A 72,089-nucleotide genomic window follows, 5' to 3' on the forward strand; every position below is an offset into this window, starting at 1 on the left:
TATTTTGAGGTGGTCCAGAGGACTGAGCAGAGACCCCAGTGACATCGCATCCGCTATATGTTTCGAGGTGGTCCACAGGACTGAGCGGAGACCCCAGCGACATCGCATCCGTGGTACGTTTCGAGGTGGTCCACAGGACTGATTGGAGACCCCAGCGACATCGCGTCTGCTGTATGTTTCGAGGTGGTCCAGAGGACTGAGATATCGCATCCGCTTTATGTTTCGAGGTGGTCCAGAGGACTGAGCGGAGACCCCAGCGATAACGCATCCACTGTATGTTTCGAGGTGGTCCAGAGGACTGAGTGGAGACCCCAGCGACATCGCGTCCACTGTATGTTTCGAGGTGGTCCAGAGGACTGAGCGGAGACCCCAGCGACAACCCATCCACTGTATGTTTTGAGGTGGACCAGAGGACTGAGCGGAGACCCCAGCGACATCGCGTCCACTCTATGTTTCGAAGTGGTCCATAGGACTGAGTGGAGACCCCAACGAAAACGCTTCCGCTGTATGTTTCGAGGTGGTCCAGAGGACTGAGCGGAGACCCCAGTGACAACGCATCCACTGTATGTTTCGAGGTGGTCCAGAGGACTGAGTGGAGACCCCAGCGACAACCCATCCACTGAATGTTTTGAGGTGGACCAGAGGACTGAGCGGAGACCCCAGCGACAACGCGTCCGCTGTATGTTTTGAGGTGGTCCAGAGGACTGAGCGGAGACCCCAGCAACATCGCCTCCACTGTGTTTCGTGGTGGTCCAGAGGACTGAGCGGAGACACCAGCGACAACGCGTCCGCTGTATGTTTCGAGGTGGTCCAGAGGACTGAGATATCGCGTCCGCTGTATGTTTTGAGGTGGTCCAGAGGACTGAGCGGAGACCCCAGCGACATCGCGTCTACTGTATGTTTTGAGGTGGTCCAGAGGACTGAGCAGAGACCCCAGTGACAACCCATCCACTGTATGTTTTGAGGTGGTCCAGAGGACTGAGCGGAGACCCCAGCGACATCGCATCCACTGTACGTTTTGAGGTGGTCCAGAGGACTGAGCGGAGACCCCAGCGACAACGCATCCACTGTATGTTTCGAGGTGGTCCAGACGACTGAGATATCGCGTCCGCTGTATGTTTCGAGGTGGTCCAGAGAACTGAGCGGAGAACCCAGCGACGTGTCCGTTGTATGTTTTGAGGTGGTCCAGAGGACTGAGCGGATCGAGTACATAGCATTCTGCAAGGGGAAGGAGAACAGCCAGAAGTCGTGGTCCATGTGGGGACCAATGACTTAGTTAGAAGTGGGGATGAGGTCCTGAAACAGGATTATGTAGAATTAGGTAGGAAGTTAAAAAACAGGACCTCCAAGGTAGTAATCTCTGGATTGCTGCCCGTGCCATGAGCTAGTGAGGGTAGAAATAGGAGGATGTGGAGGATGAATGCGCGGCTAAAGAGATGGTGCGGGGGCAAGGGATAAGATTTCTGGATCATTGGGATCTCTTCTGGGGAAGGTCGGACCTGTACAAGAGGGACGGACTCCACTTGAACAGAAGGGGGACCAATGTGCTGGCAAGCAGATTTGCTAGAGCTGTGGGGGAAGGTTTAAACTATTTTGGCAGGGGGGTGGGGAACAGAGTGTAAGAGCAGTGTCCAGGGAGTATGGCCACCTAGCTAGGAATAAAAAAGATAACAAAGGTAGGATGGAGATTAGGGTAGAAGGTAAAAAAGAGAATATATGTGAGGGTCATTCTCTGAGATGCATATATTTTAATGCAAGAAGCATAGTGAACAAGGTAGATGAGCTGAGAGCATGGATAGATACTTGGGGTCACGATATTGTGGCAATTAGTGAGACCTGGCTACAGGAGGGGCAGGACTGGCAACTTAATATTCCAGGATACATTTGTTTTAGATGTGATAGATCAGGGGGAAAAAAAGGAGTTGCTCTGCTTGTTAAGGAGGACATTACTGCCGTGAGGTGGCAGGATGGTATGGAGGGATCGTCCAGTGAGGCTGTTCGGTGGAATTGAGGGGTGGAGGAGGCAAGAGGGTGCTAATAGGGGTGTATTACAGACCACCAAATGGGCCAAGGGAATTAGAGGAACAAATTTGTAGGGAGATAACGTATATGTGTGAAAATCATAAGGTAGTGATCATGGGAGATTTTAACTTCCCACACATTGATTGGGATACCCATAATGTTAGAGGGATGGATGGGCTGGAGTTCGTTAAATGTGTTCAGGATTGTTTTCTAAATCAGTTAGTAGAAGAACCGACTCGGGACGGTGTAATACTGGATCTCCTGTTAGGGAACGAGCTAGGTCAGGTAGTGGACATTAATGTTGGAGAACCAATTGGGTCTAGTGATCATAATTCTGTTAGTTTTAGAGTAGTTTTAGGGAAGAGCAAGGAGAGGCCTAAAGTTGAGGTTCTGGATTGGAAAAGAGCAAATTTCGTAGGAATAAGAAGGGATTTGGGGAGTATTGAGTGGGACAGGATATTTTCAGGTAAGGATGTTAATAAAAAATGGAGGATATTCAAAAAAGAAATTTTGAGGGTACAGAGTAGTTATGTCCCAGTGTGGATCAAAGGAAAGGCTGGAAGTCATAGGGAGGCTTGGTTTTCGAGGAATATTGGAAATTTGGTTAGGAGAAAAAGGGAGGTGTACAAGAGGTATAAAGAGCAGGGAGCTGAGAAGTTGAAGGAGGACTACAAGGAGTGTAGAAGGAATCTTAAGAAAGAAATTAGAAAGGCCAAAAAAAGGCATGAAGAGGCTTTGTCTGACAGAGTAAAAATAAATCCAAAGGGTTTCTATATTTACATTAAAAGTAAAAGATTAGTGAGGGATAAAATTGGACTCCTTGTAGATAGCGAGGGTAGGCTGAGTGAGAAGTCTGAGGAAATGGGGGAAATTTTGAATGATTTCTTTGCCTCGGTATTTCACTAGGGAAAAAAATGTTGAACCAGTTGAAGTAAAGAAAAATAGTGGGGAGGTCATGAAGCATATAAGGATAACCGAGGAGGTAGTGATGGCTGTGTTAAAAAAGATAAAGGTGGATAAATCTCCCGGACCGGACAAAATATTTCCTAGGACACTCAGGGAGGCTAGTGGACAGTTAGTGGGGCCATTAACAGAGATATTTAGGATGTCACTGGCCATGGGGGTGATGCCAAAGGATTGGAGGGTGGCACATGTGGTTCCTCTGTTTAAGAAAGGGTCCAAATGCAAACCTTGGAATTATAGGCTTGTAAGTCTGACGTCTGTGGTGGGTAAGTTGATGGAAATTGTTCTGAGGGATGCTATTTACAAATTTTTGGAGGTACAGGGATTGATAGGGAGTAATCAGCATGGTTTTGTCAGGGGTAGTTCATGCTTGACAAACCTGATTGAGTTCTTCGAGGGGGTTACAAAAAAGGTTGATGAAGGGAAAGCTGTGGATGTTGTCTATTTGGACTTTAGTAAAGCTTTTGACAAAGTTTCCCACAGGAGGTTAGGAAAAAAGGTGGAGGCATTAGGTATAAATAAAGAGGTAGTGAAATGGATTCAGCAGTGGTTGGATGGGAGGTGTCAGAGAGTAGTGGTAGAAAATTGTTTGTCCAATTGGAGGCTGATGACTAGAGGAGTTTCTCAGGGTTCGGTCCTGGGTCCACTATTATTTGTTATATATATTAACGATCTGGATGTAGGGGTGGAGAATTGGATAAGCAAGTTTGCGGATGATACAAAGATTGGTGGTGTTGTGGTCAGTAAGGAAGATTACCATGGATTAAAAGGTGATTTAGGAAGGCTGGAGGTGTGGGCTGAGAAATGGCTGATGGAATTTAATACAGATAAATGTGAGGTGCTACATTTTGGAAAGGCAAATTTAAATAGGTCAAATACATTGAATGGTAGACAATTGAGGAGTGCAGAGCAACAAAGGGATTTAGGAGTTATGGTAAATAGTACCCTCAAGGCTGATACTCAGGTAGATGGTGTGGTGAAGAAGGCATTTGGAATGTTGGCCTTCATCAATCGGAGTATTGAATTCAAGAGTAGGGAGGTTATGATGAAATTGTACAAGGCATTGGTGAGGCCAAATTTGGAGTACTGTGTACAGTTTTGGTCACCAAGTTATAGGAAAGATATAAACAAAATAGAGAGAGTGCAGAAAAGGTTCACGAGAATGTTGATAGGATTTCAGGGTCTGAGTTACAGGGAAAGGTTGTGCAGACTGAGGCTTTTTTCTCTGGAGCGTAGAAGATTGAGAGGGGACTTGATAGAGGTTTTTAAGATTTTAAAAGGGACAGACAGATAAATGTGGATAGGCTTTTTCAATTAAGAAAGGGGGAGATTCAAACTAGAGGACATGGTTTAAGATTGAAGGAGGAAAATTATAAGGGGAACATGAGGGGAAGTTTCTTTACGCAGAGGGTGGTGGGGATGTGGAATGAGCTTCCGGCAGACGTGGTCGAGGCGGGATCATTGGTTACATTTAAGGAAAGATTTGATCGTTACATCGATAGGAGGGGACTAGAGGGGTATGGACCGGGTGCTGGTCAGTGGGACTAGGAGGGTAGGGATTTGCTACAGCATGGACTAGTAGGGCCGAACTGGCCTGTTCTGTGCCGTAAGTGGTTATATGGTTATATGGAGACCCCAGGTACATCGCATCCACTGTGTTTTGAGGTGGTCCAGAGGACTGAGCGGAGACCCCTGCGACAACGTGTCCGCTGTATGTATTGAGGTGGTCCAGAGGACTGAGCAGAGACCCCAGCGACATCGCGTCCACTGTGTTTCGAGGTGGTCCAGAGGACTGAGTGGAGACCCCAGCGACATCGCCTCCACTGTGTTTTGAGGTGGTCCAGAGGACTGAGCAGAGACCCCAGTGACAACGCGTCCGCTGTATGTTTCGAGGTGGTCCAGAGGACTGAGCGGAGACTCAAGCGACATCACGTCCACTGTGTTTCGAGGTGGTCCAGAGGACTGAGTGGAGACCCCAGCGACATCGCCTCCACTGTGTTTTAAGGTGGTCCAGAGGACTGAACAGAGACCCCAGTGACAACGCGTCCGCTGTATGTTTCGAGGTGGTCCAGAGGACTGAGTAGAGACCGCAGCGACATCGCATCCACTGTGTTTCGAGGTGGTCCAGAGGACTGAGTGGAGACACCAGCGACAACGCGTCCGCTGTATGTTTTGAGGTGGTCCAGAGGACTGAGCAGAGACCGCAGCGACATCGCCTCCACTGTGTTTTGAGGTGGTCCAGAGGACTGAGCAGAGACCCCAGCGACAACGCGTCCGCTGTATGTTTCGAGGTGGTCCAGAGGACTGAGCGGAGACCCCAACGACATCACGTCCACTGTTTTTCGAGGTGGTCCAGAGGACTGAGCAGAGACCCCAGCGATATTGCATCCACTGTGTTTCGAGGTGGTCCAGAGGACTGAGCGGAGACCCCAGCGACAATTCATCCGCTGTACGTTTCGAGGTGGTCCAGAGGACTGAGCGGAGACTCCAGCGATAACGCGTCCGCTGTATGTTTCGAAGTGGGCCAGAGGACTGAGCAGAGACCCCAGCGACATCGCGTCCACTGTGTTTCGAGGTGGTCCAGAGGTGTGAGCAGAGACCCCAGCGACATCGCGTCCACTGTGTTTCGAGGTGGTCCAGAGGACTGAGTGTAGACCCCAGCGACATTGCGTCCACTGTGTTTCGATGTGGTCCAGAGGACTGAGTGGAGACCCCAGTGACAACGCGTCCGCTGTACGTTTCAAGTTGGTCCAGAGGACTTAGCGGAGACCCCAGTGACATCGCGTCCATTGTGTTTCGAGGTGGTCCAGAGGTGTGAGCAGAGACCCCAGCGACATCGCGTCCACTGTGTTTCGAGGTGGTCCAGAGGACTGAGTGGAGACCCCAGTGACAACGCGTCCGCTGTACGTTTCGAGGTGGTCCAGAGGACTTAGCGGAGACCCCAGCGACATTGCGTCCACTGTGTTTCGAGGTGGTCCAGAGGACTGAGTGGAGACCCCAGTGACAACGCGTCCGCTGTACGTTTCGAGGTGGTCCAGAGGACTTAGCGGAGACCCCAGCGACATCGCGTCCACTGTGTTTCGAGGTGGTCCAGAGGTGTGAGCAGAGACCCCAGCGACATCGCGTCCACTGTGTTTCGAGGTGGTCCAGAGGACTGAGTGGAGACCCCAGCGACATTGCGTCCACTGTGTTTCGAGGTGGTCCAGAGGACTTAGCGGAGACCCCAGCGACATCGCGTCCACTGTGTTTCGAGGTGGTCCAGAGGTGTGAGCAGAGACCCCAGCGACATCGCGTCCACTGTGTTTCGAGGTGGTCCAGAGGACTGAGTGGAGACCCCAGTGACAACGCGTCCGCTGTACGTTTCGAGGTGGTCCAGAGGAGTGAGCGGAGACCCCAGCGACATCGCGTCCACTGTGTTTCTAGGTGGTCCAGAGGACTGAGTGGAGACCCCAGTGACAACGCGTCCGCTGTACGTTTCGAGGTGGTCCAGAGGACTGAGTGGAGACCCCAGTGACAACGCGTCCGCTGTACGTTTCGAGGTGGTCCAGAGGAGTGAGTGGAGACCCCAGTGACAATGCGTCCGCTGTACGTTTCGAGGTGGTCCAGAGGAGTGAGTGGAGACCCCAGCGACATCGCGTCCACTGTGTTTCGAGGTGGTCCAGAGGAGTGAGTGGAGACCCCAGCGACATCGCCTCCACTGTGTTTCGAGGTGGTCCAGAGGTCTGAGCGGAGATCCCAGCGACATTGCGTCCACTGTGTTTCGAGGTGGTCCAGAGGACTGAGTGGAGACCCCAGTGACAACGCGTCCGCTGTACGTTTCGAGGTGGTCCAGAGGACTGAGTGGAGACCCCAGTGACAACGCGTCCGCTGTACGTTTCGAGGTGGTCCAGAGGAGTGAGTGGAGACCCCAGTGACAACGCGTCCGCTGTACGTTTCGAGGTGGTCCAGAGGAGTGAGTGGAGACCCCAGCGACATCGCGTCCACTGTGTTTCGAGGTGGTCCAGAGGAGTGAGTGGAGACCCCAGCGACATCGCGTCCACTGTGTTTCGAGGTGGTCCAGAGGAGTGAGTGGAGACCCCAGCGACATCGCCTCCACTGTGTTTCGAGGTGGTCCAGAGGTCTGAGCGGAGATCCCAGCGACATTGCGTCCACTGTGTTTCGAGGTGGTCCAGAGGACTGAGTGGAGACCCCAGTGACAACGCGTCCGCTGTACGTTTCGAGGTGGTCCAGAGGACTGAGTGGAGACCCCAGTGACAACGCGTCCGCTGTACGTTTCGAGGTGGTCCAGAGGACTGAGCGGAGACTCCAGCGATAACGCGTCCGCTGTATGTTTCGAAGTGGGCCAGAGGACTGAGCAGAGACCCCAGCGACATCGCGTCCACTGTGTTTCGAGGTGGTCCAGAGGTGTGAGCAGAGACCCCAGCGACATCGCGACCACTGTGTTTCGAGGTGGTCCAGAGGACTGAGTGTAGACCCCAGCGACATTGCGTCCACTGTGTTTCGATGTGGTCCAGAGGACTGAGTGGAGACCCCAGTGACAACGCGTCCGCTGTACGTTTCAAGTTGGTCCAGAGGACTTAGCGGAGACCCCAGCGACATCGCGTCCACTGTGTTTCGAGGTGGTCCAGAGGTGTGAGCAGAGACCCCAGCGACATCGCGTCCACTGTGTTTCGAGGTGGTCCAGAGGACTGAGTGGAGACCCCAGTGACAACGCGTCCGCTGTACGTTTCGAGGTGGTCCAGAGGACTTAGCGGAGACCCCAGCGACATTGCGTCCACTGTGTTTCGAGGTGGTCCAGAGGACTGAGTGGAGACCCCAGTGACAACGCGTCCGCTGTACGTTTCGAGGTGGTCCAGAGGACTGAGTGGAGACCCCAGTGACAACGCGTCTGCTGTACGTTTCGAGGTGGTCCAGAGGAGTGAGTGGAGACCCCAGCGACATCGCGTCCACTGTGTTTCGAGGTGGTCCAGAGGTGTGAGCAGAGACCCCAGCGACATCGCGTCCACTGTGTTTCGAGGTGGTCCAGAGGAGTGAGTGGAGACCCCAGCGACATCGCCTCCACTGTGTTTCGAGGTGGTCCAGAGGACTGAGCGGAGATCCCAGCGACATTGCGTCCACTGTGTTTCGAGGTGGTCCAGAGGAGTGAGTGGAGACCCCAGCGACATCGCCTCCACTGTGTTTCGAGGTGGTCCAGAGGACTGAGTGGAGACCCCAGCGACATCGCCTCCACTGTGTTTCGAGGTGGTCCAGAGGACTGAGCAGAGACCCCAGCGACATCGTGTCTGCTCAGTCCAGATCTTTGCTTCTGTCCATGTTGATTGTGGCGGTGACCAGCCCTTCGATGCATTTCCTCACCGTGGAAGATGGTGCTACTGGGCCTAGTCATTGAGGCAGCTCACACTGCCGGGATGATTGATGCCCCTCTGAAATCTCTTCACGGGTTGTCGTCTTTGAAGGGCTCAGGCCTGCATCCTTGATTCCCTAACAGCACTCCCTCTCACTCTCCCTCCCCAGGCCATTCGACCCTCTCGGGGAGACGGCTGTGGACTCGAGGTGCCGTCTCCGACCCCGGAATCGGGCTCCGCGTTCCGCAGTACGTTGGCTAGTTCAGGGTGTGCGGGCCGAGCGGCCGGCTCCTCCTCACGCGGCCACCTGCTCCATGACGTCACGCCCAGGGCCACGCCTGCCTCGTTCGCATGGCTCGCAATGCGCAGTGACGTCATGGTGGGGGAAGCACGGCGAATCGTCAGTGACGCGAGCGCTGCGCCATGACATCACCTTTCCACGTCCTGCGCGGCAATGGCGGCGGCGGGAGCTGGTGGCCCTGTGTGCCTGGTCGTGCTGGGCATGGCGGGCTCGGGGAAAACCGCGCTGGTGCAGGTGGGTGGGGACTGGGTGACGCGGCTCGCGGCCCGCAGGGGCGGCCCGGCCCGGCCCGCTCACGGTATCGGGGGTTGGGGCCCCGCTCACGGGTGACCGACCTGGGGAGGGGCATCGGCAGATCATTCCCAGCCCCCCCTCCCCGGGGCCCTGGCTCCCCCGTCCCGACGGGGACTCGTCGTCGCAGGGACCCCCTGGGGTTCCCCCTCTTCCCCAGGGCCCCGCCATCTCCCCGCAGACATGCCCCCGCGGACCCCGCCCACTCCCCCCCCCACCCCCGCCCACTCCCCCCCCTCTCCCCCCCACCCCCGCCCACTCCCCCCCACCTCCCCCCTCTCTCTCCCCCCCACCCCCACCCACTCCCCCCCCTCTCTCCCCCCCCCACCCCCACCCACTCCCCCCCCTCTCTCCCCCCCACCCCCGCCCACTCCCCCCCCTCTCCCCCCCCCCACCCCCGCCCACTCCCCCCCACCCCCGCCCACTCCCCCCCACCCCCGCCCACTCCCCCCCACCCCCGCCCACTCCCCCCCCTCTCCCCCCCCACCCCCGCCCACTCCCCCCCACCTCCCCCCTCTCTCCCCCCCACCCCCACCCACTCCCCCCCCTCTCTCCCCCCCACCCCCGCCCACTCCCCCCCCTCTCCCCCCCCCACCCCCGCCCACTCCCCCCCACCCCCGCCCACTCCCCCCCACCCCCGCCCACTCCCCCCCCTCTCCCCCCCCCACCCCACCCCCCCACCCCCATTGCTCTGACCAGCTCCATGAGCAGCTCGGTTCGCCTGGTGATCAGCGCAGCGCCATTGATCGGTGCCTGGGTTCGAATCCGCTCCAACTCCAAGGAGTTTGGACGTGGATTTTCCCCGGGGCTCCGGTTTCCTCCCACCTTGACTGACCCTAACCCTAATGGGGTGGCCCAGACTCATGGGCCCAAATGCGCCTGGGTTCTCCAGCTTGTCAAAGCTGAAGGGTGGTGGTGGACGAGCTTCTACTGCTACCTCATGGCGTAGGTGTCAAACAGTCCCTGACATCCAAGACCAGTCCTGGCACAGTCACGGTTCTCACTGACAGGAGAAGGGGCAAAGGCGCCTGGTGCCTTCAAACCAGTCGCTCTGAGCAGATGGGGCTGGTTAACCACAGATGGTAACTCATCTGGGAAAGGGAAAACTCTTCAATTCAAACCTCCACTGCCATGTGGCTCAACCCACTCATGGGATAGGCTTTGGGAGTAAACCCCGAGGAATAATCGAGAGTCCCAAAGGTGGCTGACTGCTCGATCCAGCACCGGCTCGGCAACTCCTGTGACGCTGCTGGCACCAAACTGTATCGTCTTGCGTCGTTCTTTTGGACCTGTCATTAGTATAGTGTGGGGGAGTCCCACTGTATGGGCCTCAGATGGATCTCCATATCATCTGTGTCCTGGCTTGTGCCCTGGAGAGGCCACTCCACAGTGATGACCAGAGACAACAGTACCCATGTGGACCATGATTGACAGATGCCAAGTATCCAGCTGCAACAAAAATAAATTTGAGTGCAACTGTCCATTGTACAGTGTGTCTCATGTTGACAGGCCTGGACAGAGTAGATATGGCAAAGTTTATTTCCTGTGGTAGGTGACTCTAGGACAAGGAGGCACAACTTCAGGATGTGGAGGAATTTTGCCAGAGGGTGGTGAACCTCTGGAATTTGCTGCCACAGGAGGCTGTGGAGGCCAGGTCATTGGGTGTATTTAAGGCAGAGGTTGATAGATATTTGAAGAGTCAGGGTGTTAAAGGTTATGGCGAGAAGAGTGGGAGAATGGATCAGCTCGTGATGGAATGGCGGGATTGACTTGTTGGACCAAATTGTCTACTTTTGCACTGGGAGCTTGTGGTTTAATATTCAGAATTATCTTTGTACAAATAAAGTGACTTTGCATGATTGCCAACAATCCTTTTCTGATATTTGAACACAATGACATTGAGCCTGCTTTGCCATTCTGTGTGATCATGGCAGATCTGATGATAGGTTCATCCACTTGCCTGCCTTGAAGATTACAAGACTTCATGTTGTCAGGTTCTCTTTCTCCCACTGATACTGTTTGACTCAGAGTTCTCAGGCAGGTTCTTTTTTTTTAAGAGGACAGTGGTGTGGTTTGAAAGTTTGTGGATGAAACTAAATTGATGGTGTAGCAGGCAGTGATTGTCGTTTTCTGAGATTGTACGAGAACCATGATGGCCCACCCATGGAAGTGAATTCTGTTAAGTGTGAGGTGTCACAAGTTGGTTGGTTAAATCAGAGGAGGACTTTTATAGTGAATGGTGGTGCCCTGGAGAGTATCATGGAGCAGAGACCCAAGAGTACAGTAGCATAGTTACATGGCAACAGCAATCTAGTTCTGGATGTATCACGTGTGGATGTGTTTAATACTGTGGATATATCACACGTGGACGAGTTTATTCCTGGAGATGTATCACATGTGGACTGTTTAATACTGGGGATGTACACATGTGGACTGTTTAATACTGGGAATGTATCACGTGTGGATGTGTTTATTCCTGGGGAATATATCGCACGTGGACGTGTTTGATCCGTGTTTGTTCCAGCCAATATTGGTAAGTGGGGATTGGGTGTTGGTAGAGGTCGGACAATGAGAATAATAGTGCTTGTGGAAAAAGATGTTAGGCCTGCAGACAAGAGACAAAAATAGAAAAAGGTTGACTACAGTAGGAATAATCTTCTGAGTTGTCTATTTCAATGCAGATGAACTTTCAGCAAGGATCAACATATGTAGGTTTATGACATGGCAGTCGTGAGACTAGTTGCATGTGTGGCAGGGCTTTGACTATTGGTGTTCCCTCAGGGGTCGGTGCTGGGACCATTGTATCGCACGTGGATGTGTTTATTCCTGGGAATGTATCGCACGTGGACGTGTTTGATCCCGGGGATGTGTCGCGTGAGGACGTGTTTGATCCCGGTGCTAATGCTAATTTTTTTTGAGTTTCACATTCAATCAAGATTTATAGTTGTCATGAGGATTTATATGAAATTGGCAATAAAATTATTCTTGCCATTTTCTTTTATCACATTGTTAATTCTCCAGATTGGAACATGGTCATGAAGCTGTGGAAGGTGAAGTGCTGAGGATGTGGGAAGGAACATGGTGGTTGCTGGGCCAAGAGGTGAAGGAAGGTGCGATTAGCTGGGGATCAATGAGATATGGAGGTCACAGAAGGGAGCGATCCAGTGTTGAAGGAAGCTCTTAATAGTTTGGTTGTGATTAGAAAAGATGTGTGGGTAGGAAGAGGGCAAGAAGTAAGGAATGAAGTGGAGGGGATGTTGAGGCCTAGGGTGGTGGATGGGCAATGTAGACTGAGATGAGAACAATTTTGAATTTTCTTCTCTCTTTTGTTCTTCAGAGACTGAATGGTCACCTGCACACCAAAGGATTGCCTCCTTACCTGATCAACCTGGATCCTGCAGTGCATGAGATTCCTGTTCCAGCCAATATTGGTAAGTGGGGATTGGGTGTTGGTAGAGGTCGGACAATGAGAATAATAGTGCTTGTGGAAAAAGATGTTAGGCCTGCAGACAAGAGACAAAAATAGAAAAAGGTTGACTACAGTAGGAATAATCTTCTGAGTTGTCTATTTCAATGCAGATGAACTTTCAGCAAGGATCAACATATGTAGGTTTATGACATGGCAGTCGTGAGACTTGTTGCATGTGTGGCAGGGCTTTGACTATTGGTGTTCCCTCAGGGGTCGGCGCTGGGACCATTGTTGTTTGTCATCTATATCAATGATCTGGATGATAATGTGGTAAATTGGATCAGCAAGTTTGCAGATGACACTAAGATCGGAGACGTTGTGGACAGTGAGGAAGGTTTTCAAAACTTGCAGAGGGATCTGGACCAGCTGGAATAATGGGCTGAGAAATGGCCGATGGAATTTAATACAGACAAATGTGAGGTGTTGCATTTTGGAAGGACAAACCAAGAAAGGATGTACATGGTAAATGGTCGGGCACTGAGGAGTGGGGTAGAACAGAGGGATCTGGGAATACAGATACAGAATTTCCTGAATGTGATGTCACAGGTGGATAGGGTTGTAAAGAGAGCTTTTGGCACATTGACCTTCATAAATCCAAGTATTGAGTACAGGAGCTGGGATATTATGTAAATTTGTATAAGACATTGGTGAAGACAAATTTGGAGAATTGTGTGCAGCTATGGTCACTGAACTACAGGAAAGATATCAATAAGATTGAAAGAATGCAGAGAAGATTTACTAGGATGTTGGCTGGGACTTGAAGAGCTGAGTTACAGGGAAAGGTGTAGAAGAATGGAGGCATATTTAATAGAGTTATGAGGGGTATAGATATGGTAAATGCAAGTATTCTTTTTGTACTGAGGTTAGGTGAGTCAGGAACTGGAGGACATGGGTTAAGGGTGAAAGGTGAAATGTTTTCTTCACAGGGTGGTGAGAGTGGATAAAGCTTCCAGCGGAGTTGTCTGATGTGGGTTTGATTTGACATTAAGGAGAGATTGGATAGGTACATGGATGGGAGGACTATCGTTTGGGTGCAGGTCAATGGGACTAGGTGGAGTGAATGATTTGGCACAGACTAGATGGGCCAATGGACTTGTCTCTGAATTCTATGGTTCTAATGTCTGGCCAGCAGTGTGTGGATAGGTGGATGTGAGCTGCAGTGTGACAGAACTTGTTTTTCAGATATTCGGGACACAGTGAACTACAGAGAAGTGATGAAGCAATATCCTTTTTTCCACAGAGATGGATGGGTGTGTGCACACTATCAACAAGTGTGAGCAAGCTAGTGTGTTGGTGCAAATCTAACTCCTCCCCTGGCAGTGGGTTCCAGTATCTCTTACTCTGCTTTTGACAAAAAAAGATATTTGCCTTAAATCTCCTTTTAAACTTTCTTCCTCTCATTTACCCTTCTTGTCAGTGCCTGTCACCTCTCCCCTTGGAGCTCAGGAGCTGCAGTGAAGACAAACTCAAGTTTGTCCATCCTCTTACAGCTCATCACCTCAAATCCAGGCAACATCCCTCCTGTCCCCTTTCCAATGCTTCTCCCCAACCTCCTTTCTGTACAGCACACAGTATTCCAGGTGCTGTTTGTAGCTGCCACATGACTTCCTGTCATACTCAGTGCATTGCCCAGTGAAGGCAGCTATAGCATAAGGCTTCTTTACCAGCTTATTAACTTGAGTGGCCACTTTCAAGGATCAGGTGGACCTGAAACTTCTGATCCCTCAGCACATCAATGCTCTTTACCGTGCTGCCGCGGTAAAGTGAACTGTATTCATTTCCCTGATAACTGACCTTGTCAGTGGCCGGAAGACTGCTGGAGAGGGTTGTAAAGGACGCGGTCTACTGGTATTTGACTGATCGGAGACATTCAGCATGACGGTGTATGTGGCAGGTTCATAAACTGATGGCCTTGGAGTGGAATTCAGCCCGTCGAGTCTGCCCCACCATTCCATCATAGCTGATTTACTATCCTTTACAGCCCCATTCTCTGGCCTTCTCCCTGTAACCTCTGATTCCCTTCCTGAACAAGAACATACCTACCTCCACCTTAAATATCCCCAGTGGCTTGGCCTCCACAGATGTGCACGGTGAGGAATTCCGCTCACCTTTGTGGGGGATGTTACCAAAAAGTGTGAGCAGTGATCTTAATGCCATCTGCTTGGAGAGTGCCCAGAAGGGATATAAGGTGTTCGTTGACTCTGCAGCTAGCCTCAGTTGGGCAGTAATGGTGCAGTGGAGAGAGGGGCTTACAACAGCATGTTGGCAAGGTGGGCTAAGGAGAGGCAAATGGAACGTAACACTGAAAAGTGTTACACTGAAAAGGTTTTGTACTTCAAACTTTGTGAAGGCTCCATCAACTCTCGCCTATCAGCCAGTCTTGACTTGCTTCAATTTGCCTGACAGACCTATGGCAGAAGCCATCTCCCTAACTCGCCACTTGTCTCTGGAGGTTACGCTTGGCTGTTCTGCCTTCAATATCATAGACCCTTGCACATTTATTTCGAAACTTCAGGATTGAGGCCTTCGTGTCCTTCTCTTCAACGGGATGTTTGGGGTCCTGTCTAGCAGACAGCGGTCAGTGTAGATGGGTAACAACACCTCCATGATCACACTGAACATTTCTCAATGTTCCTCTCCACCCATAGCTGTTTCAACTTCACAGACAACACCACTGTAGCATGCTGGGTATCACGACAAGACAGAATCCAGGAAAGGGGCTGAAAGTCTACTGGCAAGGGACCAAGATAACCTCTCTCAGCATCTACTTCCTTCACTTCCCTGCTGCTCTGGTTGCCCCCCACCCCGTCGTTTTTAAATATTCCTGAGTATCACCAGTGAAACTCTCCATTGGGATATTGTTGCCCCTCCGGTTCAGGTGTAATCTGCCTCGGTTCAGGTCCCACCTGAAAGTGAGCCCAATGATCCATCTATCTGAATCCCACCTTCCTGCACCAGATCCCTAGCCATTCATTGAACTGGGCTGTCTTCTTATATCTTTCTCACAAGCCCAAGACACTGGTGATAATCCTGAGATGACAACCCTGGAAGACCTGCATTTTACCATGCTACCTCTGAACTCCTTCTTCAGGACCACATTTCTCTTCCTACCCATATCATTAATACCAATGTGGACGCAACCTTCAACAGTTCTCCCTCCCTTCTCAGAATGTCCTCTGGTCTTTTATGATCTGAATTCATTTAAAAAAAATTTGAGACATACTGCCTGATAACAGGGCTTTCCGACCCACAAGCCCATGCCACCCAATTAACGCACAACCCCGGAATGGTTTTGAATGGTGGGAGGAATGTACAAACCTACAGACCGCACGGGATTCGAACCCTAATTGCTGCCGCTGTAGTGGCATTGAACTAACCACTACGCCAACTGCTTGTTACCTTGGTCTCTTTACCAATGCCTCCCGAGTTGCTCAGAGTTCCTGGAGCTTTCTCTTTTTATATCAGGGCAAGATTTCCACGTGGCAGCTGAAGGATTTCGAGGAAGTTTGCTGATGGGTTGCTCCTCGTGGCAAAGGTTCTGGATAGACATTTGCAGGAGGGATTGGTTGTCAGGAGCAGAGGGTCTGCATGAGGTGGTAGAGTCTATCCACTTGGACTAGTATGTGCAGACAACCCGACGGAACGAGGTCAGGGTTGGCAATTGATGTTTCTCTTGGTTGGAAGTTGATGATGATGTCATTGTACCAGTAAATCAGCCAATGAAATACAACCAGCATCGACTGAAGTAAATAAAACGTGTGGAATGAAAACCAACAGCAACACTGTTCTACCACAAACTGTTACAAGGTACTGATTTTACAGTGCGAGTCCAGACCCACTCAGTACTATGATTCCGTGTTCATTAAAAAACGAGCTCTTCCTGAGCCGACTGGTGCGTGATTGAATGCTCCCATAGTGTCTGACCGATGGGAGAAGAGTGAATAGTCTGTGATTCAGGTGTGTTGCGTCTTTACTGTTTCTCACCCTGCCCAGACATCATTCCATATAGATGTTTTTGATGGTAGGCAGTTGGATTCCAGCAATCTGTTTTCACTGCCCGCTGGAGTGCCTTGCAATTGTGTGCAATACAATTCCCGACCCACATGGAAATATCATATGTCAGCACGCTCTCAATTGTGCATCTGTCGTATCCTGATCCAACAGTATCCTGCGACAGAGGTGAATCTTCCTCATGCTCTTCAAAAAAATAAAGACGTTGTTGTGCCTATTTAATCAGAATTAAAGAATTCAAGGACCAAGAGAGATCTCCAGAGATATGGATTCCAAGGAATTTAAAGCTCGGTCAACGCTCCATTATCACTCCGATGATATAAATCAGAAAGTAAATGTGGCTTCCAGCACACATGAAGTCCACAATGATCTTCTGAGTGTTGAGTGTCAAGTTGTTATTGGCACACAACAAGGCCGGGTGCTGAACCTCATCCCTATAGGCGGTTGCATTGTCCCCTTTAATCAGACCAACCACCGTGGTGTCATCTACGAACGATTATTAAATTTGTACTATACGTAGGGATGAACACACAACCCTGGGGCATGCCAGTATTCAAGGTAAGAATGGAAGAGAAAATATTGTCCAGTTTAACAGATTGAGATCTGTTAGGATGTCCAAAATCCAATTACAATCTGCCATGCAGATGAAATTTGGTTATAAGCTTAGAGGTGACCACAGTGTTGAAAGCCGAGCTGTAGTTAATGAGTAGCATTCTAGCACAACTGTGTCTGTTTCAGAGGGTACGCGGTGACAGCCATGATTTGGGAGCCATGTTGTTGTATAAAAAGGGGTGATGAGGCAGCATACAACATTCGCCTAACAGCGAATAAAGTAGACAAATCCCCTGGGCCAGATATGATATTCCGTCGGACCTTGAGGGAGACGTCTTGAAATTGCAGAGGCCCTGACGCATATATTCAAAATGTCCTTGGTTACGGGAGAGGTGCCGGAGAATTGGAGAGCAACTCATGTTGTCCCGCTGTTTAAAAAAGGCTCCAAAAGTAAACTAGGTAACTATAGGCCAGTGAGCCTGACGTCAGTAGTAGGTAAATTATTGGAAGGAGTTCTGAGAGATAGGATACGTAGGTATTTGGACAGCCATGGGCTGATTAAGGACAGTCAGCGTGGCTTTGTGTACGGTAGGTTGTGTTTAACAAATCTTGTAGAGTTTTTGGAGGAAGTTACCAAGAATGTAGATGAAATAAAGGCTGCAAATGTTGACTATGTGGACTTTAGTAAGGCCTTCGACAAGGTCCCACATGGGACGTTAGTTCAGAAGGTTCAGACACTAGGAATCCATAAAGGGGTTGTAAACTGGATTTGAAATTGGTGGAGTGGGAGAAAGCAGTGGTGGTGGGTGGATACTTCTCAGACTGGAGGCCTGTGACTAGTGGTGTGCCTCGGGGATCTGTGTTGGGACCATTGTTTGTTGTCTATTTCAATGATCTGGATGATAACGTGGTGAATTAGATCAGCAAGTTTGCTGATAAGACTAAGATTGGAGGTGTTGTGGACAGTGAGGAAGATTTTCAAAGCTTGTAGAGGGATCTGGACCAACTGGTAGAATGGGCCAGTAAATGGATAATGGAGTTTAATGCAGACAAGTGTGAGGTGTTGCATTTTGGAAGAGCAAATCAAGGAAGGACGTTCATTGTAAATGGTCGGGTACTGAGGAGTGCGGAGGAATAGAGAGACCTGGGGATACAGGTACATTGTTCCCTGAAAGTGGCGTCACAGGTGGACAGGGTTGTAAAGAAAGCTTTTGGCATCTTGGCCTTTATAAATCAAAGTATTGAGTATAGGTGTTAAGATGTTATGTTGAACTTGATTAAGACATTAGAGAGGCCAAATTTGGAGTATGTGTGCAGTTCTGGTCACCTAATGACAGGAAGGATATTAGTAAGAAAGAAAGAGTACAGGGAAGATTTTACTCGGATGTTGCTGGGTCTTCAGGAGTTGAGTTACAGGGAAAGATTAAACAGGTTAGGATTTTATTTCTGGAACGAATAAGAATAAGGGGATATTTGATAGTGGTTTACAAAATTTTGAGGGGTATAGACAGTGAAGATAGTGATACAGCCTGGGACATCACAGGTAAAAACCCTCCCCATCGTCGAGGACATCTCCAGGGAGCACTGCCATTGGAGAGCTGCATTAAAGACCCTCACCACCCAGCACGTGGTCTGTTCTCGCTGCTGCCATCAGGAAAGAGGTATCGGTGCCACAATCCTCGCACCACCAGGTTCAGGAAAAGCTGCACCCCCTTCACCATCAGACTCCTCAACAACAAACTCAACTAGGGACTCATTTAAGGGCTCGTACACTGTATTGTTTGTTTTTTTTCTCCTCTCTATTGCACAGTCAGTTTGTTCTCATTTCTTTATCTGTTTACATGTGTATGTTGTATACAGTTTTTTTCGCACTTCCAATAAGTGGTAATTCTACCTGGGCCACAGGAAAAAAGAATCTCTGGGTTGAATGTGATGTCATGTATGTACCCTGCCAGTAAATCTGAAATATATGTGTTCTGCATCGAGTTCAGTCAGAAGGTATGTGGTGTTGGACGAGATTTGGGAGCCGTGCATTTTGTGTCGTGTTATTTATGCAGCTGGTGTAAAGGTGCTCTGGTCTGGGATGAAGCCATTGTGGGGTTGAGTGAGAGTATGGAGCACGCTTCCACTGTGTTTAAATTTTGGTTTAAATCTCATTCTTCGGACATCAACCTTCAGAGAGAGCCTGCACACTGTGCCCTGACTGAGTTATTTCCTTGACCCAGTGCTTCAGATATGGTCTCGGGCCCAATGGTGGCATTGTTACATCTTTGAACTTGTTTGCTACGCGGTTTGATCAGGTGAGTTTTTGAGTTGAGAGGTAGGGACAGGGAGGGTGAGGAGTGGTGGTATTGGAGATTCTGCTACAAAACCTGTTTGATTTGTTGTGTTTGATCAGTCTTGCATCCTACTCAGGGTTACGCCATTCTCCCCAGAGCTCGGGGTTCTCGCCACCTCCCTCCCCTGCTTCCTCTCCCCCACCCACCCAGTATGGATGGCTTTCTTTGAGGGTGGTGTGGTGTGGGAGGGACCATGGGAGTGTGGATGAATGGTATGGGCTAGACTGTGCTGAGGGTTGGGGTTGAATAGGCCATGGGAATCAGGAGGATTTGGGGAAGGCAGTGGAGGGTGTGGGTTCAGGATTGTGGGAGCATCTGGGCGAGGAGGGTGGAGGTGGACCTGTCAGAGTGGCTGATATGCTGACTTGTGGGGAGGGGGTGTGGTGGGGGATTCAGGACTGGGACCATCTGGGCGGAGGAGGTAAAGGAGGTGGTATCTGTCAGAGGAGCTGGTGTGCGTGACTTACAGCTGAGTGGGTGGTTCAGGATTATGCTGGTGTCTGGCCAGAAAAGGGTGGAGATGGTATCTGTCAGAGCGGCTGGTGTGTGTGACTTACAGCAGTGATGTGTTTACTCCTCTGACATAGGTGATGAAGTTCATTGAGAAAAGGCAGCAGGACTGTCGGTGAGTATCTCATTCCTGTCTTCACTGACTGTGGCTGGGTGGATTCCCCAAATCCTTTTGGACCATGATAAGAATGTAAGAAATAGAACGACCTTCTGCTCTGTCAAATCTGCTCCAGCATTCAATAAGATCGTGGTTGGTCTGACTGTAGATTCAGTTAGACTGACTGCCCGTTACCCATAACTCTTAATTTCCCAACTATGCAAAAATATCTTTGCATTTCTACATTTAATGAGACACCCTCTTCTCTTCCTCAGGCAGAGAATTCCGCAGGTTCACTACTTCTCGGGAGAAGCAGTTTCTCCTCTTTAGTGTTAAATGTACCTCCGAGCCTTCAAGCTTCTTGTTATCTGACTAATGTTTCAACCCACACCCTCCACATCCCTTTCCATCACACCTGTACCTGTGGTACTAGAACGTTGAACTTCGGCTCCTGGATCTCTTTCCACTACATCTCTGCAATGGCTACCACATCCCAGTGTTCTGTCCCTGTCCATGCTCTAAGGTTGTCCATGTTCCCTATCAGACATCTTGTGTAAAATAAACGCACCAAAGTTTACAAGTCTAACCTTGATGCTGTCCTCCCCCCATCCTGTTCTGCTTCAATGCACTTCCTCTGACTTGCTCGCTGTCTTTCATCTGTTTTGTGCCTCTTTCTGCATCTTGCTTCCCTACCCTGTGGCAGACAAGTTTAACCCCTTCTGGGTTACAACCCTGCCACTCCATTCTGTAGCAAGGAAGGAAGGATAAGCCAGACCTTACCAGTACTTACATGAAAGAGGAGTTAGTGTTGAACATTAACAGTCAGCCTGGAATGAAAAGACTGAGACGTCAGGCTGTGAGCTTGTTTAGCACAACTGATTTACTTAGAAGTTTGCGCCGCAGCCTTCAAGACTGTCTTCAGCCTGCCCCTCGCGTTCCGGAACTTGCATCACGCCGACGTAAGCACGCCTATGCTCTTCCAGTCTGGACTAGAAGAGAAGGTCCTGCGATGCCATCTTTGCTGTGGCTGCTGCACTGCCCGTGCATGACAAGCTGGGTCGGTTCACCGCTACATCCATGTACATCGCCACAAGCCCCACCATAGAAGTTCAAGTTTATTATTATCACAATTGTAAAGTTCAACTGGACGAAATGGCGTTTTCTGTCCTCGGTGTAAAAACATGCAAACACGTATATTCACACAGCACACGCATTTACAAGCAATTTGTATGTGGAACACATAAAAATAAATATTGTTTCGTGAATGTGGGAGTCTCAGATGGTCAGTGTGAGCAGTTCCTTTGGTCGCTCAGCAGTGTCACTGCCAGTGAGAAGAAGCTGATCCTCAGCCTGGTGGCGCTGGCTCTGATCCTCCTGCATCTCTTCCCCGATGGGAGTAGCTGAAAGATGCTGTGTTTGAAGTGGAAGGGTCCTCAAGGATTTTGTGTGCCCTCTTCAGACAGCGATCCCAGTAGATCACATCGATGGGGGGGATGGAGGAAGACTCCAGTGATGCCCTCTTCTTGTCCCACAAAAAAAACACAGCACAATTCTGGGTGAAAATGGTGTTGGGACCAGGTTTGTTGAGAGTTCACAGAAACCTCTTACCCTGGCAGGTCAATATCATCTTTTTGTTTTTTCAAGGTATGTTCTGATCGACACTCCAGGACAGATTGAAGTTTTCACCTGGTCAGCATCTGGAACCATCATCACAGAAGCTTTGGTAACCACTAACATGCAATGAAAAGTGTTCCATGACATTCATCAACTCGAGTCTAAATGCATGTACCTGTGTAGCACCTGCCTGGAGTACTTCTGTGGACAGTAGAGAGAGAGAATTTTGTGATACATTCAGCTCTCCTGTCCCTGCCCCCAGGAGTGTTTGATATCTTTCGGGGCCCCTGTTTAACCCGTGTTGTCCCTGGGAGTGTTTGATATCTATGGGGGCGCCTGTTTAACCCTTGCTGTCCCTGACCCCGGTTGTGTTTGATATATATGGGGCCCCTCTTTAACCCTTGCTGTCCCCGGGAATGTTTGATATCTATGGGAGCCCCTATTTAATCCTTGTTGTCCCTGTCCTCGGGAGTGTTTGACATCTATGGGAGCCCCTGTTTAACCCTTGCTGTCCCTGTTTCTGGGAGTGTTTGATATCTATGGGGGCCCCTGTTTAACCCTTGCTGTCTCTGCCCCCGGGAGTGTTTGATATTATCTATGGGGCCCCTGTTTAATCCCTTCTGTCCCTGCCTACAGACTTGCTTTTGGCCTGGAGTGTGCAAAGGGGCAGTGTAGAGTTATTGTGTCTAACCTGTGCCCTGAACTGTGTTACAGGCCATTCCAAAGAGAGCCTTCCTAAGTGTCCAGTTCATTTTGATCCTGTTATTGGAGTAAATCATGGGATAGTATAGAAGCTTTTCTCTAGGTCTCATTCTGTTTCTGCCTTGGGGGTGTGTGACGGGGAATATCAAGGGGACTTTGCCTTGTATATAACCTCGACTATCCCTACCCTGGACAATAGAGAAAGATGAATTGCTCCAACTCTCAGAAAGCATCTGTTGAGGAGTGAATGTTTAATGGGACAGGGTAAGGCCAGCTGGCCTGTGCCCTGTTGTTGTCTGAGTGACAGATCTCATTCCTTGCAGCTTCAGTGGCTGTACTCCCAGTGTAAATTGAGCCTGGGGGGAGAGACTGATTGGCCGTTCTTTTGCTATCTTCCCACAGTGTGTCCGATGATGGCCACCTCTTGCATTGACATGGATTTTCTTTGCAGGCATCCACGTTCTCCACCGTCATCATCTACGTGATGGACACGTCGCGAAGCACAAACCCCATCACTTTCATGTCCAACATGCTGTATGCATGCAGGTATGGCTGCAGGCTTTGCATTGAGCCCGTGCACTTAGACGTTACAGCATCAAAACACACGCTTCAGCCCAACTCACCCTTGCCAACCGAGTGGTCAACCCAAGCCATTCCTGTTTGCCTGTTTTTGTCCCATGTCCCTTAAATCTCCCCTGTGCAGGTACCTGTCTAAATGTCTTCCTAGGCTCCTCACAATAGGCTTATTCAGAAGGTAAATGTGCATGGAAGAGGTGCAATGGGTCTTTCAGCATGTGGTCTGCCTTTCCCAGGCAGTGGGAGATAGAAATGGAGTTCCAAAGCAGAGAAAGTTTGTGTTGTACTTGAATGTGAGCTTTTATTTAGAATCTGAGCTTCAATCAAGGCAGCTGCAGACTTTTGTGCTTTACTTTCACTACCTTCTGAGCTGGAACAGAGCAGCTCCCACACCACGCAGTGCTTCCTCTGCTTTAACCTCAACATGTTCCAGCGCACAAACCTGTTCTGTGCTGACCTCACTTTCTCCAAGGTCCCTCTCTCTGGGGATCACTGAAGGACTGTTGACTATTTGGGGGCCTGCAGTACACTCCCAACAAAGCGATCATGCCTTTGTTCTTCCTCAGCTGCACCCGTTCCTAATGTCATCTCTGACCATTGCCATGACATCCTTTGTAACCAGTAATGCAAAACCCCCTCCCTTTTTCCCCACCTCTGTCTTTCCTGAATCACTTGTACCCTGAAATGTTGAGCTGCCAGACCTGCCCCTTTCGTTGTAATTTAGGAGAATGAGGGGGATCTCATTGTAACATTTTGAATGTTGAAAGGCGTGGATAGAGTAGATGTAGAAAGGTTGTTCCCCACAGTGGGAGAGTCTAGGACAAGAGGGCACAACTTCAGGATTGAAGGACGTCCACTTAGAACAGAGATGTGGAGGAATTTCTTCAGCAAGATGGAGGTCAGTCTGGAATTTGTTGCCACAGGTGATTCTGGAGGCCAGGTGATGGGTGTATTTAAAGCAGAGATTGATAGGTTCTTGATTAGCCAGGGCATTGAAGGTGATGGGGAAAATTCAAGGCAGTGGGGCTGAGTGGGGAAATGGATCAGATCACGATTTAATGGTGGGGCAGACTCGATGTGGTGAATGGCCTATTTCCACTCCTATGTCTTATGGTCTTTGCCAGCTTTCCATGTTGACTACCACATCCCAGTTGCATGTGTTTTTCCATGCCCCAAGTTTGCCATACCTGATGGAATGTAGCTTTAAAATGAGCACAATTTAAACCAACAGCCCTTCCTCACTCCCTGTTTTTCTCCTGACCACTAAGCCTTCTCTCATCACCCTCCATACCAAAATCAGCATCTAACCTCTCACCTGCCTCTGTCCTGCACGGGATCTCATCCATCTCCCCCCCCCACCACCCCCCCCCCCCCACCCCCGCTAGCCCTGTAATTCAGTTTAAACCAACCTGTGGAGCACTGATGCACCTGCCTGCCAGGATGTTGGTCCCTCTCTGGTTCATGTACAGCCTGTCCCATGAACTAGTCACCTCACCCCAGAAGAGATCACAGTGATCTAAAAATCTGAATGCCTGTCCTCTGCACCTGCTCCTCAGCCACAAATTCACCTGGCCTATCTTCTTGTTTCTGAGCTCGTGATACTGGGAGTAATCCTGTGTTGAAATGTGACACCATTTTCTTCTTTTTCAGTATCCTTTACAAGACCAGACTGCCTTTTATTGTTGTCATGAACAAGGTAAGAATTTACTCCAGCAGGCTGTGGCAATCTTGACTGTGCCCCATAAATGAAAGTTTGGCCTTGGCCTTGTGTAGTTTGATGCTGTAGTGAAGTGCCCTCAGACACTTTGTTACACATGCGAGCTCTGGAGGCACCAATCGTATTGTTGTTAAGTCTGATGGAAGTGCATGCCATATATGCCGTTGTATAGGACAATCTAAAACTTAAAAATTTCACCTTAAAATCAGGTTGTTCTAAACACTGGGTCTAAAATTGTTGCCTTGAAGACAAAGTCTCACACTGCCACTATCTTCCTGCATTAAAAATTTCATCTGGCATTTTGTTCCACACCCCCTTCACTCTCTTTGTGAAGAAGTTCCTGCTCACATTCCCCCTAAACTTTTCCCATTTCATTCTTAACCCATATTCTCTGGTTTGTATCTCACCCACCCTCTGGAAAAAATTGTAATTTTAAATACCCCTGTGAAATCTCCCCTCATTCTTCTACGCTCCAGGGAATAAAGTTCTAACCTGTTTAACCTTTCCCTGTAACTCAGTTCCTGAAGTCCAGCCAACATTCTAGTAAATCTTCTCTGCGCTCTTCAATCTTATTGATATCTTTCCTGTAGTTTGGTGACCAAAACTGCACACAATCCTCCAAATTTGGCCTCACCATTGTCTAATACAACTTTACCATCACATCCCAACGCCTGTACTCAATACTCTGATTTATGAAGGCCAATATGCCAAAAACTCTCTTTACAACCCTGTCTACCTGTGACGCCACATTCAGGGAATTATGTATCTGCATTCCCAGATCCCTCTGTTCTACCGCACTCCTCAGTGCCCAACTATTTACTCTTTATGCCCTTTCTTTGTCCTTCCAAGATGCAACACCTCACTCTTGTCGGCCATTTTTCAGCCCATTATTCCAGCCGGTCCAAATCCCTCTGAAACCTTTGAAAAGCTTCTTCACTGTCCACAACGTCTCCAATCTTAGTGTCATCTGCAAACTTGCTGATCCAATTTACCACATTATCATCCAGATCATTGATATAGGTAACAAACAACAATGGTCCCAGCACCAATCCCTGAGGCACACTACTAGTCACAGGCCTCCAGTCTGAGAAGCAATCACCCAGCACTATTCTCTGGCTTCTCCTGTCCAGCCATTGTCAAATCCACTTTTCTACTTCACCATGAATACTGAGCGTATGCACCTTCCTGACTAACCCTCTCTTGTGGGACCTTGTCAAGAGCCTTACTAAAATCCATGTAGTCAACAGAGGAGATTCCCAGGAACTTTCCTAGCAACCTCCTCAAAAAACGACAAGATTGATGAAACATGATCTACCGTGCACATAGCCATGTTGACTAACCCTAATCAGTTCCTGCCTATCCAAATACTTGTATACCTGATCCCAAAGAACACCTTCCAATAATTTACCTACTACTGTTGTCAGGCTTACATGCCCGTAATTTTCAGGGTTACTTTTGGAGTCTTTTTTAAACATTAGCATATTCTCAATTTACATCAGTAAGTTGTTTGCATTTCCATGTTCTCTTGTGGAGTTATCTGCTGCATTAAAGCTTAATGAAAACCTATGAAAAACCCAAATGCACCACACTCATTGGTTGTTCCTCCATTCTGCTAGTCACATCCTCAGTACTCGAATGGATAATTCCAACCTGATTTTCCTTTCATAAGTCTGTGTTGATCAGGCTGGTTTTCATCCTTTTGCTCTTACAATGTGGTCCACATGGTGTATTGACCACTTCAGGAGGCAGGTAGGATTGATCAGGGAGGTGAGTCTAGCGTTGCAGAGAGACCAGACTTGGTGAGGACGAACATTTCCACCACGACAGGTCACCTTTCCTGGAAGTTATTTCATTCCAGAGTTGCAAGATGGGATTTGAACCATTGTCTGGATTCTTAGGGATTCTGGGTTGCTCCTTTAGTGACGAACCAAAGTGTCCTGATCATAGGGCTGGTTTTGGTGATCCTCAGGCCCAAGAATGCCCAGCGTTGGTGACAGGCTTGTGACGTGCTGTTTTTGCAGACTGACATTGTGGACCATGGTTTTGCTGTGGAGTGGATGACTGATTTTGAAACTTTTCAAGATGCGTTGAACCAAGAGACGACTTTTGCCAGTAATCTGACTCGCTCCCTGAGCCTCGTCCTGGATGAATTCTACAGCAGCCTTCGGGTAACTCTCAGCATGTTCATTGTTGCTTCTGTTTCCTCGTCAAGTTCCAGAGTTAAAGTGAGCTGGATCTGTAATTGTTGGAGGCAGGCTTCCTCAAGCTGAGATCCGACAAACAGAAAGAGGAGCAGAGGACAGAGTAGATTCAATAGGATCTAAAATGTTTCTCTAAAATCCCCCATGCTCCCTCCCCTGCCCCTCCTTCCCTGCTCCTCCCTCTCTCCCCGCCCTACCCTCCCTCCCCGCCCCTCCCTCCCTTCCCTCCCCTTCCTTCCTAATCCATGCATTCTAGATCCATCCTTCTCCATATTTAAGTTGAAACTAATGGTATTATGATCACTGGATCCAAAATGTTCCCATACACATACTTTTGTCACCTGTCCTGTCTCGTTCCCTAATAGGAGATCCAGTATTACCCTCTCTCTAGTTGGTCCTTCTATATACTGATTTAGAGAACTTTCCTGAACACATTTGACAAACTCCAAGCCGTCCAGCCCTTTTACAGTCTGGGAGTCCCAGCCAATACGTGGGAAGTTAAATCCCCTACGATCACAACCTTGTGTTTCCTGAAACCGTCTGCTATCTCCCTACAGATTAGCTCCTCCAATTCTTGTTGATTATTGGGTGGTCTATAAATACAACCCCGTGGTCATACCTTCCCCATTCCTCAGCTCCAACCATGTACCCTTGGTAAATGAGCCCTCTGGTTTGTCCTGCCTGAGCCCAGCTGTGATATTTTCTCTGACATGAAATGCCATTCTTACCTCTATTACATCTAAAGCAACGGAAGCTTTGAACACTGAGCTGCCCGTCCTGCCCCTCCTGTAACCAAGTTTCACTAATGACCACAATGTCATAATTCTACGTGCCAACCCATGCTCTAAGCTTGTCTGCCTTTCCTACAATACTCCTTGCATTGAAATAGATGCACCTGAGTATATTTCCACCATGTTCACCCGTTGACTCTAGCGGTGTATGTAATTTTCATGTCATCTCCACTCCTCTATCTGCTCTGATTCCCCTCCCCTGTAAATCTAGTTTAAACCCACCGGATCAATATTAACAAACCTTCCCACAATGATATTAGTCCCCTCCTATTCAGATGTAAACCGTCCTGTCAGAACCAGTCCCACCTTCCCTGGAAGAGCCAAATGATCCAGAAACCTGAAGCCCTCCCTCCTGCACCAGGTCTTCAGCCACGTGTTGAGCTGCATCATCCTCCTATTTGTCACCTCACCAGCACATGGCTTGGGGTAGAAATCCTGAGATCACTACCCGGGAGGGTCCTGTCCTTCAATCTAGCCCCTAACTCCTTGAACTCTCCTTACAGGACCTCCTCACCCTTCCTACCCACATCATTGGTCTCTTCATGGACCATGACATCTGAGTGCTCACCCTCCCTCCTGAGAATGCTGTGAACTCGATCTGAGATAACTCGCACCCTGGGACCAGGGAGGCAACAGACCATCCAGGATACTCAATCTCTCCCACAGAACCTTTTATCTGTCCCCCTAGCTATGGAATCTCCCATCACTACAGCTTACCTATTCTCCTCCTGTCCCTTCTTAGCCAGAGAACCAGACTCTGTGCCAGAGACCTGATCTCTGTGACGTCCCTGATAATTCATTCCCACCTCCCCGCCAACTGTATCCAAAATGGTATACTTGTTGCTGAGGGGAACAGCCACAGGGGTGCCCTGCACTGCCTGCCTGCTCCCTTTCCCATTCCTGACTGGCACCCATCTACCCTCCTCCTGCCTCTTTGGTGCGATGGTGTCCCCGTAACTCTTGTCTTTTACCCCCTCTGCCTCCTGAATGATCCGGAGTTCATCCGACTCCACCTCCACTTCCTTAAATCGGCTTGTCAGGAGCTGTAGCTGGATGTACTTTGTGCAGGTGAAGTGGTCGGGGATATTGCTGGCTTCCCTGATGACCTCTATTTTGCAAGAGGAGCATTCCCCTGCCTTGGCTGCCATTCCCATTGTCTATGACTAGTTATCTGAAAAACCTGCCTTTACCTGTGCCTACCTGTTGAATCTTTTTTGTTCCTTGAATTGGATGGCCCTTTCTGACTTCAACTCTGACTCTCGCTCGCCCCTTGCCTGCCCTTGCCGAACCTGTTGAGCCAAAGCCTAACCACTCTGTCTCTGCCCACTCCAATGATGAACACTCCCTCCTTGTCTTCATCAGTAGAACTCGATTGCCCAATCCTGATGTGAACCTTGATGGAGACACATCAACACCTCCACTTTCTAAGCTGCCTGAGGAGATGTGGCATGTCGTTGAATACTCCAGTCAAGTTTATCATCATCTGATTGCACAGGTGCAACGCGATGAAACAGCGTTCTCTGGTCCTCGGTGCAAAGCACATAGACACGCACCCAGACATGACACACGTACGTACGGACAAACAATACATATACAGGACAAGTATTCATCTATACAAATAAATATTTCTTTATGAATATGGGAGTTTCGAGGGGTCAGTGTGAGCAGTTCCTTTAGTCGTTCAGCATTCTCACTGCTCGTGGGAAAAAGCTGTTCCTCAGCCTGGTGGTGCTGGCTCTGATCCTCCTGGATCTCTTCCCTGACGGGAGCAGCTGAAAGGTGCTGTGTGCAGGGTGGAAGGGGTCCTCAGTGATTTTGTGCACCCTCTTCAGATAACAATCCTGGAAGATCATCTCAATGGTGGGGGGGTGGTAGACTCCAGCAATCCTCTCTGCCACCTTTATGGCCCTGTGGTCTACCAATCTTCCACAGGTGCACTGTGGAAAGGATACTGCCTGGTTTGGTAATTTGAATGCCCTGGAACACAGAAGAGTTCAGAAGGTAGCAAATGCAGCCAGGTCCATCACAGGCTCCGACATCCCACACAAGACAGACTTCCATGTGCAGCTCTGCATCAAGAGGGCAGCCTTCATCATAAAGGACCTCCATTACCCTGGTCACATCCTCTCACTGTGACATTCGGGCAAGAGGTACAGAAGCCTGAAGACCAACACCTCTCAGTTCAAAACAGTTTCTTTCCAACAGAGGTCATGATTTCTGAACTTACCCTTGTAACACTGCCCAGAGACTTCACGAGGATAACTGAATATTTATTCTTTGTGTGCTATATTTATGGTCTCTTTTTAGTTACCTATACTGCAGTTTTATTACTGCTGCAGTAAGTAGGACTTTATATATAGCAATAAACCCGCTACCATGATTGGAGTTCTACAGCACAGAAAACTGCCCTTCTGCCCATCTGTTCCATGTCGAGCGAGCTAGTCCCATTTGTCTGTGTTTGGCCCATATTCCTCGAGTCTAAAGCTTCCCTACCCATGTGAGTGGAACATTCCAGTTGTCCTCATCCCTTCCTACTTCACTTGGCAACACGTGTGACAACATCAGAGGAATAGCAGCATGTGGTGGTCCTCCCCTACTCCTGCTACGTTGACAAGACTCAATCATAAAGGGGAATGGTGGAAAGGTACTACATGGCTGTGGAGCCAGAGCTGTGAGAGGACTGAAATGACCCAAACAGATGGATGAGGAGACCACTCTCTCCCTCTGTTGCCCTTACCAAGCCCTTAACAGGGAAACGTGCTATGACCATGCAACACTGCAGCACAGTACAGGGCCATCAGCCCTTGAGGTTATGCCATACTCTATATGCCTACCAGAAAAACCTAACTAAACCCTCCCTACCCCGAAACCCTCTATTTTTCTTCCATCCAGGAGTCTGCCTAAGAGTTTCTTAAATCCCCCCAATGTTCCAGCCTCCACCACCATCCCTGGGAACACATTCCAAGCCCCCACTCTGTAAAGAAAAACGTACCCCTGACGTCTCCCCTAAACTTCCCTCCCTTCACTTTGTGCACACATCCTTTGATGTTTGCTATTCCTGCCTTGCTATTCCTGCTGGCTGTCCACCCTATCTTTGCCTCTCCGAATCTTGTCTCCTCTCACCCTCCTTTGCTCCCAACAGCCCTCGCTCTGTGGGCTGGGACATGTTCCTTGAGTTGGCTGTGTTGCACATTAGGTGCGATGTGAGGTTGGGCCAATATGGGATTTGTGCCCATGCAGAACTGCTTTTGCCTTGAACTACTCTGACCCCATTTGTTTCTGTCAGGTGGTTGGGGTATCGGCGGTGGAGGGCACGGGAATGGACCACTTCCTGCGGCAGGTCTCTGAGGCAGCAGCTGAGTATGAAATGTGAGCCTGATCCCACAAGCTTGGTGGGGGTAGGACAGACGGGTGGGGCGGTGGTGGGAGTGGGACAGAGGGGTTGGGCAGAGGCACTGTTCCCTCTTCGGTGTGTGTGCACGCACACATTTTGCAACCAGCGCACAAAGGCAATGAATTGCACACAAAAGGTTAGTGACCTAGAATAAGGTAGTCATTAATAATTATACCTATTGAAAAGAATCTCTTGGCTAACTGTTTTTGTGAACGAGTTAAAACCACATTTGCACATCACTAAAGTACGACACCACCTTCCCTGTCCTGGTTTGTATTGCGGCCGCCCAGCTGCAGCCATGTGTGGTAGACAGTGTTCATATCGGAAAGTTCACAAAGATCTGTTTCAAATTCTGTAGATAGCTTACTGAGTTTTTAACTGAAAAAAATATCGATTCACTTTGTTGAATTCAAAAGAAGCGAAGGGCGTGAAGCATTAAAGAATTGCGTTTGAAGTTGAAAGGCTGAACAAAATAGTAGAAACTGCTACAGTGAAAGCTCACGAGGTCACGAACGTTCAGCTGCGAGAAATATTTATGATTTGGAAACGAGGGGTACACAGGAAAAACCTTTGTACAATATAAGATTTTTGCACACACTACTTAAAATTAGAGGGAACATTGGGCGGAGGGGTGCGACGGGGCGAGGGTGGGGTGGAGAGCTGTGGCAGGGTGGAGCAGGGGCATGGCATAGGTTGAGCTGGGGGTCTGATGGAGTGGGGGTGGAATGGAGGAGTGGAGTTGTGGGAGTGACACGTGCGACAGGGTTGGAATGGGACAGGAGTGGGGATGGGGTGGGGGCATGGCACAGGTTGGGCATGGGGGGAGCGACGGGGTTGGAGTGGGGGCATGGCACAGGTTGGGCTGGGGGGAGTGACGGGGTTGGGGTGGGGGCATGGCACAGGTTGGGCTGGGGGGAGCGACGGGGTTGGGGTGGGGGCATGGCACAGGTTGGGCATGGGCGAGTGACTGAGGGGTGCGACAGGCTGTGCCTAATTTGAGTTTGTTCCCCCGCCCCCTGCAGTGAATACCGCCCACATTACTTGAAGACGCAGCAACAGCTGGTGAGTGAGTGAGTCTGGTGGCTTCTCCCCACCTTCCGCTACTCAGGACTGGAACACAGTAGGGCCCACCCACCCACCCCACCTTCTGCAGCTACGCAGACAGGGACACTGACCCACTTCCGCCTTGGGGGCCGACATTGTCTCCGGCTGTTCTCCCAGTGTGATGAAGCTTTCTGCTTCCACTTTCTTTCCAGCTATGGATTCCAGACCCCAGCCATCTCTGCGAGGTGTCTCGCCTCCCTTGCCTAGTCCTACACATTGTGGGTGGTGTTGTCAGTCTGGCTTTTACCATGCCAGCAACACGGGTTGGAATCCACCGCCGTCTGTAAAGCACTTGTATGTTGCCCAGCTGGGTTTTCTCCTGGTTTTCTGGTTTCCTCCCAAGATGAACGGGATTGAGGTTAATTGGCCATGTAGGTGTATTTGGGATGTGTGGGATTGTGGGCTGTAAGGACCAGTTACTGGGCCGCATGCATTTTTTAAATGTACAAATCCATGACCCCATATTACTGAATTATGCCAAGGGAAAGAATCCTCCCAGTTCACCCTGAGTAGATCCCTCATAATGTTACACCCCCTAAACAAATGATCCCTTAATCTGGCTGAACCCATGAAGTTCTCCCAGCCCAGATCTTCTGTCCACATAACCATCATTCTCCATCTGTGGGTGTGTTCTCACAAATTCAACGTGTCTGCATCCTCTGCGCGCTGGTGTAACGTCTGTAATGCACCATGCCTTTTAACTTCCTGTCCCCCTCACCCCCATCCCCTTCCTCGTCCCCCATCCTCTACCTCGCATCCCCACCCCTGCATTGTACCCACCTTCTCACCCCCACCTTCTGCCTCTTGCCCGCATCCACCTCCTCGTGCTCGGACCCCCGCCCCCACCTCACCCCCATGCCGGGACTCTGTTTGTACCACAGGCCGACAGGGAGGCGAAGAAGCGAGAGGAACAGCTGGAACATCTGCAGAGAGACATGGGAGATTTTGCCATGGACACCAGCTCCATTCCAGCCAAAGGTAAGTCAGAGTGGTCACTCGAGGTTGCTTGGGTGGGAGCTTTGGGGAATGAAGACACGAGGTGCAGGAGAAGATTTTTTGGCCCTTCAGATCTATTCTCTGGTGCAGGATTAGGTGACCTGGTACTTTGAATGATCACAAGATATAGATGCAGGGGTTGGCCAATTGGCCCCTTGGGTCTGCTCCACTATTCTAATCAGGAGCTGATCCACCCTCCCACTCAGCCACACCCCCGGCCTTCTCCCCGTAACCCTTGATGCCCTGACTAATCAAATGCCTGTCAATCTCTGGCTTAAACACACCCAATGACCCCTTCCACAACTGCCTGTGGCTACAAGTTCCACAGACTCACCCACCCCCGCCCCCAACTAAAGGCATTTCTCTTCATCTCTGTTTTAAATTGATGCCCTTTAACCCTGAAGTTCTGCCCTCTTGTCCTACACTCCCCAACTGTGGGAATATCCTTGCCATATTGACTTTGTCCAGGCCTTTCAGCATTTGAAATGTGTCTATGAGGTTTCCCCCTGCCACCCCCCCGCCCAAATCCTCTATATTCCAACGTGTACAGTCCAAGAGCTGACAAACTTGGCCACTTACATTTTTAGAATTCCTATTCCTTTGATACCCAGAAAAATTCCTCTGATGTCCAGATTAATGAGTGTTTGGAGATGGTGTAGCGGCAGCTACGCTGCTACTGAAAGAACACGCAACCAGACAGGTTGAGCTGAGTGAGCAGAAAAAACTGGTTTATTACTGGCTGCCAGGCTGGACTTGTACTCCCAACCTGGACCTGGCTGAGAATCGCACTGGCGGCCGCCAACGTGACTCAGGCGTCACGTGGTCCCCCAGCGCGGGGTTCTGAGCCTGGTGCTGAGAAGAAGGGGAAAACCCCGATGGCGCCATTTTGGCCGGCTGCTCCACCGCGTGGATCACAAGCAGGGCCAGTTCACCTGCCTATTGGCATGCCGCCACACAGCGCCCCCCCCCCCCCCCCCCTAGAACAGGTGCCAATGTCCTTTTTAGCTGGGCGGCCTTGCTCCTTGGGCTGGGCCATAATCACTGGTTCGGTGGGGTCGAGGTGATCTGGCTTCAGCCTGTCCACAGTAAACAGCCCCCACCTGCCGCCGATGTCCAACGTGAACGTAGACCCTGAATGCTGGACAACCCTGTATGGCCCCTTGTAAGGTCTCTGCAGAGATGCCATGGGTGGGCCCCGCTGAATAAAAATGTACTCTGCGGAGTGCAGCTCGCTGGGGACGTAAGATGGCCGTGTGCCACGTCTGGGCGGTGGTGGGGGTGCGAAGGAGTCCAAATGGGCCCGGAGGTGGGGAAGTAGCTCATGTGGCGACCGCTGGGGGTTGTAAGGCACGTTGATGAACTCACTGGGCAGTACCAGCGGTACGCCCTAGACCAGCTCAGCTGATGATGTCTGCAGATCCTCCTTGGGCGTGGAGTGGATGCCCAGGAGCATCCAAGTCGGGAACGGTGAGTCGGGCCATGACGCTTGACCAGCCCACTGGCCTGCGGGTGATAGGCCATGGTGCAGAGTAGCTCTATCCCCAACCTGTTGGCAAGCTGTTCCCAGAGCCCCGATCGCTGGTGAGGTGATTCGGAATGCCGAACCAGGCGACCCAACCATGCAACAGCGCTTGGGAGCAGGAGTCTGTGGAGGCGTCTGATATCGGGATCAGCTCGGGCCAACAAGTGGTGTGCTCTACCACTGTGAACAGATAAGGGTTTCCCCGGGAAATTGGTAAGGGCCCAACTATGTCCATGTGAATGTGGCTGAACTGTTCCCGGACATGGTCAAACTCTTACACGGGTGCCCTGGTGTGCCTGTGCACCTTGGACATCTGGGAATGGGGGCATGTTCTGGCCCAGCCCGCGATCTGCTTCTGCAGCCCATGCAAGTTCTGCCACCATACGGACTGTGGACCTGATGGACAGATGCAAAAGGTCGTGAATGTGATGGTAGACTTTCCTGCGCCACTGCTGGGGTGCCCATGGAGACATCACACAGGACGGTGCCTTCGCCGCCAGGAGTCGGGAGGTCCCAGAACCGTAGGCCCGTGATAGCAGTCCTGAAGGCTCGCGTCTCCTTGTCGGACTTCTGGTCCAAGGCAAGCTGGTAGAAGTTGAGGCCGGGTGTCAGCACACAGATGGCCGGTCGTGAGAGTGGATCGGTGACCACGTTGCCCTTCCCCGCCTTGTGCCAAATGTCAGTGGTAAATTCCAACACAAAGGAGAGGTGACACTGTTGGTGGGCCGGCCAGGGATCCTTTGCCATCGCGAACGCCTCAGTGGGGTTTATGGTCAGTGAAGAAGGTAAAAGTCCTCCCCTCCAAGAAATAGCGGAAATGCCTCAGTGCCAGGTACAGCCCAGTAACTCATGGTTGAAGGCGCTAAACTTGCACTCTGGTGGGCGGAGAAGCCAGCTGAAGAATGCCAGCGGCTCCCATTGTCCATTCACCTGCTGCTCCAGGATGGCGCCGATGGCTGTGGCAGAGGCATCAACGGAGAGCGCCATATGCAGGTTGGTGTGTGGGTGGGCAAGCATGGTAGCCTTCGCGAGGGTGTCCTTGGTAGCCTCAAATGCACTGCAGGCCTCTGGGGACCAGGTGAGCATTTTGTGCTTAACTGTGATTAGGGCGAATAGCAGCTGCATGATGCGCGCGGCTCCTGGGATGAATCGTTTATAGAAGTTGACCATACCCACGAACTCCTGCAGCCCCTTGAGGTTGTCTGGGCGTAGGAACTCCTTGATAGCGGCGACCTTTTTAGCGGAGGGCGTGGCTCCTTCGGCCGTGATGGTATGGCCCAGGAACTGCACGGACTATTTCCCGAACTGGCACTTGGCTGCGTTGATGGTGAGGCCGAAGTTGGCCAGCTGGGAGAAGAGGGCGCGCAGGTGGGCCTTTTGTTGCACCCAATCCCTGCTGGCAACGAGGATGTCGTCCAAGTAAATGAAGACGAAATTCAGGTCCCTGCCCACTGAGTCCATGAGGCGCTGGAAGGTCTGAGCGGCGTTCTTTAGCCCGAACGGCATGCGAAGGAATTCGAACAAGCCAAAGGGGGTGATGATGGCTGTCTTGGGTATGTCCTCAGGGAGCACCGGGATTTGGTGATACCCGCGCACCAGGTCAACCTTGAAGAAAATCCTCGCACCATGCAGGTTGGCCGTAAAGTCCTGGATGTGAGGGATGGGGTAACGGTCAGGAACTGTCACCTTGTTGAGCTGTCGATAGTCTCTGCAGGGGCGCCAGCCGCTGGAGGCTTTCGGGACCAGGTGGAGCAGCGAGGCCCACGGACTGTCGGAGCGCCGAATAATCCCCAGCTCCAGCAGATGCAAAAACTCTTTCTTCGCCACCTGGAGCTTGTTCGCCACCTGGAGCTTGTCAGGCAGGAGCCGGCGTGCCTTGGCGTGAACCAGTGGACTCTTGGTGTGGATGTGGTGGAACACCCCATGGCGCGTTGAGGCAGCGGAGAACTGTGGCCTGAGGAGGGCTGGGAACTTGTCCAGGATTTGCTGGAACTCGACTCTCGATGTGCTGATCATGGCCATCTGTGGCTGCTCTGTGCGGGAGGCATCGAGGGAAATGGCCTGGAAAGTCCGGGCATCTACCAGGCGCCTATCTTGAATGTTCACCAGGAGGCCGTGGGCAAGGAGGAAGTCAGCACCCAGGATGGCGGTTTGAAAGGACGAGACAGTGAACTACCATGAGAACTTTCACCAGCTGATCTGGAAGTGGACGGTCTTATGTCCATAAGTCTGGATCTCCGTTGCGTTGGCCGCACGGAGGGGAAGTCCTCAAGGGTTCCTGGACTCGATGGCGAGGCTGATCTGGCCCCCAGTGTCGATGAGGAAGCACTGGCTGCTGACCGAATCCTGCAGGTAGAGGAGGCTGTCTCCTTGGCCAGCCGCCGCAGCCATTAACAGCAGCCAGCCTGTTCATTTCCCTGGAGCGAGCAGGGCTGACGACACTTCCAAGCCTTGGCTCCCCAGCGCTGGTGGTAGAAGCAGACGCCTGGAATGGATGCCATGCCCCTGGTTATGCTCTTGGTGGCCCCTGCAGTGGCAGAGTATTCCACTACAGCGCGAGGGGCAGACTTGGCGTGATCATGCCCATGCCTCATGATCTGCTGGACCACTGAGCCCTCCGGGAATCGCTCGAGCCATAGCACTTGGGCCTCGGGTCGGTAAAGCTCTCTTGGGTCAGTAACGGCTGGATATCATCGGGCAGATGGTCGAGGAAAATTCGCTCAAAGAGTGGGCAGTTGGTGTGATCACCCATGTGTGTGAGCATCTCGTCCATCAGCTCCACCGGGGACCTGTCCCCCAAGGCATCGAGGTGCAACATCCAAGCGGCATGCTGACGCCTGAATAGTCAGGTGAGGATTTGTCTTCGGCGGGTGGGTGCTGAACGAGGTGCAGCACATGTTTGGTGGTGGCCTGGTCCAGGGCGGCGACCACATGGTAGAATTTGGTCGTTTCGGACGAAATCTGGTGGAGGTGAACCTGACCCTCCGTGTGGTCTCTGTCTCCTGAACCCATAAGTCAGGCAACTTGACGGCTATAGCACTGATCCCAGGTTCACTCATGTTGGGATCAAAGACGTTTGAACCTGTTGGGGTCACCAATTGTAGCGGCAGCTACACTGATACTGAAAGAACACACAACCAGACGGATTGAGCTCAATGAGCAGAAAAGAATGGTTTATGGCTGGCTGCTGGGCTAGACTTATACTCCCAGCCTGGACCTGGCTGAGACCCGCGGTGGGTGGCGCTGATGTCACTCAGGCATCACGTGATCCCCCAGCGCGGGCTTCTGAGCCTGGTGCTGAGAAGAAGGGGAAACCCCCCCCCCCCCCCGACGGCGCCATTTCGGCCAGCTGCGGATTACAAGCGGGGCCGGTTCGTCTGCCTAGTGGCAAGCTGCCACAATGGTTTTTTTAAATTAAGTTTTTAAAAATTTAACATGCAGCACGGTAACAGGTCCTTTCGGCCCATGAGCCTGTGCCACCCAATTAACCTGCACCCGTGATACATTTTGAAGGGTGAGAGAGACTGGAGTCCACGGGGAAAACCATGCAGACATGAGGAGAGAGTAGAAACTCCTTACAGACAGCACAGGTCCTGATAGCTGGTGCTATAACAGCGTTGCACTAACCGCAATACTAATCGTGGCATCCCACGTGGCATCGATGTGGCTTCCTTTATGATCCACTGTGGATTCACCCTCCAGCAGACACAGAGCAAGAGATGGAACCTGGACCGTCTAGCCTGATCCTGACCCGTGGAATCGTTGATGAGGAGGATGACGAAGTAGATTCCGACACTGATGACACGGATTATCGAAGTAAGTGGCACATGGTTGAGATTTGTGGAGGCGGGAGCCCTTTGGTAATGGGCAAGGGCAGTGGGGTCATGAACTGAGGCCCAGGGTTGCTGGGACGGGAAATACATCCAGAACATCCCTATGTTTTGCACAGGATAGGACAGGTTTATGGTGGGGAGGGGTGGAATGGGCCTGTACACTGGTGGGGGGGGATCCGTGTGTTTCACTGTCCTTGGGTGGGGGGAGTGGGGAGTTGACCATGTGGTCTCGCTGTCGGGGGTGGGGGGGTAGGAAGTTGACCATATGTGCTCACTGACCTAGTGGCAGGGAACCTTGTGCGCTCTCTGTTCTGGAGGTGGGATGGTGTGGAACTGCGCCCTGTCTCAGGGGGTTCAGGACAGGACTGCGCCATCTCAGGGTGGGATGGGACAGGATTGCGCCCTGTTTGGAGGTGGGACGGGAAGGGATTGCGCACTCTCTGGGGATGCGTGAGATGGGACTGCACACAGTTTGGGGGTAAGTAGTGTGGGGCTGCGCCCTCCGGAGGTGGGCTGTGTGTGCTGTGTTGTGTCATTATTTCCTTGTTTCTTGGGCAGAAGCGGAGGAGCAGGAGGAGGAACCAGCTTTCCAACGATACCTGGAGCAGAGAAAGCGTACAAATCACCTCGCTGTCAAAGAGTGATCTTGGGCACTGACACATTGGGGAAAGGTGTGGCCAATTCCTGGCGAGTTACTTCATGCCAGTGTTTGGACCCTCCAAACTCAGCAGCCTGGCTGGCTGAAAGCAGTCAAAAGTGGGGACTCTTTGCAGAACGTTGTGTGGACGGAGGAGGTGTTTGAAGCAGAGAGGAGGGCTGCAGTCTCCCATTCTTGGAGTGGGAACTACTTGCTTCCACCTGAACAGTTGCTGTAATTTTCACACATCATGGATTTTTGGTATTTATTGAATTTAAAAAAAAGCTTATTCTCATAAAATCTAGTGAAGTAACTGGAGCTAGATTGTGCTGGGGTTGTATTGCTGAGTGTGAGGATTGCATGTAGGTGCTGTGGAGCAGGGTGATTTGCTGAAGGAGTGGAACAAGTTGTTCCTTATGACAGGCTGAAGACTAGGCTAATTTGGCCACCGATGAAGTGAATCCCCTCGGGCATATGTGAGAGAGGAGTCGAGGGGCATGAGACCTCCTTGGTGGATAAAATAGAGACTATAAGATATAGGAACAGAAGTAGACCATTTGGCCCATCGAGTCCTCCCCACCATTCCATCCTGAGCTGATCTATTTTCCCACAGCCCCTCTCCCCTACCTTCTCATAACCTTTAATACCCTGACTATTCACATGTTTTAAATACACCCATGAGGTTCACCACTCTCTGGCTAAAAAAATTTCTCTGCATCTCTGTATTAAATGGGTGCCCTTCAATCCTGACGATGTGCCCTCCTGTTTTTTGAATATTTTATTGATGATTTTCCAGACTTGAACTCAGTTTTCAACATTGTCCATGTCAGTGTTTACAAATCAACACTGACTACATCTTTTCCATATCAATTCTATACAGATTTCTCCCCCACTCCCTCGACACAAAACACTTCAACACTTAACTAACCAAAAGCACACAGGACACTAAAGGTACTCTCAACATAGGTGTAAATCATATGTCAGGGTATTGTAGGTTTGTCACGGTGTGGCGGCCCCAGCTCAGGTTAATTTCTTGACTTTACCTGGTTGGAATGAGATGGACTCCCCGCCTCTTCCCACCCCCCACACACACAGTTGAGGAACCGGGAAAGGTCCTTACAATGCTTCTTACAACCGTGCTCCTATAAAATTTAAGTATGGTTTGCCAGATTTTTGGAAAGTATAATACCTTCCCCTTAAGTTATAGGTGATCTTATCCAGGGAAACACAACCTTGCATCTCCTTGCTCCAGCGCGCAACGCTCAGGCAAGAGTCGGACTTCCAGGTAACTGCTAGGCACTTCCTGGCCACTGCCATTACAGATTGAATTTGGAATTTGGACAGCTTCATTGTGAGTCTTAAGCCCATTATGCTACCCAACAGGAACAGCTTGGGGTCCTGTGGGAATTCCTCACCTATAATTTTCGCTAGGGCTTGGCTTAATTCCACCCAAAAGGGTCTCACCATGGCACATGTCCAGGTCATGTGCACAAAGGTTTCTGTCTCAATGCCACATCTGAAATATTAATCTGATAGTTCTGGTTTAGATCTGTTCATTCTTTGTGGTGTCAGGTACAGCTAGTGTAGAAAATTGCATTGCACCAGCCTGTACTGCGCATTGATGACTGCGATCATGGTGGTCCGACACAAGTCGGGCCAGCACCGCTCACCAATTCCTCAGTCTGACTCCCATCTCTCATGATTTGTGAAGGACTCGTTTTGGGTCCTTCCACGGAGCAAGAAATATATTGCTGAAATGAATTTCTATGTGTTCCCCCTTTGTATCATGGTCTCTATGTCACTGCACTCTGGTAGGGCCAAGGTTGGACCTAATTTGTCCCATAGAAAAGATCTTATCTGAAGGTTGCAGTGGAATGTCTTATTTGATAAATAGTACTTCTGCCTGAGTTGTTTGAATCCCATTAGTTGCCCCCACTCGTAACAATCCTCTACACACCTGATGCCATTTTTCGATGCCAGCTGTCCAGGATCTTGTTACCTATCTTCAATGGTAAAATCTATTTGGAGTCGGGGTGCTTTTAGGGACAGCCCCACTTTGATTCCTAAATATTGGTTCTTTGGCTTGGCTTCGCGGACGAAGATTTATGGAGGGGGTAAAAAGTCCACGTCAGCTGCAGGCTCGTTTGTGGCTGACAAGTCCGATGCGGGACAGGCAGACACGATTGCAGCGGTTGCAAGGGAAAATTGGTTGGTTGGGGTTGGGTGTTGGGTTTTTCCTCCTTTGCCTTTTGTCAGTGAGGTGGGCTCTGCGGTCTTCTTCAAAGGAGGTTGCTGCCCGCCAAACTGTGAGGCGCCAAGATGCACGGTTTGAGGCATTATCAGCCCACTGGCGGTGGTCAATGTGGCAGGCACCAAGAGATTTCTTTAGGCAGTCCTTGTACCTTTTCTTTGGTGCACCTCTGTCACGGTGGCCAGTGGAGAGCTCGCCATATAACACGATCTTGGGAAGGCGATGGTCCTCCATTCTGGAGACGTGACCCACCCAGCGCAGCTGGATCTTCAGCAGCGTGGTCTCGATGCTGTCGACCTCTGCCATCTCGAGTACTTCGACGTTAGGGATGAAAGCGCTCCAATGGATGTTGAGGATGGAGCGGAGACAACGCTGGTGGAAGCGTTCTAGGAGCCGTAGGTGGTGCCGGTAGAGGACCCATGATTCGGAGCCGAACAGGAGTGTGGGTATGACAACGGCTCTGTATACGCTTATCTTTGTGAGGTTTTTCAGTTGGTTGTTTTTCCAGACTCTTTTGTGTAGTCTTCCAAAGGCGCTATTTGCCTTGGCGAGTCTGTTGTCTATCTCATTGTCGATCCTTGCATCTGATGAAATGGTGCAGCCGAGATAGGTAAACTGGTTGACCGTTTTGAGTTTTGTGTGCCCGATGGAGATGTGGGGGGGGCTGGTAGTCATGGTGGGGAGCTGGCTGATGGAGGTTAATATTGGTTAATGTTATTCTAAATGTGGATAATCTGTTTTAGTATAGGGCTGTCTATTTGCCCAGATAACATTTTGGTGTCCCATTTGTAGATAAAGTCTTCTGCCACCTTCTTGCCCACCAAGTGCAAACCAATTTATGCTCAGGATAAGAATCAAAGACTTGTTGATCCAAACCAAGGTGTTTATTAACTAAAAGACTGGAGCAGATCACAAATAGGTCGACCAGTCCAGAATGACCTGGTCTGGCTCGGAGCAATCTTTTAAGACCTGCCAGTAGGTGTATCTATGCTCTCAACCCAATCACAGTCATCCTACACTACCATCTGTACATATTGGTGATAGAATCTGTACTATCACATTCACCCCTTCTTTGAGAACTGACCCCAGGATGGATGGAGGTTAGGGGTTGTACTGGTCAGGGGGCCTGACCATCCAGCATGACCGCCGTGGTGCTGGGAATGGGGTTGCTGGAGTCGTGTCGCTGACAGGCCTGTAGGGTGTGGCCACTGCTTCGCTCAATTCCCCAACGGCGTTGTCGACAGTCTGGCCTGAGCTGGTGGGGTGGTGCTGGTCCCTCTGTTCAAGCACATGACCTGGGGGAGAAGGAATAGGGGGAGGTTGGGTTAAAGGCACTGTTGCGCCTGATCCGGCTTGGGCTAGGTCCCTTACTGAGACTGTCCTCCTGCCTCTCCGGGGACTCAACGTAGGCATAATGTGGGTTTGCATGGAGCAGAGTCACTAGGTCAACCAAGGGGTCGTTCTTAGAGTATCATGAGCCATACCGATATAGTCGTACCTGACTCAGATTTCCTTGGGAAAGAGAACATCCTTTCATGGGGGATGGCATTGGTCACGGTGCATAGGAGGGAACGGATGGAGTGTAGGGCACGAGTGAGCACATCCTGCCAATGAGAGGTGGGGAGATCTTTGGACCAGAAGGCAAGTGTAACCACTTTCCAGATGGTGGCATTCTCTCTTTTGACTTGCCCATTACCGTGGGTTATAGCTGGTGGTCCTGCTTGAAGCAATACGATGCTCCAGAAGGTACTGCCGCAGCTCCACGTTCATAAACAAGGACCCCCCTGTCACTGTGGATGTAACTGGGGTACCCGAAGATGGCGAAGATGCAGTGCAGGCCCTGTAACTGAGGAGGCAATGATGTCTGTGCAGGGCACGGCGAACAGGAAGCGGGACTACTTGTTGATGGCCGTAAGGATGTAGGTGTTACGGTTGGTCGATGGTAAGGGCCCCTTGAAGTCTATGCTGAGATGCTCAAAGGGGCGGGTGGCTTTGATGACATGGGTGTTTTCCGGACAGAAGAAGTGGGGCTTGGACTCAGCACACACTGGGCAGGCTCAGGTCATGGAGTGAATCTCCTCGACTGTGTAGGGCAGGCTGCGATCTTTGACAAAGTGCGCGAATCTGGATGACACAGCTCCTCGTGGAGTTTCTGCAGTTTGTCCAGTTGCATGTTGGCGCAAGTCCCCCTGGAGAGTGCATCTGGCGGATCACTGAGGTTACCTGGCCGATACAGCATGTCATAATTAAAGGTGGAGAGCTCGATTCTCCACCTGGTGATTTTGTCATGATCTTACCACGTTGGTTATTGCTAAACATGAAGGAGACCGCGCATTGGTCAGTCAGCAATGTAAAGCGCCTGCCAGTGAGGTAGTGTCTCCAACGACGTACTGGTTCGACTATGGCCTGGGCCTCCTCGACAGAGGAGTGTCGGCTCTCAAGACCCTGGAGGGTTCTGGAGAAGAAGGCTACCGGCCGTCCGGCCTGGTTCAAAGTGGCTGCCAGTGCAAAGTCAGACGCATCTCTTTCGACTTGGAACGGAATGGACATGTCGATGGCATGCAGCGTTGCAGCGGTGATGTCCGATTTGATGCGGTCGAAGGCCGCTCTGGCTTCGGTTGACGGTGGAAGGAGGTGGTCTTGATGAGTGGCCGTGCCTTGTTGGCATAGTGTGGAACCCATTGGACATAGTAAGAGAAAAAACCCAGGCAGCCTCTGAGAGCCTTTTGGGTGTGCGGGGTGGGGGGGAGGGGGGAAAGTCCATGAGGGGACATATGCAGTCAGGGTCCGGCATGATCACCTCATTCACCACACAACCCAGAATTGTGAGCCGAGTGGTCCGGAAGACACACTTGTTGAAATTGTAGGTCAAGTTCAGGCAAGTTGCAGTCTGAAAAAATTTCTCAAGGTTGACATCATGATCCTCCGTGTCATGGATGCAGATGGTGACATTGTCCAGATACGGGAAAGTAGCAGTCAGCCTGTTTTGGTCCTCCATCCAGTCCATTTCCCAGTGGAAGACCGCGGCGCCATTTGTGACCCCAAAGGGTACCCTGAGGAATTGCTACAGCTGCCCCTTCGCTTCGAAGGCCGTGAAAGGTCGGTCCTCTTGGCGGATCAGGATCTGATGACAGGCCGAATGTAAGTCAATGGTGGAAAATGCATGGTATTGGGTGATCTGATTCACCACATCCGTGATCCATGGAAGGGGGTATGCATCCAGAAGCGTGAAGCAGTTGATTGTCTGGCTGTAGTCAACCACCATCCGCAGCTTCTCCCCATTTTTAACAACCACCACCTGGGACCTCCATGGACTTGAGCTAGATTCGATAATGCCCTCATCCAGCAGTCTGCGCACCTCGCTTGTGATAAATTTCCTGTGTTCATAACTATATTGCCGGCTTTTGGTGGCCACAGGCTTCCAGCCAGGGGTGAGATTTGCGAAAAGTGCTGGTGGAGCAACTCGGAGTGTGGAGAGACTACAGGCCGCGGGGGCAGGTGGCTCGGGCTGCCACTGGCATGTTTCCGGGGTGGAGTGGTTACAGACAGAGAGTGGAGCATGAGGCCCCCCAAAGTGCAGGAAAATGGTTTGAAACTGGCACTGAAAATCCAGTCCCAGCAGAGCAGGGGCGCACAATTGGGGAAGGACTAATAGTTTGAAGTCTGTGAACGTGATGCCCTGGACTTTCAGGGTCGCCACGCAGTACCCCTTTACCCCAGTCGAGAACGATCTGGTCGCCAATGAAATTCTCTGTGCAGTGGGGAGAATGGCCAGTCTGCAACGGTGGGACAGGTCTGGGCGGATAAAACTGTCAGTTGACCCTGAGTCAAATAAGCAATCGGTATAGTGTCCATGCAATTTAATCTGTTCCATTGCTTTTGTGAGGGGTTGGGGAAAGTCCTGGTTGAGGGTTATTGATGCAGAGACTTGTAATGTAGACAGTGGAGTCATGAATGATGACGTCACGCAAAAATTTGGGCTGAAAAAAGTGTCGGGGAGTTGGTGTTGCTGCCTGCAGCCAAAGGTAAGTGTTGGGGGTCGCTGCTTGCCGTCGGCAGTGGGGCAGTCAGTGGTGGCGGGTCCCTGGTCAGCAGCGTCGGGTCCCCAGTTGGCAGCGTCAGTGGGTGCTGGGTCAGCAGCGTTGATGTGTCCCCAGTCGGCAGCGGTGGTGGTGGCGGGTCTATGGTCGGCAGTGACAGGTCCATGGTCGGCAGCGGCAGGTCCATGGTCGGCAGCGGTGGTTCCGTGGTTGGCAGCGGTGGGTGCCTGGTCGGCAGCGGTGGGTCCCTGGTTGGCAGCAGCGGATCCCCAGTTGGCTGCGGTGGCAGGTCCCTGGTCGGCGGCAGCGGCAGGTGTTGAGGTTGGGGCTTGGGCCTGGTCGGACGTTGCTTCGTGAAGTAGGATGTACGTCATTGCTGTGAGGGTGGTTTGTTACTTCCATGTTTGGTGTCTTCCCCATGACGTCAGGCGCTGCTGTGCGGTGGAATCCTCCATCTCATTGGACGAGAACTCTGAGGAAGAAGTGTTTGAAATGGAGAGTGGCGATTTGGCTTCACAGGAGGCACTATGTTTGATGGTAGCCATTTTGGAGCGACAGGCACTTTAAGACACTTCTGGCACCTGGCTTTTCTCGCCAGGCACTGGGACCTGCTGTGCTTGTTCCTCCCACAGAAATAACACTTTGGGGTTGCACCGGGCAGTGTAGTGGTAGTAGTAGGGTAAAGGAGGGCATCCTACTCACATCAGAGTGTGGGGTCCAGCCCCAAGAGTACATGTCCATTCTTAAGACCGCAGCTTTCATCGTCTCTGCGATCCGGATCACATTCTCTAGGTTTTCTCCCCCTTGTTCTAGCAGGCGCTGCCTCACCTCATTCGATCGAACCCCAGCTACATAGGCATCCCAAATGAGATCGTCTCTGGTCTCCACAACAGTTCTGTCCCTGCCTATTGCCCTTAGTGCCTGACTGTAAGCTTTACAGGACTCATCGGGCTGTTGCCTCCTTGTAACAAGTTTGTACCGAGCATAGACCCTGTTCACTGGTCGCTCGTAGAACCTTTTTGCACCTTCATGGCTGCAGCATAAGTGGTCGCATTCTGGACACTCTGGTAGACTCTTGGGAACACCATAGTCATCATTATTAGTAGTCGATGGTTGTCCTCTATCACGGCAGGATCAGAGAGCTGTAAATATGTTTTGAAGCATCTCACCCAGTGCTTAAAGTATTTCGAGGCTGTAGCTGACTGTGGGTCAATGTCGAGGCGTTCCAGACGTAGCATGTACTCCATCCCTTCAAAATATTTTAGTTAATAAAATTGTAGAACGCGTCGAAAGAACCAAAGACTTGTTGATCCAAACCAAGGCTTTTATTAACTAAAAGACTGGAGCATGTCACAAGTAGGTTGACCAGTCTAGAATGACCTGGTCTGGCTAGGAGCAATCCTGTAAGACCTGCCAGTAGGTGTGGCTACACTCTAAGCCAATCACAGTCATCCTACACTACCATCTGAAAATATGTACATATACACATTGGTGATAGAATCTGTACTATCACAGGATGGTACCTTCCCTCCTTCATTGAGTGAGGAAATGTATCTTGACTTGGCTGCCCAATAGTATTTTTTGAAGTCTGGCATTTGTAGTCCACCCAGACTGTAATCCCAGGTCAATTTCTCCATAGAGATCCTGGCTACTTTATCATTCCATAAAAATGCTCTCAAACGTGAGAGCAAGCTTTGGAAAAATCTCCGGGGTGACACCATAGGCAGTGTCTGGAAGAAATACTGAAGTCTTGGCAACACATTCATTTTAATCCAGTTGACCCTGTCCACTAGCGTTTTGGGCAAGGACATTCACCTGTTCAGGACTGCCTTGATTTTTCCCAGCAAAGGGGTGGTTGTTTAACTTGTATAAATTATTATCTATTCTGACTCCTAAGTATTTAGTCCCATTTTGTGATGTTATGAGCCCAAAGAACCCCAAAACCCAGCAGCAATCGATATTCATCGTCAAATGGCTATTTAAACAAAAGTTGCTTTTAATTATCTTTAAACATGAAAACTATTGACTTAACTAATCCAACTTAACCCCCTTCTAATTCTAAATGCACGTGTATGTAATGTGTGTGTAAGTTCAGAAAAGTTCTTTGGTTCACAGTCCAATCTCACCTCACTCCTTCAAGTTCACTGGTTCCAGGCAATTCTTATACTGTGCACAGAATTTAACATTTATAAAGTTCACCAGGCTTTGGTGCTTGAAAGGTAAATGGTTACTGCTCAGGAAGGTTTGTGTCAGTTTTCAGAGAGAGATTTGTTGTTCGTTGGACATCCACAAAATTATTCCTTATTAACAGCCATGTCAGTGTCTTGCCAAAGAAACCTTCCACTTCAGGGTTCTCCAGATGATAACCTCTTCCTTTCAGGTCACCACAGAGTTCCTTTCTGTTTCCCTTATTCCAAGTGAAACATTAGACAGCCAGTCCTCTCTTGCATGAACCACAAGGGCTTTGACCAGGCTGAACCAGGCACTCGCAACCTGTCTTCCAAATGGGGTTTTTCCACAAGCTTGCCAACTTGTCCTGTTCCAGTCCCAGCTGCTGCTGACAGTAAAACCGCAGAACTGATCTTTGTGTGTGTGTGTGTGGGTCTCTCTGTCTCTCTCACACACAAATTCTGTTTTACTCTCTCTGCTTGCAAAATCACATGACCCTCCTAGAACAGCAAGTTCCACTCCAGGCAGAATGCGGCTCCAACAGGTAATTTCATCTGTTGCCTTTTTGTAAACAACAATCCATTAGTAAAATCTCTTGGGCACTCTTCAAAGCTTTTGCAAGGGCTCAGGGCCGACATGTCCAGCAGAGCTCCAGTATTTTAAATAAAATCTGTTTTAAAGTGTTTGTATGTAACCTACACAAAAAAACCTGCCCCAATTTATCTCCCAAAAACATATCTATATACTCTGTCAGAGTGGCCACTTTATTTTTCTCTTGACATTTATTATAGTTCCCCATCGTAAGTGGCATAATTTCACTCTTATCCCAATTGATCTTATACCCAGAGATCTCTCCATAGTCCTCCAGTGCTCTCTGGATAATGATGTTACTGGGTCTGTCAGATATATCAACACATCATCAGTAAATAGACGGATCTTGTGTTCTTCCTGGCTTTTAATGTCTGGATTCTGGCGAATGTTCCATAGCCAGTATGAAAAGAGCTGGAGATAGTGGCACCCCTGTCTACAAGACCTTGTCAGTGAGAAGGCTGGAGAAATTTGTCCACTGGTTACAACTTACCAGTGTGTGATATAGCACCCCTATCCAATTTATTAAAGATAGGCCTAACCTCAAGTTTTCCAGCACTTTGAATAATAAATCCCATTCCAGTCTGTCAAATGCCTTTTCTACATCCAGAACCATGGCTAGACCCCTCTCATTTCTAGTTTGTGTCAAATGCATTATACTCAACAGTCTGCCAATGTTACCTGTTGCCCATCTTTTTTTGCACAAAGCCCACTTGATCTTTGTTTATTAGTTTTGGCAAATACTTTGCCCATCTATTTGCCAGGCCTTTGGCTATTATCTTGTAGTTTGTATTTAATAATGAAATAGGCCTAGAGGAAGATGGCAATAGTGGATCTTTGTCTTTCTTTAAGATTGTCATAATAATTTCTGTTGAAAAAGATTCCAGGAGTGTATGGGTCTCCATTGCCTGGCCTACCACCTCCATCTAGAGAAGGATTGTAGTGGCAGCTAAACGGAGTCAGCAAAAACGAGACCAGTAGTCAGTGGGCTCGTTTGCACTCCAGTTGTTTATTGAAGCTTCCCACGCTGCACCTTATAAGGCCACGGGTAAGTCCCACCCTCACACTAGAAATGGCGTCATGACACTGTCCAGTGTGCATACGGACCCAACCCGGCCAGTGGAAAAGATGACCTTGGTGGCACCATCTTGACACAGCTGCTCCTCTGCTGCGACTGTAACAGGCAATAATGTGCAAAGCCTCCGAGTCCTGGGTTGGTTTTGCCTTTGGGGCCTGCCCCTACACTTGGTTGGCTGTAGGGCAACCAGGTGGCCGAGGTCGAGATGTGTGGGCTTCAGGCAGTGTCTTGGGTAAACTTATACCTCATTTTGATTGTTTTAGATTGGTCACAGTGTTTGAGCTACCAAAAGAAAATAGACACACACACACCAAGAGCAGTTCAATTTATACAAGGCTTTATTACTAAATCTAAAGCTGAATTCACACTACAATATGCAAGCCCTTCCCAATTATACTTATCAACGCCTGGACTGGTCCCAACTGCTGAAGCGAGGCAATGGCTGCACACTTGTATAGGTTGTCGGGGCGCCAGTAGCAGCTTCTCTACCTCCCTTGACCGGGACGTTAGCTGGACTCTTGAAGTTCTTCTTGCTGAGAGATGTTGCCACCACTTGGAGAGTCTCAACTTCAGCAGTGGAACCATGGCTTATATTACCCAAAAGTTGTTTACTTCAGATCTTATCTCTTTGAACAAATGATTTAATTATCTTCCAAGGTCTCCTGACAAGTCTGCGACCAACAAAAGAAAACTGCATCTCTGGGCCTCATGGTGGAAGTTGGATATTGTCTTCTGATTCAACTTCATCCTGAGCCCCATGGTGGAATTTAGCTGTGTCTACTTAAATATGCATCCTGGCCCTCATGGTGTAAATTAGATTATGTATGTTGATTCTTAAAAAAACAAACAGGTTCTCAGCCTTGCAGCTGCAGAAAAAAAAACAGTTTAAGTCTTCCATTGCAGGCAGTCAGCTGTAAAGGGTTCCTCCCTGCCCCCAGTGTCTAATGTGAACACGTTGCTGTTGCTGTGGACCACCTTGTAGGAACCTTTGTATGGTCACTGGAGGGGTGGGGGAGTGTGCACCTTGGCGAATGAACAGATAGTCTGTTGTCTTTAAGTCTGCGGGCACCAAGGTGGGGTGGTGTCTGTGGTGGGAGGGAAGACGTGGTGCAAGGGAGCCCAACCTATCCTTCAGTTTTTGCAGTGCAGCCCTTTCTGTGCCCTTGGTGGCGGAAAGGAATTCTCTGGGGAGGTTAAAGGGTGCTTCGTGCACCAACTTGGACAAGGAAGCCTGGAGGTCCTCCTTGGGTGCTGTCCATGTATCCAGGAGCACCCAGGGGAGCTTGTCCACCCAATTGGGTCTGGTCAGGCGCACCATAAGCTCTGATTTAAAAAGAAAATATGAAGTTTACAAAATATAACAAAAAATACAAGATACAAATACAGATATATAAAAAAGGAAGAAAAATATAAAATATAATGGTAGTAATGATAATGTCCCCCACCCCTCCCTCCCTCTACTAACTACATCAACTTAACTTCCTCCCCCACCTCTCACATTTAAAATTAGTTCATCATTGTGTCAACTCTTTACACAAGATCGATAACCGTACAATCCAAATATAAGCTTCACATTTTAATAAAGAAGAATAATTATTTTGCAAATTGTAAGTTATTTTTCCCAAATATAAACATGATTGCAGTTCACTATGGCCATCTTTGTATATTCAATTCCACATCATTTTTCCAAGTTATCGCTATACATTTTCTTGCATCCGCTAACCCTAACCGCAAAAATGCCAATTGCGGCTTATCAACCAATCCCAAAGTAACAGCATTCATATAACCCCATAAACACATCATTGGATCCATTTGCAAATCGATTGTAAATAAATCTCTCCAAAATGTAATAATTTTCCCCCTCCCCAAAATTTAACTCTCTTATGTCCATACACAATGCACAAAAGTACCTGTCTTTTCTCCACATCTAAAACACAAGTCTGTTGGACTAAATCCATATTTCTTCAACTTCTCAGGAGTCAAATATAACTGATGAATAAAATTATAATTAAACCATACTATATCTCACATTAATTAATTTTGTAACACTATCAATACACATATTTGACCATTCCTCCCAAGATAATTCAATATCTAAATCTTTCTCCCATTTCTCTTTTGTCCTATATAACCCAACTTTATCCATCTTTTCTTGCAATAACCTATACATATCTGATATAAATCCTTTTGTTTCCTTGCCAACCATTAAAATCTCAAACTTAGATTGACTTGGTAAAATTAAATCCTTACCAAATTGTATTTGCAAAAAATCTTGAACTTGATAATAAACAAAAATAGAATTTTCAGAAATACCAAATTTCTCATGTAATCTATTAAATGTAGAAAATTTACCCCCCTCAAAACAATCTTGTATAATACTAATTCATTTCCGTTTCCAATTTTTCAAATAAGGATTATTTAAAGAAAACGGAATTAATTTATTCTGATACAACAGTAATTTAATCAAAAATTTCCCTTGAGAACTTATACCAAATATCCAGTATTTGTCTTAATACTGGTAAATTATATATTTGTAACAATAAGGGATTCCATTTATAAATAAATTGACTCATTTCTTTTTCAAAAATTTGATCCAATTTGACTTTAGGCTACTGGTAAATTATATATTTGTAACAAGGGATTCCATTTATAAATAAATTGACTCATTTCTTTTTCAAAAATTTGATCCAATTTGACTTTAGCCCAGACCAGTGATTGTTGAACATCATTAACATTAATGAATTTCAACTGTGCCGCTTCATAATAATTTTGAAAATGTGGTAATTGAAGTCCTTCCTATTCATACCGCCACATTAATTTATGCATAGAGACCCCAGATAGTTTACCCTTCCATAAAAATAATCAAATTACTTTATTTAATTCTTTAAATTTTTCTTTGGAATCACACATGGAATAGATTGAAAAAGATATTGTATATGAGCATAAATATTAATTTTTATACAATTTAGTCACCCAATTAAAGTTAATGGCAAATCTTTCCATTTCTGTAAATCAATTTTAATCTTATTCCACAAAGGTATATAATTCAAAATATATAACTCTTGATATTTATTAACTCTAACTCCTAAATATTTAATCTTATCAGACCATTTAAATTTAGTAATCTGTCTACAATTTAAATAATCCTCATTTGATATCGACAATATTTCACTCTTCTCCCAGTTAACCTTATAACCTGACAATATGCCATATTGATGTAATAAATTTTGCAGCACCCTTGTGGATTATTTAGGATGTGTTAGATATATTAAAACATCATCAGGAAACAAATTAATCTTATATTCTTGTTCACCTACTTTCATACCTTTAATATCCAAATTTTGCCTAACAGCTTGAGCTAAAGGTTCTATTACCAATGCAAACAATGCTGGTGAAAGAAGACAGCCTTGCCTAGTTGATCAAGATAATGTAAAGGCTGATAAAATCAGACTATTCATCATTATTTGTGCTGTAGGGTTAGTATATAACGCTTTAACCCAAGTAGTAAAGAATGGTCCAAATTGAAATTAAATAAAAATTTCCACTCAACCCTATCAAAAGCCTTTTCCGCATCCAACACCACTATCATTATCTTGTTGTCTAGCAGCATTAATTATAGAAATCAATTTAGTGACATAATCAATTGAATATTGACCTTTTATAAATCCAGCTTCGCCAACATGTACTAATTTTGGCAAATAATTAGCCAATGAATTAACTAATACTTTTGCAACAATTTTATAATCTACATTTAATAATGATATTGCTTGATAAGACACTTTTAATGGATCTCTATCTTTCTTTGGAATAATAGTAATCAACGTCCTCAAAAATGATTCTGAAATTGAACCCATCTCAGTTCCCTGCTTCAAAACTTCCATATAAACCGAAAACAACAAATCATTAAATTCTTTATAAAATTCTACTGTAAACCCATTTTCACCCAGGGACTTCCCTTCCGACATTGATTGCAATGCTTCCTTTAATTCCAATTCCATAAAAGGACAATCTAAATCATTAATATCCTTCCCAGTCAATGATGGCAAATTTAAATTAGCCAAGAAGAAATCAATTTGCTCAGTATTTTGCCTACTTTCAGATGTATAAAGTTCATTATAAAATCTAAAATATTCCTCATTAATTTCCTGAGGTTGAAAAGTAATCTCTGAATGTTTCCTAAGTGCATTAATTGTTCTTGATGCTTGTTCTGCTTTTAATTGCTAAAACCTTCTGTGCTCTTTCACCTAACTCATAATAATGCTCTTTCGATCTTTGAATCATTTTTTCATTTTTAAAAAAACTTTATTTAATATTTTCCAAACAAAAACTTTTACAAAATCCATAATATAAAAATTAGAACTACAAGTATCCCCCCTCCCCCCCTCAACCAACCCCACAGGAAAAGAATTAAAGAAAATATTTATCACAGTCTAAGATATTAATAAATTCATACATTTCAAATAAGGTGACCACTTCTTAACAAAAAAATCATAATTATCATGTAAATTATATTTAATTTTTTCCATGTAAATGCAGAACCTCAACTCATTAGGGCAACAATTTACATTTGTCTCAACTTCGTCTTTCCAAGAAATCGCAACACATTTATGCACTACCCCCAATGCTAAATGCTGAAATGCTCTCTGAAACATATCTAACCCCAAGTCCATAAATGGAACAATATAACCCAACAAATAAATTTTGGAATCTAATAAAAATTGAATCTTAAACAAAAATTGAAGAAAATCCCTGATTTTTACCAAAAGGATTGAACTTTATCATAAAGCCAGAGTGTAAAAAAGTTCCAACACATGATCCACATCTAAAACACCACTCTGAATTACTAAATCCATATTTTCTCAATTTCTCAGGGGTTAAATATAATTGATGCAAAAAAATTATAACTAATCATACTGTATCTTTAATTAAACAATTTATTCACACCCTCAAAACACATCATTTTCCAGTCGGCCTGATCGATATCACAAGTTAAATCATTTTCCCATTTAATCCTGGATTTATCTATATTTATCTTATCCATAGTATCTTGTAACAACGCATACATCTCCAAAATAAAACCCTTATCTGAAAAATGAGAAATCATAAATTCAAATTTTGTTAACTTGGGAATTTTCATTTCTCTTCCAAAATTTTCTTTCACTAATGCTCTAATTTGATAATAAACAAAGAATTCACTGAAATTCCAAATTTCTCTCTAAGTTGGTTAAATGATAAAAATTTACCCTCTTCAAAACAATCCTGTAATAACTTTATCCCTTTAATCTGCCAATTTCTTAAAAATCTATTATTCCATGTAAAAGGAATTAATTTATTTTGATATATTGGAGCCTGAACTGATATTTTACCTTTTGAGCCTATCAATAAATTCCTTTTAGTCCAAATCCCAAATAATTGTTTCATTAAATTATGTACATTATGTCTTTGTAGTAAAACAGAATTCCATTTAAATACAAATTGATGTGGACAGGATTCCAATATACCAGCCAATTCTACCTTGGCCCAACTAGGGGGACTTGAAACATCTAACATATGATTAATAAATCTTAATTGAGCTGCCTCATAATAATTTTGAAAATGGGGTAATTGCAAACCTCCCAAAGCGTACTTCCAAGTCAATTTATGCATCACTACTCCTGCTAGTTTTCCCTTCCTTAAAAATTCTCGGACTACTTTATTTAAGTCTTGAAAAAAAGACTTTGAAAGTAAACAAGGAATCAATTGAAAGATATTGGTTTTTTGGAAAGATATTAATCTTAATACAGTTTACTCGACCTATTAATGACAAAGATAAATCCTTCCATTTAATCAAATCAACTTTGATCTTTCTCATTAATGGCTTGTAGTTTAAATTATACAATGATTGAATATTTACATCAATCATTATCCCTAAATACTTAATTTTATTGGTCCAACAAAGTTCAGTAATTTGTCTACACTGGTCGTAATTTCCTTCAGAAATTGGTAATATTTTACTTTTATCCTAATTCACTTCATATCCTGATAATTTTCATATTGTTCTAAACATTCTTGCAAGTAAATTAAAGATCATTCTGGATTAGTTAAATATATCAAAACATCATCCACAAATAAATTAATCTTATATTCCTCATCTGTCAACTTTATACCTCTAATATTTGCATTTTGTCTAATAGCCTGAACTAATGGTTCGATGACAAATGCAAATAGAGCTGGTGACAGAGGACAACCTTGATGAGTTAAAGAAAGAAGAGGTTTGACCATTTGTCGCCACCCTAGCTACAGGATTATTATATAATGCCTTCACCCAACCAATAAAAAAGGGTCCAAACTTATATTTCTCCAACACTTTAAATAAAAAATTCCATTTGACCCCATCAAAAGCTTTTTCAGCATCTAATGCAACTACCATTGGTAGGTTAGGTTGCTGTCGTGAAGCGTTGATCAGTGAAATCACTCTAAGAATATTATCAGAAGCATACCTATTTTTAATAAAACCAGCCTGATCAGCATGTACCAATTGTAGTAAATACTTAGCAAGTCTATTGGCCAATAATTTCACTATTATTTTATAATCCACATTCAATAAAGAAATTGGCCGATATGAAGCTACTTTCAAAGGGTCTTTATCTTTTTTTGGTGTAACTGTTATTATTGCACTTAAACATGAATCTGGTAAGGCTTGTTCTTGAGTTACCAGATGAAGAACGTCCATAAATAAAGAGGACAGATCATCATAAAAACTTTATAAAATTCAATAGTGAACCCATCATCTCCTGGAGATTTCCCATTAGACATTTGTTGAATAACATCCTTTATTTCTAAATCTGTAAAAGGAGAATCTAATTTCCTCACATCATCTTCCCCTAATATTGGCAAATTTAATTCTGACAAAAAAATTCAATAGAACCATCTTCTCGAACTCCCTCAGAAGCATATAATTTCTGATAAAATGATAAAAATTGGTCATTGATTTCCTGAATCATTTTTTCATATTATATGATTGCAATATATTAAATCATAATTTTAATTTAGATAAATGGATCTTATTCTCTTCAGTAGAATTCTTCTGAAATTCTTTCTCTAACTTTTCAATTTATTTTTCCAAATTTTGACTTTCAATCAAATATTGTTTTTTTAATTCTTGCTGTATAACTAATGATCTGACCTCTCAAATATGCCTTGAAAACATCCCATAAAACAAATTTACTTTGAACTGAATCCTGATTTGTTTGTAAATAAAACATAGTTTGTTCCCTAATATATTTAATAAATTCAGGTCTTTTTAATAACATCTCATTAAATCTCCAACGATAATTATTTACTGCCTTCTCAGTGCCCAAACAAGAAGCGAACAACAGCGAATGGTCAGACAAAATTCTGCTTTTAGACTCTGCTTGCATAAATCTACCTTGCAATTGAGTTGAAACTAAAAATAAATCAATTCTAGAAAATGAATTATGCCATGCAGAATAAAAAGAATGATCTTTTTCAGTAGAGTTCAATTTTATCCATATTTCCATCAAATTTAAATCCTTCACTACCTCAATAATTCTCTTTGCCATTTTAGTTCTCTTTAAAGTCTTTGGAGATTTATCCAACAATTAAAGTCCTCTCCTACTAAAATAATTCCATTCGATTGGTTCAAATTTTAATAAGTATCTGTAATAAATACTTCATTTATTCTTTACCAGATAATAAGCTGAATTTTGATTTTTCCAAGAAACACAAAAATTCCCCTCCTCCCCCCCCAAACTGCTAAGTAGTAACCCCCCCCCCCCCCGTTGACTGGGTGTGGTCGATACTACTAGTGGCAGATGACCTTGAATTCAGTGGGTCATCTGCCTCTCCCCTGCAAGATTTCTAAACAAAAATCATAAACTTATTGTCCAGTCTGCTTTATAATGTCTTCGGCCTCATCGATCAGCTGTAACATCTCCATCTTCTGCAGTTCACTCCCTCTTCCATTCTTGACTTTAGGAACGTTGATGCTGGTTTCTTGGAAAAATCAAAACTCAGCTTATTATCTGGTAAAGAATTAGCAAAAGTTAAGGCATCTTGAGCTTTCTCAAAGAATTGAAATTGAGATGGGCCATAAAACACTTTCAGAACAGCAGGATATCTAAATGTCGACCTGTAACCCTTCTTCCACAACACCGTCTTAACTTGATTAAACTCCTTACGTTGCTGTATAACCTCCTGACTTAAATCCATGTAAAAGAAAACTCTACTACCTTGAACCATTATTGGATTCTGATCAATTCAGGCTTTCTGGACAGCAAGACACAAAATCATCTCCCGATCTTGATATCTTAGACACCTAATTAAAACTGCTCTTGGAGGTTGTCCTGGAAAAGGTTTTCTTCTTTTTTTTTTTTTTTTTAAATTTTTTTATTTTTCACACCATAAATCACATTAGCCATGATATACACTATTTCTTTTCACACATATACAGTGACTTTTTCTCCCCCCCCCCTTTCCTCCCAAACCACCCCCCCACCCCCCCCTCTCATCCATTTTAGGTATACAATCTAGGTTGCATTAAGCCAGTCAGACAATGTTGTCATTCAACAAAATTACACCAGAAATTCTACTGAGTCCATTCTTTTCTTTCCTTCTCCTTCCATCAACTTAGGTAATGTTTGTCCCCGGTAGGTTTTCGCTATTGTATTTAATGTAAGGCTCCTATACTTGTTCGAATATTTCAATGTTATTTCTTAACCAATATGTTATTTTTTCTAATGGAATACATTTATTCATTTAAATTTGGTAGTTTCTTCCTTTTAATTTGGTTATGTATTCCATTAATATTTAAAGACATATAGTTCAGCGTAGCCCTTTTATATTTTGTTTATCTTCTCTTTCCGTTTTTCCATCATTACCTTTCCTCCTTTTCCATTTCTGTTTTCTTATTTTCAACTCTTTATAAGACAACATTCCTACAACATCTAACATTTTCCTTATTCTCCTATTTCTATCTTATTTATCCCCAATCTCCCCTTCACCTCCTGAGTTGTCCTTTATCCCTTGTCGGACAACCACATCTCCCCTCTCCATTTGGATTTGCGAATCCACTCGCAAGCGTCAACTGATTTTGCAGTGACCGCTATTTCCCCCCACCCCGCCTCCCCCAGAAAAGATTTCACTTTTCATATGTCACAAAGGTCCCTCTTTTAATTCCCTCCTTATTCTCTCTATTCCATTACCTTCCCTTATTAATTCTTGTCTATACTATCCATATTTTCCTCTAAGTACAGATACATTCATGTATGCTCATTGTCTCTATTCACTCTTATACCTCTTTACCTGCATACATATCAATCGTGATCATTTTTACTCTCATTACCCGTCTTCATCCCTCAGTCTATTTTTGTCTTTACCCACATACATATCAGTCGTGATCATTTTAACTCTCATTACCCGTCTTCCTCCCTCAGTCTATTTTTGTAATTGTTCTGCAAATTTTCGTGCTTCTTCTGGATCCGCGAATAGTCTGTTTTGTTGTCCTGGAATAAATATTTTCAATACCGCTGGATGCTTTAGTATAAATTTATACCCTTTCTTCCATAAAATCGCCTTTGCTGTATTGAACTCTTTTCTCTTCTTTAGGAGTTCAAAACTTATATCTGGATAAATGAAGATTTTTTGCCCTTTATACTCCAGTGGTTTGTTGCCCTCTCTTACTTTTTCCATTGTCTTCTCCAGTACCTTTTCTCTTGTAGTATATCTTAGGAATTTTACTACAATAGATCTTGGTTTTTGTTGTGGTTGTGGTTTAGAGGCCAATACTCTATGTGCCCTTTCTATTTCCATTTCATGCTGTAGTTCTGGACATCCTAGGGTCTTAGGGATCCACTCTTTTATAAACTCCCTCATATTCTTGCCTTCTTCATCTTCCTTAAGGCCCACTATCTTTATGTTATTTCTTCTGTTATGGTTTTCCATTGTATCTATTTTTTGAGCTAGTAGTTCTTGTGTCTCTTTAGTTTTTTTATTAGATTTCTCCAATTTCTTTTTTAAGTCTTCTACCTCCATTTCTGCTGCTACTGCCCGCTCTTCCATCTTGTCCATTTTTTTTCCCATTTCTGTTAAGGTCATCTCCATTTTAATTATTTTCTCCTCTGTGTTGTTTATTCTTTTTCTTAAATCCTTAAATTCCTGTGTTTGCCATTCTTTAAATGATTCCATGTATCCTCTAATAAGAGCAAGTATATCCTTTACCTTGCCTCTCTTTTCTTCTTCTATTTCACCATACTCTTCCTCTTCTTCTTCCTCTGGGTTGACCATCTGTTGTTTCTTTGGTGCCCTTTCCTCCTCTTCTATCTTGTTTCTATTGTCTTCTGTGGTCTCTTCTTGCTGCAGGTGTTCTGCAGCTGTCGTTGCCGGCTGTGGAGATCGACTCCCCAGCTGGTCCCCCCTCCCGTCGGTGTGTTTTTTTTCATTCGCATCGCGCATGCGCGAAACTTCGCGCATGCGCGGTTGCGCACTTTTGTTCGGCTCTGCGAGCCATTTTTGTAGTCCATTATTTACCGACCTGAGGGAGCGGGTTTCTCTCTCCGCAGCGGGCCTCTTCGGACAGGTAAGGCCTTCACCTTTTCCCTCCTTTGTCTTCTCTTCCTCTCTTCTTACCGTTGCTTTCGACTTTTCTTTTTTTGTCGCCATCTTCTTTCCACCTTTATACTCACTTTTCTGTAACTTTTATTTCTGTGCCTTTGTGTTTTCTCTTGTTTTTCCCGACTTTTCTGGAGAGGGCTGGAGTTCACCGTCCGGCCACTACTCCATCGCGTGACTCCCGAAAAGGTTTTCTTCTTAACGTTCGATGAGCCCTGTCCAATTCCAATCCATCAGGAAACACTTCCACCCCTAAAATTTCTGGAATCCATTTATGAAAACATTTTGTTGGGTCTTGACCTTTAAAGTCTTCAGGAAGACTAACTATCTTTACATTATTCCTTCAACTTTGATTTTTCCAAAGAATTTTTTGCATAAACAATTTCTTTTGCATATCCCACCCAAATACTGATTCTTTAATGTGTGCCAACTTGCCTGCGAGAGCCTGCTACTACACAACGGGCCCAATGAGCATGCGCCCGACATCACGTTTCCGTGAAGTCCTGGATCGATTTTGTGCTGCGGGGGGACCTGCTCCATGTCAAACTGAAGAAGTCGGCTCGACGTTGGATAGGGTTCAAATGCGCAGCATGGCGACTAGAGAGGATATTCTGGTACCTGAAGATGATGAAGAAGAACAAATTGAATATCTGGATGAAGAAGATCAAGAGTTGTTATTGATGGCAGCTGAAGCAATGGAAGGTTGGCCCAGAACTACAAAAATGGCTACTCCTTTTAAATCTGTTGGTTCACCTACTTCTAATCCTTCACCTGGATCTGATGTGGTTACAATGTTTGAGGAGTTAACAAAACAGAATTAAAATATTATGACTTGTATAACCACTGGTTTTCATAATGTTGATGATCAACTTGTTGATGTGAAAAGTAAAATATCAGATGTGCATGGAGAAATTGGAGCTATGAAAGAAGACCTTAATAAATGCTTGATTGCAGTGGACGAAGTAAAGGAAAGATGCAAGAATGTGGAAGATAGAATGGATCAAGATGAGCACTGATTTTAAGTGGCGGTGGAAGCTTTTCACCAGGCCGTTGGACTGTGGGTGGTAGTGGTGGTGTGGTGGAGTTTCGTAACGAGGAGGGAAATGAACTGTGTCCACAAGTCCGAGGTGAATTGTGCCCCCTGTCCGAAGTGATACGGCTGGTGTCCCGAACCAGGATATCCAGTGGTGAGCACTGCCCTGGCTCAGGAGTGTCTGAGGGGTATGGCGTCAAGGCCATCTCGTGGCTCTGTCGACCACTGTGAGGAGATACTGGGCTTCCCATAAAAATGGACAGGGGACCATCAATATCGACATGGATGTGGTCGAATCGTTGGCTGGGTGGTTTAAACTGCTGGATGGGAACTTTCGTGTGTCTGGACTTTGGAAGCCTGGCAATGTGTGCAAGTTTGGGCCCAGTCCGTGACCTGTTTTCGTAAGCCATGCCATACAAACCGTGCTGTGGTCCTGATGGATGGGTGCAAGATACTGTGAATGGAGTGGAAGATCTATCGTCTCCATTGACCTGGGATGACTGGTCAGGGCTGGCTGGTGGACACATCGCAGAGCAGGGTGTGATGGTTGGCAGGGGGACATCTTCGAAGTGGAGGCTGGTGATAGCCATGTGAAAAGCCTGGGTCTCCATGTTGTCTTGCATCTGTGCAAACTTGGAATAGTCTAGGCCTGGTGCCAATGACAGGATGGCCGGCCTTGAGAGGATGTCAGTGATGACATTCTCCTTGCTGGAGAGGTGTTGGATGTTGGTGGTGAATTCCGAGACATATGCCAAGTGGCATTGCTGACGGGCTGACCAGGGGTCGGAAACTTTCACAAAGGTGTAGGTGAGGGGTTTGTGGTCGGTAAACATGGTGAAAGGCCTGTCTAAAGGAGATAGCGGAAGTGCCTGACTGCAAGTTAGAGGCTAGGAGTTCCCGCGCAATGCTGTGACCGATGCATTGGCTGTCAGGGAGGTGGGAACGTCCGTTCTGGGGTGAACCAATGACGTGGTGTGGGCTGTGGCCTCCTTGCTCCTTTGGAAAGACATGGCTGCCTCCTCGCTCCAGGCCATGCCCTTCTGTTTGGAGGTCATCATGGCGAGGGGAGGGTGGGGCGCATGGTTCGTGCTGCGGTGGGTATAATGCGGTTGTAAAAATTGACCATGTCGACAAATTCCTGAAGGCCCTTGACCGTGTTGGGCCTTGCGAACTGCCAAATGGCCTCCACCTTCTCTGGCAATGGTGTCGCTCTGTCCCTGGTGATCCTGTGGCCTAGGAAATCGATCATCTCCTGGCCAAATGGGCACTTTGCTGGGTTGACCGTGAGGCCAGAGTCAGCCAGGCGGGAGTAGAGTTTGCGTAGGTGGGTTGTTTGTTCCTGGTGGTTCCTGCTGGAAATGAAAACAAAGTCCAGGTCCCTGCCCACAGTGTCCATGAGGGACTGGAAGGTCTGCACTGTGTTTTTAAGTCTGAAAGGCATGCGCAGGAACTTGAAGAGTCCGAAAAGCCATCTTCCCCATGTCGTCTGAGTGGACAGGGATTCGGTGGTAGCCACATACTGTCGATCTCGGAGAAAACGGTCGCGCCGTGTAGGTTGGCCGTGAAGTCCTGTATATGGGGGACTGGGTAGTGGTCCGAGGTGGTTGAATCATTGAGAGGCTGATAGTCCCCACAAAGTCGCCAGCTCCCTGTAGCCTTGGGTACCATGTGCAGAGGGGAGGCCCAAGGACTGTCAGACCTACAGACGATCCCCAGCTCCTCCATACTTTTGAACTCCTCCTTGGCCAATTGCAGCTTGTCTGGGGAAGGTGTCTGGCCCTCGAGTGGAAAGGATGGGCCTGTGTCAAAATGAGGTGCTGCACCCTGTGTATTGGCATCATGGGCATCACGGGTAAACTGGGGCCTGAGGATGGAGGGAAATTCGGTCAAAATGCAGTTGTACTTGTCAGTGGGGGTGGTGACAGTGAACATTTGCTGGTTCCGCACACTGGTGGCATCGAGCTGGATCATCTGGAATGCCTGGCCGTGAACCAGGCACTTGGCCTTGAGGTCCACGAGCAGGCTGTGAACTCGGAGGAAGTCTACGCCGAGGAGTAGGTTCTCCACTGTGGCCAGTGTGAAATCCCAGCAGAAGATCTCGTCACTGAAGTGTATCAGCACTCGCCGCGTGCTGAAGGTCTTTATGGCGGTATTGTTGGTCACTCACAGGGTGGGCCCTCGTGGCCTTGTTCGGGTCTCCAGTGGTGTTGGTGCAATGATGCTGAGCTCTGCCCCCATATCAATGAGGAACTGGTGGCCTGTGGTCTTGACTGTAGCATGTTGTATGAGGTTTGTGTAGCCAGCCACCAAAGCCATTAGCGGCAGCTGGCCAGGGCATTTCCCAGGAATGTGAGGGGCTTCTTGCATTTATGGGCTTCTGCTCCCCAGCGCTGGTGGTAGAAACATCACCACGTCTCTGGTCCCTCTGCTGGCTTATGTGGGTGTGGCTGATAATTGCTTGTTCAGGTTTTGGGCTGCTGCTCTGTCTGGGAATGCGTCAGCTGATTCGTGGTGGATTCATTCTCCCTTTTGGTGCATCAGAGTATGTCCGCCTTTGCTGAGACCTTGAGGGGTCGCTGAAATCTGCATCCGCTAGCAGCAGCTGGATGTCATCAGGCCTGTTCAAACATGAGGCAGGGCTTGTGGCCCTCTGCCAGCATGAACACTTTGTCCATGAGGGCAGATGGCGTTCTGTCCCCCAGTCCATCCAGGTGCATGAGCCTGGCTGCTCTCTGGGTCTGAAGAGTCCATAGGTGCTGATGAGCAGCACCTTCAATGTGGAGTATTTACCTTCCTCCGGTGGGGTCTGTATGAGGTCGTCCTCTCTGCCCACGGTTTCTTGGTCCAGGGAGCTGACGACATGGTTGTCCTTGGTGGAGTCTGAAGTAATTTGGAACTGTGCCCCTGCCTTTCCAAACCAAGTGCATGGGTGAAGTGTCTAGAAAGTTGGGAGTTTGAGGTCGACTGCACTGACTGCATCCATGCTGTTGAGTCCAGAGTTGTCTCGGCCTATTGGGGTCACCAATGTAACAGCAGCTAAACAGAGTCAGGAAGAATTAGACTAATAGTCGGTGGGCTCGGCTGCTCTCCAGTTGTTTATTGAAACTTCTCATGCTGTGCCTTATAAGGCCACGGGTAAGTCCTGCCCTCATGCCAGAAACCACATCATGTTATTCCCCTGCATGCATGCAGACCCGACCCGGCCACTGGAAAAGATAACCTTGGTGGCACCATTTTGACATGGCTACTCCGCTGCCACGACCGTAACATGTGGAGCGGGTTTGCCTGCCATCAGATGTGCACACAATCAATAAATCTTTGAATTCCTTATACAACTCGGGTGGAAACCCATTCTCCCCTGGAGACTTGTAATGAATTCAATCCTTTCTTTATCTCTTCTTCCATGAAGGGACCATCTAGGCCTTCCTGCTCTTCTGGGTCCAAAAAAATTTGGCAACTCTATCTTAGACAAGAACTTGCCAATTTTATCAGACTTCCTGACCAATTCTGATTTATATAAACCTTCATAATATTTCCAGAAGGAGTCATTAATTTCCTTTGGCTAGTAGGAGATCCTGTTATTCCCTGTTTGTACTGCATTGATCATCCTAGAGGCCTGCTCTGTCCTCAACTGCCAAGCGAGGACTTTATGGGCTCTTTCACCCAATTCATAATATTTTTGCTTTGACCGCAATGTGGCTTTTTACTCTACGTTTGAAGCACGTTGTATTTCAGCTTCTTATTTATAAGAGCCCTGATTTGATCTTCTGAGTCTGATGTTTTGAAAATCCTTTTCCAGATGAGCTATTTCTTGCTCTAATTCACTCATCTCCCTCTCGTATTCTTTCCTTACTCTTTTGGTGTTTCCAATTATTTGACCCTCAAATAGGCTTTGAGGGTGTCTCATAAGAGGAATTTATTTAGAGTAGAGGTACAGTTGGCCTCACAGAGCATATCTATCTGCATTCTTATGAAACTACAAAACTCTGGCTTCTATAACAGGAATGCATTAAGACGCCATCTGTATACTGTATCTTGCATGTCTGGTATTTCCATTGTTATCAAGGGTGAGTAATCTGAGAAAAGACTTGCTGTGTACTTAGCTTCCATGATCCTACCCTCCACATGGGCTAAGAAAAAAATCTATTCTAGAGTAGGAATCATGCTGCATTGAGTAGAAGGAATAGTCCCTCTCCCTTGGATGCTTCCATCTCCATATATCGATCAAATTCCACTCTCTCATACCATCACAAGGTGGCACATGCCTCCTTTATTTTCAGTATTTTTTTTGTTGACTTGTCTAAGACAGGATCCAGACAGAAATTAAAATCTTTTCCCAACTAGGAAGTTCTCCTTCCCCTCTGCCAATCTTAGGAAAATATTTTTCATCATCAAAGTTGGGGACATATAAATTTACTAAGGTCCAGGATTCTGAATATATCTGTGGACGAGTACAAATCTACCTGCTTTATCTGCAGTCGCACCCTGCACTCTCATCAGAACACTCTTCCCTATCAGAATTGCCACCCCCTTACCTTCAAACCAAATAAGGAGGCTATTACCTGGTCCACCCATCCTCTTTTTAACTGTTGATGCTCTCATTCTGTTAGGTGGATTTCTTGAAGGAAAGCCAGGTCTGCTCCCATTTTCTTATGTGTGCCAAGACCCTCTTTCTCTTGACTATACCGTTTGAACCATTGACAATAAAACCAACATACTTTATGCTCTTAGCCATTTCCCCGAGGATTGTCAGAGCTATACTCTTTCTGAACCTCCTCTGCCCCAAGTTTCCGTCCCAAGTTTCCATCCCATCTGACCGATCATCTTCAGCCGTCTGCTTCTCCACCAGGCCCATGACAAATCCTGAGAAAATAAAACAAGGACTCAAATATTAAATTAAAGAAAAACAAAAAGACACAACACTAATTCAAAACTATAATAAAAGGGCTGATTAACCCCACATAGTTTCCCTATCCAAGTCCTTGATCCGCCCCTTCCCCCTTTCCCTCCTTCAGTGACCATTTCCCCTAGTTTGTTACCATCCCCTTCGACATGATAGGTCATGTGCCTTGCATCCATTCCCCTCCCCTTCCATCCCTCTGAGCATTCCAGATCTTATTTTTTCCCCTCATGGTTTCATATTTTTTTCCCCATAAATCCAATATTTACATATATTTGTGCCAAAATTCAATTTACAGTGAATTTACATTGTTGTGGTTTAATCCCATTTTTACTTTCTCCTTCCCCCCCGAGCACAGGTAAATCCTCAGTGAACTGCCACACCTTTCCCAGCTCAGTTAAACACTTCCTTCCCCTGTTCTCCCGGCAGTACTATTTTCAGGGTGGCTGGGCATCTCAGAACACACTCATATCCTTTCTATTTTACCAGCCTTTTGACTGGCTCAAACTCTTTTCTGGACTTTGAGTGTTGGGCTAATATCGGGGTAGAAAAAGACCTTACACCCCTCTATCTGCATCAGACCTCCCCTCTTTTTTGCATCAGCTGTCGCTGCTCCCTAAGATTTTTTCCTTGTCTTGGTAGCACAGTAGCTTCATCAAGACTGAACGGGGTTTCTCCCAGGGGCCCGGCTTCGGCAGGGGGAATTGGTGCCCTCTATCTCCACCCTTTCACCCAGTATGTCCTTGCCCAATACTTCAGGGATCCAACTCTGATAAAAGTTTGCTGGGTTTCTCCCCTCAGTGTCCTCCTTTAATCCCACTATTTTTATGTTATTTCTTCGGCTGTTTTTTTTTAGTTAGAGTTTACCCCAGCTGCGCTTCCTCTCCCTCATCAATGCATCCAGCTTGTCTTCTACTCTCTTTAACCTGTCCTCACTTGCCCCCACTCTAGTTTCAACCTCTTTTCTTCTCCCCTTTAAACCTGAGAGGCCCATGCCCTGGGCTCTATTATCTATTGTTTGCAATAGCCTATCTTCCATGAGGCTCTATGCCTTCGTCATGTCCCATAAAGAGGGCTCCGAGCCATCCCGCTTGCTTTTTTTCACTGGTAAGTCGTTTCCAGGCCTCCTGGCCTCGTGGAACTTTCCTCCATCACCATCGTGGCCCTCACCTTCATCGATCTAGTCACTGGAGCCCAACCCAACGCTGGACCCCCTTGATCTTGCTGCTTCCTCATTCGACTCTTCAGCCACACTTTCTGGCCTCTTCACCCCATGATCACTGCGCTTACTGCCTGTTGCTTGAGTATCAAGTTCGGCATAAACACGCCCAATCTGGCTCTTGCTGCGGGGGTGGGGGAGGGTCCAGAATAGCTGATCCAACATTGACTTCACCAGCGGGCCTCAAAGCGGCCCCACCATTTTCTCCACCACAAGACACTCAACTTGATCTGGAAACTTTGATGCTGGTTCCTCGCTGTTCCTGCTTGCAGATTTGGTTTTCTCATCATCCTGCTGCATTTGGTGCCATCCCATGCCACGTGTAAGTATTTTGACTTTTTAAAGGCTTTTTTTTCTTGGTTTGCTTTCTTGTAGATCTGGGAGCTCTGGGATTCTGCTTCCACTCACTCTCCCTGCATCATGTGACCTCAAAGTTGTGCCCTCTTGTTCTAGACTCCCCTACCATGGGAAACATCTTTGTGACATCTACTGTACGGGGAGTATCAGTCTATAGTTGTGGATGGAGCTGAAGGTTGTCAAAGAGACCGGATGCAGAGTTGGACACAGATGGAGTTCAATCTGGAGAAGTGAGAGGTGATGCAGTTTTTTGGAAAACTTTATTTATAATCAGTAAGAAATAATGCATACAATATACAATGTGATACATATTTTATACCATAACACCCCCTTCCCATCCCTATCCCACCCACCCCACCCAACCCCCCACTAACTAACCCAAAAAAAAGGAAAGGAGAGTAATGAAAGCAGTATATTCAGGTATGTGTTGTGGTTTGGGACCAATCTCTGGGAAAATATCTTAACAATTAGTTCGCATCCAATCCATGAACAGGCTCCAAACCTTAACACAAAAAAATTATTTCGTAAATTATATGTTATCTTCTCTAAAGGAATACATGACCTCATCTCTGCATGCCATCACTGAATATTCAATTGAATCTCATTCTTCCATGTAACTGCAAGACCTTTCCTAGCTACTGCTAAGGCCAACCTCAAAAAGGCAATTTGAGATTTATCAAATTTCAATTCTAAACACAATGATTTAATGTTACCCAATAAAAATATCATAGGGCCAAATGAAATTTTAAATTTAAACATAACTTCCAAAAATTCTTTAATTTTATTCCAAAAAGGTTTAATTGTCTCACATAACCAAACCGAATGTTAAAAAAAGTTTCCATTTCCTTATGATATCTAAAATGTAAATCTGAAGTAACATATTTAAATTTCTTCAATTTCTCTAGAGTTAAATATAATTGATGAACAACATTATAATGAACCAATCTATACCCACACATTCACAATTTTAGTCATACTATCTTCACATACTGACATCCACTCTTCTGGGGAAATAGATATTCCCAAATCTTTCTCCCATTTATTTCACTCTTGTCTACATCTGGATTGGGGATTTTAACCTGCAATAAATTATACGTATTCAATATGAAACCCTTCCTAGCACCATCAACAGTTAAACTCTCAAATTTAGATCATCTAGGAAGGCACAAGGTAGGTCCAAAATTATCTAACAATAAAGCTTTAACCTGATAATAAGTAAAGAGAGCACTCAAAGGAATATCATATTTCTCTCTCATTCTTTGAAAAGAAATAAAATGTTCTGCCTCATAACAATCGTCTACCAATTTCACTCCTTTTTGTTCCCATAATTTCAATAATTGATTATTAATCGTGAAAGGTAAAAGTTTATTTTGAAATAAAGGTGTCTTAGCCGAGATTTTTATTCTTATTTATACATAACTCAAGCAAATGTTTCAATACCACTAAATTATAACCACGTAATAACTGAGGATTCCATCGATAAATAAATTGGTCCATCCTCTTTTCACCAATCTGAGATAATTCAATAGTAGCCCAAACCAAAGGGCTATCCACTTGAAACATTCTATTTATAAATTTTAACTGAGCCGATTCATAATAATGTTGAAAATTAGGTAATTGTAAATCTCCATGTTAATTTTTGTAATGAAAATCTCGCTAGTTTGTCTTTCTACAAAAACTTGTCTTTCAAAGAGTTAATATCCTTAAAGAATTTATAAGGTATCTTACATGGAATAGATCGAAACAAGTATTGAATTTGAGGAAAAATATTCATCTTAAAGCAATTCACCCTTCCCACCAATGTTATTAGTAAATCCTTCCACCTATTCAAATCATCCTTAATTTTAGTCATCAATGGTAAATACTTCAACGTAAATAAATGGTCATAATTATTATCAAATAACAATACCCAAATATTTACTACGATCAGACTATCTAAACGTCACAATCTGTCCACATGTCGAATAATCTATCGCCACCAAAGGCATAATTTCACTTTTCCCAATTTACCTTGTAACCAGATGTTGCAAATGTTCGTGTAACATATCAACAGCTTATTGTTATTTCCAAGGGTAAGAATGGTAAACGAGGGATGGAATCTCGGCAGTTGATTGATGTTGGAATTGGTGATGATCAAGTGAACTGTGATTTGGAAGAAGTTTCATACTTGAGATGAATATTTTTCGTTTATGAGCGCGGAGCTGCGGCAGTACCTTCTGGAGCGGGGTATTGCTTCAAGCAGGACCACCAGCTATAACCCATGCGGTAATGGGCAAGTTGAAAGAGAGAATGCCACCGTCTGGAAAGTGGTTACGCTTGCCTTCTGGTCCAAAGGTCTCCCCACCTCTCAGTGGCAAGATGTGCTCACTAGTGCCCTACACTCCATCTGCTCCCTCCTATGCACCACGATCAATGCCACCACCTATGAAAGGATGTTCTCTTTTCTGAGAAAATCCAAATCGGGATTTATTCCTGAGTCAGTCCTCCTGTGACGCCACATCCGGTACTCAAAGAATGACCCCTTGGTTGACTGAGTGAATCTCCACACGAACCCGCATTATGCCTACATTGAGTACCCGGACGGGTGGGAGGGCACAGTCTTGGTAAGGGATCTAGCCCAAGCCAGATCAGGCCCAGCAGTGCTTCCAACCCACCCTACTCCAAATCCTTCTCCCCCAGGTCATGTGCTCGAATAGAGTGACCAGCACCACCCCACCAGCTCAGGCCAGACTGTCGACAACGCCGTTGGGGAATTGAGCGAAGCAGTGGTCACACTCGACGAGCCTGCCAGCGACATGACTCCAGCGACCACGCCAGATGGTCAGGCCCCCTGGCCGGTTGCGGTACAGCCTCTAACCTCCACCAGGCCCTTTTTTCTTTTTTTTTTTTTACAGCCCTCTATTCACCCCGGGGTCAGTTCTCAAAGAAGGGGTGAATGTAATAGTACAAATTCTATCACCAATGTGTATATGTATAGATGGTAGTGTAGGATGACTGTGATTGGCTGAGACTGTAGCCACCCCTACTGGCAGGTCTTAAAGGGTTGCACTAACCAGACCAGGTCATTCTGGACTGAGCGACCTACATGTGATGCGCTCCAGTCATCTAGTTAATAAAAGCCTTGGTTTGGATCAACAAGCCTTTGATTCTTTCGACACGTTCTACAATGTTGTGGGGAGGCATTTTATCATTTGAGGTGATGCACTTTGAAGGACAAACCAGAAGGCTGAGTCCAGGGTTAATGGTCGGTTACTTAAGAATGTGGGTGAACTGAGGGACCTTGGGGTCCAAATCCATACATCCCTCAAGGTCGCCACACAGGTTGATAGGATAGTTAAGAAGGCCTATGGGATGCTGACCTTCATTAATGGGGGATTGAGTTCAGGAGTAGAGAGGTCATGTTGAAACTCTACAAATCTCCAGAGAGCCCACACTTACAGTATTGTGTTCAGTTCTGGTCACCTCATTATAGGAAGGATGTGGAAGCTGTGGAGAGGGGACAGAGGAGATTTACCAGGATGTTGCCTGGATTGGGAAACAAGTCTCATGAGGCAAGGTTAGCAGAGCTGGGACTTTTCTCTATGGAATGAAGAAGGATGAGAGGAGACCTGATAGAGGTCTACAAGATTCTGAGAGGCAGATAGCTCACATCGCACCTAATGTGCAACACAGCCACTCAAGGAACATGTCCCAGCCCACAGAGAGAGGGCTGTTGGGAGCAAAGGAGGGTGAGAGGAGACAAGATTCGGAGAGGCAGAGATAGGGTGGACAGCCAGCAGGAATAGCAAGGCAGGAATAGCAAACATCAAAGGATGTGTGCACAAAGTGAAGGGAGGGAAGTTTAGGGGAGATGTCAGGGGTAGGTTTTCTTTTACACCGAGAGTTGTGGGGCCTTGAATGCCTTCTCTGGGATGGTGGTGGAGGCTGGAACATTTGAGGCATTTAGAGACTCTTAGACAGACACATGGATGGAAGGAAAATAGAGGGTTATGGGGTAGGAAGGGTTTAATACTTTTTAGGAATATTTGGGTTGCCACAACATCGAGGACTGAAGGGCCTGTACTGTGCTGTAGTGTTTTATGTTCTATATCCAGGCCTTTCAACATTTGAAATGCTTCTATGAGGTCCCCCTCATTCTCCTGAACTCCAAGGAGTCCAGTCCAAGAGCTGACAACTTTCCTCATGTGCTAATCCCTTCATTCCTATGAATCTTCTCTGAACTCTCTCTGATGCAAGCACTTCATTTCTTAAATAAAGCACCAAAAACTGTCCTCCGTCCTCCATGTGAGGCCTCACCAGGGCCTTATAAAGCCCCAACATCACAACCCTGCTCTTGTATCCAATTCCAACATCGCATTTACTTCTTCACCTCTGACTCAAACTGGAGGTTAGATTTTGATTTTGATTTCAGATTAATTGTCAGAGCACGTACGTAACATCGCATACAACCCCTAGATTCTTTTCTGCGGGCGAAGCAGAATTACCACTTATTGTACGCAAATTTCTATGCAATGTAAACAAATAAAGAAATGTGAACAACTAATGGTGAAGGGGTAGCAGCTGTTCCTGAAGCTGGTGGTGTGAGTCTTATGGCACCGACACCTCTTTCCTTATGGCAGCAGCGAAACAGAGCGTGTGCTGGGTGGTGAGGGTCTTTGATGATTGCTGGTGCTCTTTGACGGCAGCGTTCCCTGGAGATGTTCTCGATGGTGGGGAGGGTTTTACCTGCGATATCCTGGGCTGTGTCCACCACATTTAGGAGGACTTTATGCTCAGGGGTATTGGTGTCCCTGTACCAGACCACGATGCAGCTGGTCAGCACACTTTCCCCCACACATCCATAGAAATTTGCTGGAGTT

The 72,089-nt window shown here is 47.1% G+C and overlaps 1 protein-coding gene across 2 annotated transcripts; it reads left to right on the forward strand.

Annotated features, from left to right (window-relative positions):
- The first annotated feature begins 8,757 nt into the window (after window positions 1-8,757).
- Window positions 8,758-39,737, forward strand: gpn1 (GPN-loop GTPase 1). Of its 2 annotated transcripts, none has more exons than XM_069930598.1 (14): window positions 8,758-8,865; window positions 12,260-12,353; window positions 13,574-13,613; window positions 19,188-19,254; window positions 19,881-19,918; window positions 21,545-21,623; window positions 22,668-22,762; window positions 24,443-24,488; window positions 26,531-26,677; window positions 30,788-30,870; window positions 31,918-31,957; window positions 32,881-32,977; window positions 38,220-38,333; window positions 38,909-39,737. In XM_069930598.1, exons 1-14 carry the CDS (start codon window positions 8,785-8,787, stop codon window positions 38,992-38,994), a joined length of 1,107 nt encoding a protein of 368 aa, XP_069786699.1. In that variant the 5' UTR covers window positions 8,758-8,784; the 3' UTR covers window positions 38,995-39,737. The 2 variants fall into 2 exon arrangements, with proteins under 2 accessions (XP_069786699.1, XP_069786700.1); XM_069930599.1 differs by having other exon boundaries at window positions 38,223-38,333.
- The last annotated feature ends 32,352 nt before the right edge of the window (window positions 39,738-72,089 follow it).

This window comes from Narcine bancroftii, chromosome 4, assembly GCF_036971445.1.
Source record: "Narcine bancroftii isolate sNarBan1 chromosome 4, sNarBan1.hap1, whole genome shotgun sequence".
NCBI classification, from domain to species: Eukaryota; Metazoa; Chordata; class Chondrichthyes; order Torpediniformes; family Narcinidae; genus Narcine; species Narcine bancroftii.

Coding starts and splice junctions, on each gene's coding strand:
- gpn1 (XM_069930598.1), top strand. CDS start 8,785: ATGGCGGCGGCGGGAGCTGGTGGCCCTGTGTGCCTGGTCGTGCTGGGC. Junction 19,255..19,880: donor TTGCTACGCGGTTTGATCAG/GTGAGTTTTTGA, acceptor CCTCTGACATAG/GTGATGAAGTTCATTGAGAA. Junction 31,958..32,880: donor TGAAGACGCAGCAACAGCTG/GTGAGTGAGTGA, acceptor TTTGTACCACAG/GCCGACAGGGAGGCGAAGAA.